This window comes from Anser cygnoides, chromosome 30 (assembly GCF_040182565.1).
Source record: "Anser cygnoides isolate HZ-2024a breed goose chromosome 30, Taihu_goose_T2T_genome, whole genome shotgun sequence".
Taxonomy (NCBI): domain Eukaryota; kingdom Metazoa; phylum Chordata; class Aves; order Anseriformes; family Anatidae; genus Anser; species Anser cygnoides.
In genome coordinates this window covers 4,140,697-4,210,762 of record NC_089902.1, presented here as the reverse complement: position 1 = coordinate 4,210,762, position 70,066 = coordinate 4,140,697, and the positions used below count along the sequence as shown (strand labels likewise).

At 51.1% G+C, this 70,066-nt stretch overlaps 5 protein-coding genes across 5 annotated transcripts; 2 read left to right on the top strand and 3 right to left on the bottom strand.

The window, feature by feature from the left end:
- Positions 1–8,255: 8,255 nt before the first annotated feature.
- On the bottom strand, positions 8,256–9,218 carry LOC136787749 (olfactory receptor 14A16-like). The gene has a single exon (XM_066985067.1). It carries the CDS (start codon positions 9,216–9,218, stop codon positions 8,256–8,258), a length of 963 nt encoding a protein of 320 aa, XP_066841168.1.
- Positions 9,219–18,381: 9,163 nt separating this feature from the next.
- Positions 18,382–19,311, top strand: LOC136787748 (olfactory receptor 14J1-like). The gene is made up of 2 exons (XM_066985066.1): positions 18,382–18,780; positions 19,039–19,311. Exons 1-2 carry the CDS (start codon positions 18,382–18,384, stop codon positions 19,309–19,311), a joined length of 672 nt encoding a protein of 223 aa, XP_066841167.1.
- Positions 19,312–32,774: 13,463 nt separating this feature from the next.
- LOC136787747 (olfactory receptor 14C36-like) lies at positions 32,775–33,713 on the bottom strand. The gene has a single exon (XM_066985065.1). The coding sequence runs from the start codon at positions 33,711–33,713 to the stop codon at positions 32,775–32,777; it is 939 nt and encodes a 312-aa protein (XP_066841166.1).
- Positions 33,714–57,292: 23,579 nt separating this feature from the next.
- Positions 57,293–58,225, bottom strand: LOC136787746 (olfactory receptor 14J1-like). Its single transcript, XM_066985064.1, has one exon. It carries the CDS (start codon positions 58,223–58,225, stop codon positions 57,293–57,295), a length of 933 nt encoding a protein of 310 aa, XP_066841165.1.
- Positions 58,226–65,798: 7,573 nt separating this feature from the next.
- On the top strand, positions 65,799–67,369 carry LOC136787774 (olfactory receptor 14C36-like). Its single transcript, XM_066985093.1, has one exon. It carries the CDS (start codon positions 66,176–66,178, stop codon positions 67,106–67,108), a length of 933 nt encoding a protein of 310 aa, XP_066841194.1. The 5' UTR covers positions 65,799–66,175; the 3' UTR covers positions 67,109–67,369.
- Positions 67,370–70,066: the final 2,697 nt, after the last annotated feature.

Here is a 70,066-nt window from a genome sequence, read left to right as displayed (position 1 = left end):
TACCCTGATTTTCGTTTCCCCTCAACTACTCTTGAGGAACCGTCCACACATATTTGCTCACCACCAGGTAATTCCACTTATTCTAAATCAGGTCTTAATTTCGTTTGCTCTTCTATATTTCAGAAGCAGTTATGACCTAAGGACCCATCTGGTTCTCCATAAAGAAATTGAGCAGGGTTCTGCAGTGAGGTTGTTTCCAGTGTTAATTTCGGAGACGAGATTAATATTCCTTCATATTTCAATAACCTGGCATCAGTGATCCATTTTTCTGCCTTTTGTTGCAGTACTCCACGTATATTATGTGGAGATATTACTTTAATTTCCCCTCCAAAGGTGATTTTTTGTGCTTCCACTACCAGTAAGGCGGCAGCCACCACTACTTGCAAACAATTTGGCCACCCTCAGCTAACTGGGTCTAATAATTTAGACAAATAGGCCACAGGTTTTTTACTCCCTGCCCATTCTTGGGCCAGCACTCCGTATGCCGTGCCATCTGCGCTGTTCACAAACAAAAAAACGGCCTCTTTAAATCTGGCAAACTTAACACTGGAGGGCGTGCTAGTTCTTCGTTTAGCTTATTTAGTCACTCCTCGTCTTCCTTGGTCCATTTCAGCAACCCGTCCTTAGTAAGTTTTTCATAGAGAAATTTTACCTTTCCACTATAATCCTCCATCCATTGTCTACAACAGCCTATTAGTCCCAACAGTTGCCGCACCTGCCTTTTAGTTTGTGGGGGTGTTAATGCTAATATTCCACTGATTCTGTCAGGGTCTAGCTTCTTAGTGCCGTTACTTAACTGGTGCCCCAGGTACTTTACTTCTTGTTCTACGAATTGCCATTTTGATTTTGTAACCTTTAATCCCTGTGAGCAAAGAAAATTTAACAGCCTTATGCTCGCTTGTCTAACAGCAGTTTCATCCTTTCTTGCTAGTAATAAATCATCCACGTATTGCACTAAGGTTACCCCTGGTATTCTGTCATAACCCTGCAGAACCCTTTCTAATGCTTGTCCAAACAAATTGGGGGATTCGGTAAACCCCTGGGGAAGTACTCTCCACCGTAATTGTTGTCTCCGGTGGGTATCCGGATCCTCCCATTCGAAAGCAAAATAATCTCTGCTCTTTTCTTCCAGGGGACATGCCCAGAATGCATCTTTCAAATCTATCACACTATACCATCGATCCTCCGGGTGCAAATGACCTAGCAGGGTATGGGGGTTAGCTACCACGGGAAATCTGGTTACTGTTCTTTTATTAATTTCTCTTAAATCGTGAACCAACCGGTATTTACCATCCTTTTTCTTTATTGGCAAAATTGGGGCATTAAAGGGGGACATACAGGGTTCTAATAACCCTTGTTGTAGCAATTGTTCGATCTCAGGCTTTAACCCTCGCCTGCCTTCCTCAGACAGGGGCTATTGTTTAATTCGTATTGGCACACTTGGGTTGGTTATAGTCACTTTAAAAGGTGCAATATCCAGTTTTCCCACACTGTCAGGAGTATACCAAACTTCTGGATTTATATCTTGCTCATCCTCTACTCTAAGAGGACATAATTGGACTTTCAATTCCTTTTCTACTACTTCTAGACTTATACCTAATTCTACTATTAAATCCCTACCCAATAAATTATAATCTGCCTCAGGTACCAAAAGCAAAGACCCTATCCCCAATTTTGAATTAGATTCAATCAGCACTTCTTTTATAATGGGGACCCCAAACGGTTCCCCTTTAGCCCCAATCACCTGTACCTTCTCAGTCGATATATTACACCCCGGAGGCAGAACTTGGACCGTAGATCTTTCAGCCCCTGTATCTATGAGAAACTCCACCTCCTTCCGCTGGGGACCTACTTTTAATTTTATCAAGGGCTCAGTGGTATTCCGGGTCCCCAGCAAATAGAGCCCCTGACACCCCTAATCTTCCTTAAACATTTTCTTGTCAGCCAACCTCTGTCGACATTCCCTTTTCATGTGACCCTTTTTATTACAGTAAAAGCAAGTCACATCTCTGCGAGTAATTGACCTGTCCCCCCCCCCTTGCTTCCGATAAGCCACTCCAGACCCTTGTTTATGCTCAAAAATCCTCTGTCCTTCTCTGACCGCTGCCACCATCATTCACACTTGTTTTTTCTCCTTCTCATTCTCTCTCCTGACAAACACTTTCTGTGCTTCCCTTAACAACTCGTCCAGACCCCGAGCCTGCCAATCTTCTATCTTCTCTAATTTCTTCCTGATATCCGGCCAAGATTTTGCTACGAATTGAGTTTCCAATAGGGCCTCCCCCACAGGAGTCCCCAGATCCACCCCTGTCCTGGTTCCAGTTAGGACAGAGTTAATTTTCCCTCATAGTAGCTGGTAGGGTGCTATGTTTTGGATTAGGATGAGAAGAGCGCAGATAACATGCTGATGTTTTAATTGTTGCAGAGCAGTGTTTACACCAGGCCAAGGACTTTTCGGCTTCTCGCTCTGTCCTGCCAGCGAGCAGGCTGGGGGTGCAGCAGGAGCTGGGAGGGGACAGACCCAGGACAGTTGACCCAAACTGGCCAAAGGGGTATTCCATACCATCTGGCGTCATGCTAAAGAATATATAGGGGTGGCTGGCCGGGGTGGGGGGCCGGCTGCTCAGGGATAGGCTGGGCATCGGTCAGCGGGTGGTGAGCAATTGCATTGTGCATCACTTGTTTTCTTACACATTATTGTTATTAATACTATTATCATTATCACTATTATTATTATTATTGTTATTATTATATTCCTGTCTTAATAAACTGTCTTTATCTCAACTCACCGGCTTCACTTTCCCGTTTCTCTCCCCCATCCCAGAGAGGGAGAGGGGAGGGTGAGCGAACGGCTGTGTGGTGTTTAGCTGCCAGCCGGGTTAAACCACAACAACCCCCGAATATAGCTGCAGGCTTTTACAAAGCCTCTCTAGCCACTCCGTCGGGGTTTCATCTTTTTTTTGCTGTTCGCTAAAAGCCCTATTAATGTTGTGACCTCTCGGAACTGATTCCCTAATCCCTTGTATAATAATGATTCTTAGATCCTGCATATGACCACGGTGTACGGGGTCCTGATTATTCCAATTAGGTCTCTGCAGTGGCCATTTAATATCTGCAGCTGGACCTTGCTGATGCTGTTGATCCCAGATTCGCATCCCCGCTCTCTAATCATTCCTCTCTCTTCCGAGGTAAATAAAATCCCTAATATAGACTGTATCTCCTCCCAAGTGTACACATTGGGTCCCAGAAACTGATCAACACGCTCTGCTACTCCGAGGGGGTCCTCCAACAAACTTCCCATGTCTTTCTTAAAATCGCGGACATCCCCTGAATTAAGGGGGACCGCCACATATCCCATTTCGGGTTGCGGGCCTCCCATAGATATTTCTCTCAACGGATACAGCCCCCCCACGCTCTCAGATTTCTGAGATTTCTGTTTCCGTTTTCTAATTCGACTCCTAGTTACCGGCCCCTGATTGACATCACTGTCTGACTCCCCTGAAGACTGCGGGTTCGAAGGCCCGGGGGGGGCTGGGAGGGCTGTGGGCAGGACATAGGGAGGTGGTGATACCGGGACTTCCAATTCCCGATTCTTTTTCTTACGTTTCTCCTCCCCTTTCTCTTTTAACGAATACAAATTAACTCGATCCCCCGAGCCCAGCCAGAAACTCGCATATTCGCTTTCTTCTAAACAAAAAGGTTCTTTGGCATTCACGTAAACATTTAAAGCTTGACACATCCCGTCGTCAGACGACCCATACAAGGGCCAATAGAGACTGTCGCCTTGAATCTGCTGACCTGCCCAAACTTCAATACAATAATGAATCATTTTTACTTTGTCCTTTCCCCGCCTAGAAGGGGAATCACTCCAATTCTTAATCAGTAACCCCAGTGGACTATCCGGGGGTATAGGTGTCAACCTAACCCCTCCCATGGGACCAGAAAGCTTACTCTTTTTCTGTCCCATCTTCCGGAGCGCCTTCACACACACACACAGCCACTTCCCCCTGGTCGTGGCCCAGTCCCTCGCGGGATGTGGGAACCGCACTACTGAGGGGTCCGCACTCGCTTCGTCCGCAATTGGACATCTCACACAGACGCGCTCCGGGAACACCAATCCCAACCGAACGGAACACGAGTCTGTACTTACCCACCCCGTGGGTCATCGTTCGGCCTTCGTGCACAAAGATTACCTAGGGGTTTGCCGGCTTTATTTGCTTGCTGCCCGAAATTTAGGGTTCGTCGGTAGAGGGCCCGAACGGGAAGAGTCCCGGCGAAGGCTGCCGAAATCGGCGGGGCACCCCCCTCGACAGGCTTCCCAATCGACGTACCTCTATCCGAGTCACGGCACCAAATTTGTTATAAATTACTCTTTTAGCCAGAAGGAATTAGTTTATTGAGTAAGCGATCAGCAAGCAAAACAGCGCTGGGCGGCCTGGGAGTCCATGCTCCTCCAAACGGTGCGCCCCGCCCCCCCCCCCTTTCACAGTCCCCTTTTATCATCGAGTTCTTCCGGGGTTACGTAGCCCCCCCTTCCTGCTAGTGCGGCCGCGTCGACTGTTGCTAGGGGGTCGTCTCTGGTCCATCTGGTGGTCACACGGATGAAGGCCGTAGTCTTCCTCCGCTTGGTACGTGATGTTTTCCCTCCGTAGCCGGTCATACTGTTTTGTCTTAAGATAGGACAGGTGGGTCATCCAGATTTGCAGTTATAGTATTTACACAAAGTTCTCTCAACTATCCGCCCCAGACAGCAACAGGCAGGGAGCCTCAAGGTCCTTACAGCCACCTGGCGGCTCCCTTTTTTCTTTCTTAATATAGCCATGGGAAATAATGAACAAACATGCCTCATACACCACAAGTGCCAACCTTCCAAGGTGCACTTTGTGGCACTTTTTCCCCTCCTGCTCTTTCCTACTACCAAAGAAAGCTCCATCAGGGTGGAAACCACTCCTGAAGTAGGCATCCCAACCCATCAGGCTCCTTGTGGCCTGTCAGCCAAGCACACAGAAGTCATCTCAGCAGCATCTTCCAAGGCCTGGGCCTGCTGCTGGCCTTGCAGCTTCTTGGCTAGACACAGCCAAGCCTTGGGCCTCCTGCTGTCCAGTCCTGGCCTCAAGCAGAAGGGACAGGACAAGCCCCTGTGCGGGCCTTCTTTCTGTCTGGGTCCTCCTGGGGATGGAGGCAGAGGGGATCCCACAGGCAGCATGCCAAGCAGGGGCCTTCTGCTGGCCTAGCAGGGCCACTGGCAGATGTCAGCCCCAAAGTGCACATCCCAGGGAGAAGCCAAGGCTGACCTGCCACCTCCAGACACAAGGGACCTCACAGTCCCTTTGCGTGACACGTTCCTGCTGCTGCCCTATCAGCTGCAGAGACAGAAGTGACCTCCCAGTCACTGCCCCAGTCACATTCCTCCTGCTGGGGCAGGAGATCCTAAGGCAGAGCTGACCTAGGGGAGACATAGCTGACCTAGAGTGCCCCCTCAGTACTTGTTTTTCACGTTCTGGGTTGGAGATTAAGCAAAGTTTTAGTGGGAGTGTTTGGTGTTCTGCTTGTGGTGTCAGGTCTGTGGTTAAGGTATGGACAAGCTCTGTGGTTTAGGGTTTTATTTAGGTCTCCCAAGAAGTCTAGGGTTAAATAGACCATTCTAATGCTAGTGTTAAGGGAAGGCACTAGGTTAGCAAGAGAGAAAATGGATTCCTGTCAGAGTGTTGTAGTAGCATTTAGGTTTAGGGATTAAATTCCTGGTTCAAGTAAGGTAAGGGCCATATGTGACTGTTTTAAGTCAGTGTTACCACAGCATCAGCATTACATGAACCCTCTTACCACTGTGAAATCATTAATTTCTGTTGGCCAAGCTCTTCTTCCCACCCCAAAATCTCACATCTCTCTTGTCCAGGCTGCTCCTGACCTTCCCATATCTTATTGGGATCAGCTTTCTGATGACATTCTTGATCCCAGAGTATCTGTCTCACCTCTGTTAGCTACTCTAGTCTTGAGACAGAAGTGGCATTGTAGTCAGGACGGAAAAGGACACAAGGTCTTTAGGAGCATCCTGCACAATGTGCCCATCAGCTCTGCACCTCCACAAAACTGCACTTCATATCTATAAGTTTTGTTTCCATAATGGTTTGTATGGTCCAGGGTTTCTTTTTCCAGGCCCTCACACACGGTTTTGTTTCAGATGTGCAGGGATGGGATAAGGAATGCCAAGGCACAGATAGAACTGAGATTGGGAGGGGAAGCAACGAATAACAGGAAGAGATTCTACAGATACATCAGAAAAGAAAGGCCAAGGTGTACCCCCTCTGATGGATGAGAAGGGTGAACTGGTAATGACATCCATGGAGAAGGCTGAGAGACTCAACAACGTCTTCTCCTCAGTCTTCCCTGGCAGTCAGGCTTCCCAAGTCTTTCATTTCCCTGAACCCAGAGATGGAGGCTGGGGGTTAAAGTCCCACCGGCTGTAAGTGAAGAGCGGGCTTGGGAACACCTGATGAAACTAAACAAGTACAAGTCTATGGGGCATGATGATTTGCATCCCAGGGTCCTGAGGGAACTGGCTGATGTAGTTGCCAAGCCTCTCTCCATCATATTTGAAGAGTCCTGGCAGTCGGGTGAAGTCCCTGGTCCATCAGGGTGGAAAGCACTCCTGAAGCAGGCATCCCAAGCCATCAGGCTCCTTGCGGCCTGTCAGCCAAGCAGACAGAAGTCACCTCACCAGCATCTTCCAAGGCCTGGGCCTGCTGCTGGCCTTGAGATGCACCATGTCATTTTAATGGGCAACAATATCATAAATAAAGATATGAAAAGCCTGTAATAAAGATACAAAAAAAATAGTTTTTCCTGTAACTAATGACATTATGAGTCATATGCAGAAGGAGACTGGAAAATTCTTGCCTTTGGAACTCATCCAGTCATCAGTTTCCACACAGCATGCCTGAGCTCTTTGTTCCGCATGTTGTAGGTGAGGGGGTTCAGCGCTGGAGGCAACATCGAATAAAGAAATGATATGATAAGGTCCAGGGATGGGGAAGAAATAGAGGGAGGTTTTAGGTGAGCAACTGTGGCAGTGCTGACAGACAGGGAGACCACAGCCAGGTGAGGGAGGCACGTGGAAAAGGCTTTGTGCCGGCCCTGCTCAGAGGACATCCTCAGCACTGCCCTGAAGATCTGTACATAGGACAGCACAATGAAAAGAAAACAAACTAATGATAAATAAACACTAAACAGGAGTGTCCTATCATGGAGACCAGCAGATGTGAGCCTAAAGGCACACATCCCAGCCAGGAGTCAAGGGATGACCTGTCAGCTGCTTCAGAAAGAAGTCACCTCACCGGCCACTTAACAGCCATTAGCTTCCTCCTGGACTTGGAGCTTTTGAGGCACCACTGAGCTCATAATACCACACCTACAAAACACCCCCTCTTTGGCCCAGAATCTGCCCAGGTAGAAGTGATCTGGTTGTGATCCTTCCAGCCCATGGCACAGCTCCTGGGCTCCCAGCCTCTCTGACACACAGGAGCCAGTGCTGTGCCAGTTCTGGGAGGTGCTAGGGCAGGAGGGACCTTGCAGTCAAATCACTCGCCAGACTCCTTGGCTGGGGCTGCTGCGTGCCCTGGGGCTGCAGAGCTCTCCTCTGCCTGCTCACAGCAGACTGAGCCCTTCAGCTGTGGTCAGTCCACCTTGGAGGAGATCCCCCCTTAGGAGGGAAGTGCTGCAGCGCAGGCCGGCTGTGCCACTGCCGTGCCCACTGCCTGTCCCTGCCTGCAGTCCCAGCACAGCCCCACAGCAGCACTGGCACCAAGCTACAGGAGCAGCCGGGCCTGAGCCCACCAGCAGGGCTCAGCACGAGAGGGGGGCAGTGGCAAGAGAGCAGCTCGGCATGCCCCAAGCGCTGGTGCTCCCTGCCCGTGCTGCTGGGATGGGACTCTTTTCCTCTGCAGCCCTGCACATGGCACTGCCCCTGCAGAGCCAGAGCAGCTCTCAGAGGAAGGACGTCACACAAGGAAGGCAGTGCAGGATCCTTTTTTTATTTAAATTTGCAGAGAGCCGGGCTCTTCATATACAGAATCTCTGAGCTATACTTGACAGGTACATACTGTAAAAGAAATGAGATGAATCATATCATTTTAATGGGCAACTTTAGCCGCATTAAACCAAAGAAAGACCTGTAATGAAAACACTCATAAATATACAAACACACACAAATATAATTATATATATAATATTAGTTGTTCTTCTAGTCATTGATATTACTAGTCATCTGCAGAGGTAGAATGGAAATTTATTGCTTCTGAAACACATCTAGTCATTAATTTCCACAGCGCTTGCTTAAGCTCCTTGTTCCTCATGCTATAGATGAGGGGGTTCATGGCAGCAGGAACCACAGAGTACAGAACTGCCACAACCAGGTCTAGGGATGGAGAGGAGATGGAGGGGGGCTTCAGGTAGGCAAACATGGCAGTGCTGACAAACAGGGAGACCACGGCCAGGTGAGGGAGGCACATGGAAAAGGCTTTGTGCTGGCCCTGCTCAGAGGGCATCCTCAGCACAGCCCTGAAGATCTGCACATAGGACACCACAATGAAAAAAAAACAGCCAAAGACTAAAGAAACACTAAACACAAGGGCCCCAACTTCCCTGAGGTAGGCATCTGAGCAAGAGAGCTTGAGGATCTGGGGGATTTCACAGAAGAACTGGTCCACAGCATTGCCTTGGCAGAGGGGCAGGGAAAATGTAGTGGCTGTGTGCAGGACAGCATTGAGAAAGCCACTGCCCCAGGCAGCTGCTGCCATCTGGGCACAAGCTCTGCTGCCCACGAGGCTCCCGTAGTGCAGGGGCTTGCAGATGGCAGCGTAGCGGTCGTAGGACATGACAGTAAGAGGATAATATTCTGCTGATATGAAGAAGAGAAAGAAAAAGACCTGTGCAACACACCCTTGATAGGAGATGGCCCTGGTGTCACAGAGGGCATTGGCCATGGCTTTGGGGAGAGTGGTGGAGATGCAGCCCAGGTCGAGGAGGGCGAGGTTGAGGAGGAAGAAGTCCATGGGGGTGTGGAGGCGGTGGTCGCAGGCTACGGCGGTGAGGATGAGGCCGTTGCCCAGGAGGGCAGCCAGGTAGATGCCCAGGAGGAGCCCGAAGTGCAGGAGCTGCAACTCCCGTCTGTCTGCGAATGCCAGCAGGAGGAACTCGCTCACAGAGCTGATGTTGGCCATTTCCTGATTCTAGACACAGTTGTCTGTTAGAGAGGAAAAGGCAGAAGAATTTAGAACAGACTTATCTCAGGAAAACCTATTGCAAGCCTTAGAGCACCCCTAGCAAGAGCCTCTCTCTTTGCAGCAGAACCTTTCTGCAGCTCTCTTGCTTGAGCTGCGGCTGGTGCTGGCTGAGAGTGGCACTGGGAGCAGGGGCTGCTGTGGGCTCCCGAGGAGTCCTTCCTGCTGTGCAGCAGGAGGGAAGCAGGAACCTGCGGGAAACTCAACTCCATTCGACTTGTCGGTTCCTGCAAGTCATCAGAACGCAGAGCTGAGCTGTAGGGATTTTCTTTGCTTTATTTTATCCCAGTAGCCCCTGTAAAGCTTAGGATAGGTATTGGATGGTTGAATGCCCTCACATTTCCTGGACACTCCAGCTGATATTTTATGGGAGTGTCCATTAGTGAAGACTGAGAAGAACACTTCCGTCCACCTGTCCTGTTCTCAGCTACCTTGTGTCACCTCCCTCTGAGCTGCACTGTCATCCCATTCAGGTGTTTCCCTGAGAAGAAACAGGAGAATGCTGCTGAGGAAGAAGGGCCACAGCAAGCCAGATGGAGCTTGGGAGCTTCTCTTCTTTCCATGGCTGCAGGAGCTGCGGGGCAGCTGCCAGAGAGCCCGGCAGGGCCAGGCAGTGCAGGGTGTTCTGGGCTGACCGGGGGCACCTGGCTTAGGGCACTCCGAGGGGCTTCTGCCAGACTTCCTCACCTCGCAGTGCCATCCAGCAGGACTCCCAAAGCCTACTGCATTGCCCACTGCCGTCCCAGAAACAAGACCCTGCAGGAGACCCTTCCAGGACGTGCAGCTGCATGGCCCTGCAGCCAGAGACGTACCTTGTCAAGGGCTGTGCAGATTTCTCCTGCAGGCAGCTCTCAGCATCCTCCCACTGCCAACTGCCTCCAAGCCCTCTCTCCTTCTCTCCTCTGCCCGTGCCAGCTGCGGTCAGAGCCCCCAGCCCTGCTGCACTGTGCAGAGGAGCTGCTCCTGGGCACAGCTGTCTCCCTGCACCACGGCCCTCTTGCCACGACCTCTCTTTGTCCCACGAGCCCGGCCCAGCTCAGCACCAGACGCCCAGCCCAAGGCATTGGAATCCCCCCTCGGGGGGCTTTGGGGAGGAGCCCACGAACCTCAGGCACTGAGAGACAATTGAAGACATCTCTCAACAAGTCCAAGTCAGAGGCAAGTTTCCTGCAGTGTCCCCCTGAGGGCCAGCACTGACACAGCCTCCCTTGGAGCTCGTTAGAGCAGAGCATTGGAGGCAGTGAGGACAAGGAGACAAAGGCAGTGTGAAGGTGACACTGATGTGTAGACAAACTGGATGTGTTTTACGAATGGAAAGGGCAAGCCTTGACCGCCAGCCCCTGGGAAGGGAGATCCTTTCCCTTCACACACTGCTCAGGGCTCTTCCTGGGGCAGGAGGAGATGCGGAGGTGCATGGCCAAATGCAGGAGAATGGTACGAGCCCTGCCTGGTTCATGTGTGGGGGCGAGGAGGCAATGAGGCCCTGGTGCTTTACCGATAAGCTGTCTCCTCCTAGGCCTCAGTGGCACAGACAACAGCCAGAGCCATGGACACAAAGACCTGGGTCCTGTTGGGACTCTCAGCCTTGTCACAGCCCTTGCTGCTCTCCACACCAGACTGTCCTAGGGACTCCCAGACCTGTACCCCTTTTCTGCTGGCTCTAGACCCTTGTCCGTGTGGTATCTCACCGGATCTGTGCTGAGTCTGATACCTCAGATCTTCTTGGTGGCCATGTTCCTCGTAAGGCAGCTCTGTAGGAAGCTGGCCTGGTTCCTGGGGAGCAGGCACCACTGCTCGTATGGCATCCCTCGTGGGGGATGTTCACGAGTCTATGGAGCTAGATGGGATCCCCCTCTTGATACTGAGGGAGCTGGCAGAAGTGCTCACCAGGCCGCTTTCCATCATTTATCAGCAGTCTTGGCTATCAGGGGTGTTCCCAGTCAACTGGTGACAAGGAAATATGATGCCCACCTACAAAATGGCTGGAAGGAGGATCTGGGGAACTACAGGCCTGTCAGTCTGACCAGTGACGGGGAAGTTCATGGAGCACATTATCTTGAGTACCATCATGCAACACTTAGAAGACAACCAGGTGATCAGGCGCAGTCAGGAGGGCTTTATCAAAGTCAGGTCCTACTTGACAATTCCAAACTCCTTCTATGACAAAGTGATGCACTCAGTGGATGACGTAATGGCCATGGATGTGGTTTAGCTAGACCTCAGTAAGGATTCTGAAACTGTTTCCTGCAGCGTTCTCCCAGAGAAACTGGCTGCTCGAGGCTTGGACGGGTATCTGCTTCCTTGGATTAAAAAGTGTCTGGGTGGCTGGGCCCAAAGAGTTGTGGGACATGGAGCTAAATGGAGTTGGAGGCCGTTCTCTAGTGGTGACCCCCAGGGCTCAGTTCTGGGGCCAGTTCCCTTGAATATTTTCATCAGTGATCTGGACAAGGGGATTAAGTGCACCCAAAGTAAGTTTGCAGACAACACCAAGTAAGAAGCGAGAGTTGGTCTCGTGGTTGGGCTCTGCAGAGGGTCCTAGATAGGCTGGACTCATGGGCCAAGGTCAAATCTATGAAGTTCAACAAGGCCAAGTGCTGGGTCCTGCACTTGGGGCACGACAACCCCCTTCCATGCTGGGGAATGGCGGGTGGAATGCTGCCCATCGGAAAGGGACTTGGGGGTATTGGTGGATAGTCGGCTGAATAGGAGCCAGCAGGGTGCTCAGGTGGCCAAGCAGGCCAACAGCATCTGGGCCAGAATGAATCCAGAGGAGGGCCACGAGGATGATCAAGGGGCTGGAGCACCTCTCCTCTGAAGACAGGCTGTGGGATTTGGTGTTGTTCAGCCTAGAGAAAAGAAGGCTCTGGGGAGACCTTATGGCGGCCTTCTAATACCTAAAGGGGGCTGAAGGAAAGCTGGGGAGGGACTCTTCATCAACTAGCGTAGTGATAGGACTAGGGGAAATGGTTTTCAATTGAAAGAGGGTAGGTTTAGATTAGATATTAGGCAGAAGTTCTTTTCTCAGAGGATGGTGAGGCACTGGAACAGGCTGCCCAGATATGTTGTGGATCCCCCCTCACTGGAAGGTTTGAAGGCCAGCTTGGATGGGGCTTTCAGCAAGCTGGTCTAGTGGAAGGTGTCTCTGCCCACGGCAGAGGGCTTGGAATTTTAGGATCTTTAAGGTCCTTTCCTACCCAAACTACTCTGTGATTCGCTGATTCTGTAAATCCAAAACACAGCACCACACCAGCTCCTAGGAAGAAAAATTAAGTCTATCCCAGCTAAAACTAGGACTATATTCAACCCTTACTCCATACCATTGTTCCTATGTCACACTCAGGTCTGACACTTTCTAAATAACTATCACCACTTTTCCTCTCTTTTGATATACGCACAGAGATATCTTGCCCTTAGGCTATTTGTGTCCTGGTTTTGGTTAGGATTGAGTTAATTTCCATCCTAGTATCATAGAATTGTAGAATGGCTTGTGTTGGAAGGGACCTTACAGATCATCTAAGTGAACTCCCCGCAGATTCCACCCACTAGATCAGGTTGGCCAAGGCCTCATCACCTCATCATGGCCTTGAACACCTCCAGGGATGGGGCATCCACAACTTCTTGGGCAACCAGTTCCAGTACCTCACTACCCTTACAGCGAAGATTTTCCTCCTGATGTGTAGTGTAGATCTCCCCTCTTTTAGTTTAAGACAATTCCCACATCCTCCTGTCATTACCTACCCGAGTAAAGAGTCCTTCTCCATTGTTTTTAAAAGACCCCTTTAAGGATTAAAAAGCTGCAAGGAGGTCTCCCTGGAGCCTTCTCTTCTCCAGGCTGAACAAACCTAACTCCTTCAGCCTGTCTTCACAGGCGAGGTGCTCCAGCCCTCTGATTTTCTTTGTAGCCCTTCTCTAAATTTTGCTGTGAGACGTTTACATCTTTCTTGTGCTTGTGGCCCCAAACCTGGACACAGTACTCCAGGTGAGGCCTCACAAGGGCAGAGCAGAGGGGGACAATCACCAGCCTCCACCTGCTGGCCACTTCTCTCTTGATGCAGCCCAGGATGCACTTGGCCTTCTGGGCTACAACCACGCACTGCTGGCTCATGTTGAGCGTTTCATCAGGCAGAACCCCCAAGTCCTTCTCTGCAGGGCTGCTCTCAATGAGTTCTTCTCCTAGCCTATCCCCATGTTTGGGATTTCCCCGGCCCACGTGCAGCACCTTGCTCTTGGACTTGTTGAACCTCCTTAGGTTCACATGGGCCCAAATTTCAAGCTTGTCCAGGACCCTTTGGATGGCATCCCTTCCTCTGTTGCATCCACTACACCTCTCAGCTTGGTGTCATCTGCACACTTGCTGAGGGTGCGCTCTACCCCACTGTCCCTGTCATTGACAATGATATTAAACAGTACCGGTCTCAGGATAGACCCCTGAGGGACACCACTCATCACCAGCCTCCACTTGGACATAGAGCCGTTGACCATCGCTCTCTGGGTGTGACCTTCAAGCCCACTCCTTATCCACTCAATGGTCCACCCATCAAAGGTGTATCTCTCTAATTTGGAGACCAGGATGTCATGTGAGACCATGTCAAAGGTCTTACAGAGGTCCAAGTAGACGACATCGGTCCGTCTTTGCTTGTTATCTGATGTGGTCACTCCATTGTAGAAAGCCACCAGATTGGTCCGGCACAGCCTACCCTTTGGTGAAGCCATGCTGGCTGTCTCAGATAAACCTCTTTGTCTTGCATGTGCCTTAACATTGATTCCAGGAGGACCTTTTCCATGGTCTTGCCAGGCACAGAGGTGAGGCTCACCATTCTGTAGTTCCCTGGGTCCTCCTTTCTATCCTTAATCAAAAGGGGAGTGATTCCATTTTTCCAGTCACCAGGGACTTTACCCGACTGCCAGGACTCTTCAAATATGATGGAGAGAGGCTTGGCAACTACATCAGCCAGTTCCCTCAGGACCCTGGGATGCAAGTCATCATGCCCCATAGACTTATACTTGTTTAGTTTCATCAGGTGGTCTCGAACCTGCTCTTCACTTCCAGCGGGTGGGATTTTGACCCCCAGCCTCCATCTCTGGGTTCACGGAAATGAAAGACTTGGGAAGCCTGACTGCCAGGGAAGAGTGAGGAGAAGACGTTGCTTAGTCCCTCAGCCTTCTCCATGGCTGTCATTACCAGTTCACCCTTCTCATCCATCAGAGGGGGTACACTCTCCTTGGCCTTTCTTTTCTGAGCAATGTATCTGCAGAATCTCTTCCTGTTATTCCGTTCATCCCATGACAAGCACAGTTCCATCTGTGCCTTGGGTTTCATTATTCCATCTCTGCACATCCAAAACTGAAGCATGCATGAGGGCCTGGGAAAAGGAACCCTGGATCCACAGAAGCCATTTGGGAAACAAAAGTTTTAGGTTGGAAGTGTGATTCTGTGGAGGTGCAGAGCTGATGGGCCCATTGTTCAGGATGATCCTAAAGACCTTTGTGTCCTTTTTGCTCCTGGCAACAACACCACTCCTTCTCAGGAATAAAGTAGACAAAAGAGGTGAGACCAGGAATGTCATCCGAAAGCTGATCCCAGTAAGATATGGGGAGGTCAGGAGCAGTCTGGACAAGAGAGATGTGAGATTTTGGGGTGGGAAGAAGAGCTTGGCCAGCAGAAATTAATGATTTCATAGAGGTATGAGGGTTCATGTAGTGTTGATGCTGCGGTAACACTGACTTAAAACAGTCATGTAAGCCCCTTACCTTACTTGAAATAGGAATTTTAATTCCTAAACATAAATGCTACTACAACACTCTGACAGGAATCCATTTTCTCTCTTGCAAACACTAATGTCTTCCCTTAACACTAACATTAAAATGCTCTATTTAACCCTAGACATCTTGGCAGACCGAAAACACCCGTAAACCACAGAGCTTGTCCATACCTTAACCACAGACCTGAAACCACAAGCAGAACACCAAACACACCCACTAAAACTTTGCTTAATCTCTAACCCAGAAAGTGAAAAACAGGTACCGAGGGGGCTAGAGAGTGGTCAGCTCTGCCTCAGGATCTCCTGCCCCAGCAGGAGGAATGGGACTGGGGCAGTGACTGGGAGGTCACTTCTGTCTCTGCAGCTGATAGGGCAGCAGCAGGAACGTGTCACGCAAAGGGACTGTGAGGTCCCTTGTGTCTGGAGGTGGCAGGTCACCCTTGGCTTCTCCCTGGGATGGGCACTTTGGGGCTGCCATCTGCCAGTGGCCCTGCTAGGCCAGCAGAAGGCCCCTGCTTGGCATGCTGCCTGTGGGATCCCCTCTGCCTCCATCCCCAGGAGGACCCAGACACAAAGAAGGCCCGCACAGAGCTTGTCCTGTCCCTTCTGCTTGAGGCCAGGACTGGACAGCAGGAGGCCCAAGGCTTGGCTGTGTCTAGCCAAGAAGCTGCAAGGCCAGCAGCAGGCCCAAGCCTTGGAAGATGCTGCAGATGTGACTTCTCTCTGCTTGGCTGACAGGCCGCAAGGAGCCTGATGGGTTGGGATGCCTGCTTCAGGAGTAGTTTCCACCCTGATGGAGCTTTGTTTTGTTGTGGAGATGAGCAGGAGAGAAAAAACTGCCACAAAGTGCACCTTGGAAGGTTGGCACTGGCCGTGAGGAAGAAGAAATGTCCAGGGGAACAACTGGTCTTGCTGCTAGAGCCTGAGGCAAAGAAGGCATTAAGTGCCTCAGCCTTCACCTCATCTCTTGTCACCAGGTTTCCTCCCACAGACAATAAAATATGATGAAGCTCCTGAATCCTCCATTATTAGAGTGTTTCTATAAAGATTTTTTATTGTCTTTGACAGTAATAGATGGATTGACATCCACCTGGGCTTTAACCCATCTGTATACTTCCCTGCACAGCTCCATATCTTTTAGGACACAGGTGCAGACAAAAGAAGAGCACAGCACAGAAGAGGTGCACAGCACAGAGGAGGTGGAACCTGACAGCCTTCCATCCCCTGCCCTTCTGTGACTCTGTGCTGCAATTCCATTCAGCTGGTTACTCCTGTATTATCCAAACTTCCCTGCAGCTCCTGATGCTGCTGTCTTGTCAGAGACAGCACAAACACAGAAAGGTGGAACTGTCTGCCTGCAGACATGAACACCTGTCAGAATGGAGCATCAGAGTGGGGGAACCCTGAGAAACTGCATGATTTTGCCTACAGAAACCTCTTGACCTTTACAAGGAGAAGAGCCCAGTCCTGCAGCAGAGGAAGAGGAACCCCACACATCAGGGCAGACTGGGACCCTGCTGAGTGAGCAGTGCCCAGGAGGAGAAGGGCCTGGGCACCACGAGTGGTCTCATACGAGCTACTCAGCTAAGACACCATATGACAGCACATGGACAAGGGTCTACAGCCAGCAGCGAAAGAGGTGCATGTCTGGGAGACGCTACGATACTCTGGTAATCAGAGGAGCAAGGAAATAGGCAAGGCTGAAGGTCCCAACAAACCGAGATCTTTGTGTCCAAGGCTATGGCTTTTGTCTCTGTCACTGAGGCCTATGAAGAGACAGCGTATTGCTAAAGAACCAGGACCTCCTCATCCCCACTGATTAACCAGGCAGGGCTCATACCATTCCCTGCACTTGGCCATGCACATCCCCATCTCCTCCTGCCCCACGAAGAGCCCTCAGCAGTGTGTGAAGGGAAAGGATCTCCCTTCCCAGGGGCTGGCGGTCAAGGCCTGGCCCTTGTGCTTGATGACACACATCCAGTTTGTCTACACATCAGGGTCACCTTCACACTGCCTTTGTCTCCTTGTCCTCACTGCCTCCAATGCTCTGCTCTAACGAGCTCCAAGGGAGGCTGTGTCAGTGCTGGCCCTCAGGGGGACACTGCAGGAAACTTGCCTCTGACTTGGACTTGTTGAGAGATGTCTTCAATTGTCTCTCAGTGCCTGAGGTTCGTGGGCTCCTCCCCAAAGCCCCCCGAGGGGGGATTCCAATGCCTTGGGCTGGGCGTCTGGTGCTGAGCTGGGCCGGGTTCCTGGGACAGAGAGAGATTGTGGCAAGAGGGCCGTGGTGCAGAGAGACAGCTCTGCCCAGGAGCAGCTCCTGTGCACAGCGCAGCAGGGCTGGGGGCTCTGACCGCAGGTGGCACGGGGACAGGAGAGAAGGAGAGAGGGCTTGGAGGCTGTTGGCAGTGGGAGGATGCTGAGAGCTGCCTGCAGGAGAAATCTGCACAGCCCTTGACAAGTTACGTCTCTGGCTGCAGGGCCATGCAGCTGCACGTCCTGGAAGGGTCTCCTGCAGGGTCTTGTTTCTGGGACGGCAGTGGGCAATGCAGTAGGCTTTGGGAGTCCTGCTGGATGGCACTGCGAGGTGAGGAATTCTGGCAGAAACCCCTCGGAGTGCCCTAAGCCAGGTGCCCCTGGTCAGCCCAGAACACCCTGCCCTGGCTGGCCAGGCCGGGCTCTCTGCCAGCTGCCCCGGAGCTCGTGAAGCCATGCAAAGAAGAGAAGCTCCCAAGCTCCCTCTGGCTTGCTGTGGCCCTTCTTCCTCAGCAGAATTCTCCTCTTTCTTCTCAGGGAAACACCTCAATCTTATGATAGCGCAGCTCAGAGAGGGGTGACACAAGGCAGCTGAGAACAGGACTGGTGGACAGAAGGGCTCTTCTCAGTCTTCACTAATGGACACTCCCATAAAATATCAGCTGGAGTGTCCAGGAAATGTGAGGGCATTCAACCATCCAATACCTATCCTAAGCTTTACAGGGGCTACTGGGATAAAATAAAGCAAACAAAATCCCTACAGCTCAGCTCTGCGTTCAGATGACTTGTTTGCAGGAACCGACAAGTCGAATGGAGTTGAGTTTCCCCCATGTTCCTGCCTCCCTCCTGCTGCACAGCAGGAAGGACTCCTCTGGAGCCCACAGCAGCCCCTGCTCCCAGTACCACCCTCAGCCAGCACCAGCCACAGCTCAAGCAGGGGAGATGCAGAAAGGTTCTCCTGCAAAGAGGGAGGCTTGGGCTGGGGGTGCTCTAAGACTTGCAATAGGTTTTCCTGAGATAATTATGTTCTAACCTTTTTCTGCCTTTTCCTCTTCAACAGAAAGAGCAGTGTCCAAAGTCAGGAAATGGCCAACATCAGCTCTGTGAGCGAGTTCCTCCTGCTGGCATTCGCGGACAGACGGGAGCTGCAGCTCCTGCACTTCAGGCTCTTCCTGGGCATCTACCTGGCTGCCCTCCTGGGCAACGGCCTCATCCTCACTGCCATAGCCTGCGACCACCGCCTCCACACCCCCATGGACTTCTTCCTCCTCAACCTCACCCTCTTCGACCTGGGATCCATCTCCACCACTCTGCCCAAAGCCATGGCCAATGCCCTCTGTGACACCAGGGCCATCTCCTATCAAGTGTGTGGTGCACAGGTCTTTTTCTTTCTCTTCTTTATATCAGCAGAATATTATACTCTTACTGTCATGTTCTATGACCGCTACGCTGCCATCTGCAAGCCCCTGCACTACGGGAGCCTCGTGGGCAGCAGAGCTTGTGCCCAGATGGCAGCAGCTGCCTGGGGCAGTGGCTTTCTCAATGCTGTCCTGCACACGGCCACTACCTTTTCCCTGCCCCTCTGCCAAGGCAATGCTGTGGACCAGTTCTTCTGTGAAATACCCCAGATCCTCAAGCTCTCCTGCTCAGGTTCAGACTACCTAAAGGAAGTTAGACTTCTGGTGGTTAGTGCATGTTTAGCATTTGGCTGTTTTGTTTTCATAGTGCTATCCTATGTGCAGATCTTCAGGGCTGTGCTGAGGATCCCCTCTGAGCAGGGCCGGCACAAAGCCTTTTCCACGTGCCTCCCTCACCTGGCCTTGGTCTCTCTGTTTGTCAGCACTGCCGTGTTTGCCCACCTGAAGCCCCCCTCCATCTCCTCCCCATCCTTGGACATGGTGGTGTCATTTCTGTACTCGGTGGTGCCTCCAGCAGTGAACCCCCTCATCTACAGCATGAGGAACCAGGACCTCAAGGAGGCAGTGAGGAAACTCTTTGGACACATGCTTTTGTGAACCATTAATGTTCACTTGATTTCCAGGTTTATTTCAGAAACAGGAAAATATTTTTTATTATTTGTCTTTATGAATATATTCTCCAAGTTTTGGTTTTCGTTTAAATAATGTTATTCCTAACATTCTGCCCGTTATATTTTCTAACTTACTTTAACCGAATAGTCTCATGTACTTACAAAACTGGGCTTCATGTGTAGATAAATACAATAAAAAAAACAGGAGAAATTCATTGTTATCAGCTGCCGTCTCTTCCCATCTCCTGTGCAGCTGGGGGAGCAGCCCCAGCACATAGGAGGGGCTCAGGGCCCAGAGCCCAGCTGCCACAGGGAGGAGCAGCCCCGCTGGCCCTCGCGGCTGCCCCTCACTGCCCGCTGGGCTCTGCCTCTCTGCTGCCTTCGGGTCGGGGCTGCTGCTTCCCTGGAGCCATGGCCATGGCCAGCAGCAGGACATGGTCTTTCAAGTGCTGCTCTCTTCTGGCTTCCACATTGTGTTTCTTGTATTTGGATAAGTCCTGAGAGCCCATGTATGTTGGTGACAGTCCTGTTATCCCTACATTGGCATCTCTTCAATATCTCTGCACGCCTCTTGCAAACCTGGTTTCAGGAATACACCCAAGGAGCTGCTTCCTGACCAGACCTCTTGCTTTTCTGGGCCTCACAATGGATCAGAACCCCAGAGTGATCGGTGAAGGACCAAGGGCTGCACTGGGAGCTGCCTTCTTTGCTGTCCATGGCTCAGCAAACAGTAACTGGCCTTGTCAGGCCTGGTACTGTCCCAGTGGTGCTGGGTCTGATGGCAAATGGCATCCTGGAGAGGAATCTGGAGCTGCACTGTGCCTGGGCCAGGCCTCTTGTGCTGGCCTGGGGAGCGGGGCTGGCCCTGCGGGGCACAGGCACTCTGTGCTGGGGATGTCCCAGGCAGGAGGGCAGGGCTCCTGCAGCTTCACGGCCCTCCATCTCCTGAGCCGTGGCTGGCCCCAGCGCGGGGGCTGCTGGGGAGGCCCAGAGCCGCCTTTGTGCCAGCAGCTGCGGTGCCTTGCGAGGGGCTGGGGCTGTGCTGGCCGTGCCCAGAGCCCTGCAGCAGGCTGCAGTGGGCACTGGCCTGGGGCCAGCCCAGCCTGGGCTGCTGGGCTGGGGAGAGGTCCGGGAGGTGGGGAGAGGTGGGCAGGATTTGGGCTGGGCTGGGCTGGGCAGTGCCCGGCATAGGGCACCAGCAGTGTCAGGGAGCGGTGGCAGCATGCAGGGGAGGGCTCCCAGCAGGGCTTGGTGCTGCAGAGCCAGGGCTGGGGAAGGGAGCCCAGAGCTGCAGGGGCAGGGGACACGAGGCCGCTCGGGGCCCTTGCTGGCCTGGGCAGAGCAGGAAGGCGGCCCAGGGCATTTGTCCCCTCACCGCAGCCTGCCACGACCTGCAAGGCGCTCACGGAGCATCCAGGGCCAGGCTCTGCGCCGTGGTGCGCAGGTAGAGGGCAAAGCCTCTCTGAAAAAGAGGCTGAAAGTGAGAAAGGTCCCTCCGCTGTCCCGTGGTGTGACAGGGCCAGGGTGGGACAGCTTACCTTTATTTGATATAGTTCTTGTGTAATTTGCATTGGTGATGGCACAAAAAGACAGTTCCTTCAGCAGTGATGTACATCTTTCTTCATGTTAGGACACAATTCAACATCCTTCACTCTGCTTTATCTCGCTGATGAACTGGATTAGGTCTCCTTGAGTAGTCTGAGGCACAATGCAGTGCTTTTTGCCTTCTGACACTCCAGCACAATATCTATGACATTCCCTTACTCTGCGCGTTGAGCTGACGGGTCATTTCACATTTTTCTCTTTCAAAACCTGAGTTGGACGGGGACTATTTCGAAAGTGGGACAAGCTGATGGGTTCTGTCTCAGCCATTTGAAGCGTACTATACTTGAGTTTTGCAGCCTGAGTTTGCTAAAGATGACCCAGGAAGGTAAACGGATGTTCAAGTGTCTCGTAGGAATAAGGGAGAGTATCTTGGGTTTCCAATGGCCATTTCAGATTTAGGTCAGTCCCAGGAACCCACTGAACTAGGGTGTTGTCTTTGAAGGGGTTTCCTGTGCTGGGCTTGTTAGTAATAGAAGATGAAATAATACAATATTGCTTAATATGTTACATTTGCGATGTACTGTTCCGGGGCTGCGCTTGGAAGATACAAAATATATGTGCAAGGGTAGCATGAGAGAATGCACCGATTCATGATGAGGAGTAAGGAGGATTAAAAGAATGCTCAATTTGCAAGACTTCTAGGTAACTGGGGCTTCTTGAACCCTGGGAACTGGATCAAACCAACCTTGCGGTTTGGACTGAGACCGAGGGCTCAGAGAGCATGCGTGAGAAAGAAAGGTTAAAAAGTTCAGCTCTGATGAAGACATCTTACTTCATCCCTACGACCACCCGGATGACCACCACTGAGTAGTACGCAAGCGCAGAAGGACTGATAAGATAATTAGCATACGAAGCGAGGCTAGGCGGAGCTAGGAAATGAATATGCATAGATGAGTTGTGAAACCTTATGCATATGTAATATCTTAGGATATAAAAGAGAACTAAGAGAACAAATCAGACGAAGTTAGATTTGGGCAGGCATGCCCCTAACTTCCGGCACCTAATAAAGCACCTTCATATAATCACTTTGTGGATTATGTGTCTTCATGAACGCTAACAGGCTGGGCTGCAGTTACAGGGACAAAGACCACTGCTGGCAGGGGAGGTGCCCTGGGAACTCCACCTGGCTACATACGAATCCTCCAAAGGGCTCTGGTCTCTTTCATGTCCTGCTTGCTTACTGTCTGACAGCAAAGCTCTGCCTGAATACCCAGTAATTACTTTAGTACTTAAGTAGCAGAGCAACTCCCCTTACTCTTTGATCATTCAGACCGCTCTCACCAACCCAGTTGCTGCTTTGAGTTTCAGTGAGTTCCAGCTCGCCCATCTCTCAGCAGTCTGTCTAATGGTTTCCTTAGCAAGAAACTCATCATTTCTCATTGAATTAGTATGATATGGATTAATATTAACACTATGATTTTAAATTTCCTATTAATCAGTGTAAAATATATCATGTACAGTCATCCTTTTGGGAAGGTAAACATCACTGGAGGCAACAAAATGAGGAACATGAACATTGGTGGTTTTTTTTTTGAAAATTGCAGCATGGTTTCCTATTCTTTGCTTTTCAATAGGAAAAACCCTGCTCTTCCTACACTAGGCAGGGATCCAAAGGAGAAACCCTAGACCAATACCTATAGGAGAATGATGCTCCAAGCTGAAATGCAACAAAATTCAGCCTTTAAAATGAGGAAAGAGTTCTATTAGATGCTCTTTGAAATCTTCCTCCTTAACTACACCATGAAAGCTCTCCAATTACCTGCACAAGTCCTGAACACTTGAAGAACACTGAGGGAGAGATACGGCTCCTTAGGACTTTCTCTCTTTTAATGAGTTCCATGGTGTATTTTGGTGCTCAGTCTATGAAGCTCAGGTACTGAGAGGAGAATGATGCAACTGCTTGAGAAAGTAAAGTCAAAAGGAAAAGTTGAAGTGACTTGGAGTATTAATGGGCCCCACTGAGGGCTGTTCCTAACAAAGCCTCCCCAGGGACTTGTTAGGGCAGATCATTGGAGGCCATGATTACAGACAGGCAAAGCACTGTGCTGAGAAAAATCTTGGCTGGTTTTGGTGAAGCAGAAGGGCCAAGGCCTGACCCCAGCCCCTGCGAGGGGAGATCCTGCACCCCCCCGTCTGGCTCAGGGCTCTTCTTGGGGTCTGTATGATGTGGTGGGCAGTGTGATGCCACAAGAAGAACTTCATTAGGACACCTCCCCACCCCTGCACAGGGTATCAAGGAAGCAGTGAGGCCCCATTGCAATGACTCTATCTCGTCTCCTCAGAAGCTCTAGGCAAAGGGACAAAAAGGTCAGGGCTGTTGGGGCATTCCATTCCTGCCAGCACCCTCTGCCTTCTCCTCTGCAGGCTTTCCTATGCTGTCCCATACTTTGTCCTATTTCCTTGAAGTCTGCAGACACCCATCTCTGTCCACCACTTTGCTCTCATCCAGGACTTTTCATCAATTCACCAATATCTCATCAACCCTCACCAGCTGTTCCTTGAAACACAAAGCTAGAGTCTGATCACAGATGCTCACCAGCATCTCCCAAGCCCTGGGCCTGCTGCTGGCTTTGAAGCTTCTTGGCTAGACACAGCCAAGCCTTGTGCCTCCTGCTGTGCAGTCCTGGACTCAAGCAGAAGGGACAGGACAAGCCCTGTGCGGGCCTTCTTTCTGTCTGGATCCTCCTGGGGATGGAGGCAGAGGGGATCCCACAGGCAGCATGCCAAGCAGGGGCCTTCTGCTGGCCTAGCAGGGCCACTGGCAGATGTCAGCCCCAAAGTGCACATCCCAGGGAGAAGCCAAGGGTGACCTGCCACCTCCAGACACAAGGGACCTCACAGTCCCTTTGCGTGACACGTTCCTGCTGCTGCCCTATCAGCTGCAGAGACAGAAGTGACCTCCCAGTCACTGCCCCAGTCCCATTCCTCCTGCTGGGGCAGGAGATCCTGAGGCAGAGCTGAGCTCAGCAGAGCATTCCCACCCATCTCATCCTTGTGGCCCACAAACCGACCAGACCCATGGCTCCTCACACTCATCTCTGAATGCCATGCGACTGCACAGCAACCTCACAGTTCCTGCCCTGCCGCAAGGGGCCAAGCACCTAACGTTAAGGGTCAGGTGAGAGGCTGAAAGTGAGGAGGTTAATGCACAGGAACGAGGGCTTTGTCTGGTTACTTTTTACATTTGGGTTTAGGGACCAGGGCTCACCTTTCTGGGTTAGAGTTTAAGCAAATATTTTGTGGGCAGGTTTGATGTTCTGCTTGGGGTGTCATGTCTGTGATTAGGGGATGGGCAGGCTTTGTGGTTTAGGGTTTTGTTTAGGTTTTTGGTTGTTGTTTAACCCTTGAAGTCTAGGGTTAAATAGAGCAATTACAAGCTAGTGCTAAGAGCAGGGATCAAGGTAAGCAAGAGAGTAAGGGTAAGGGAAAGAGGCTATGGGCTGAGTTTTGGCTTCAGTGCATACTTTGAGCTCAGGCAGAAGAGTAGTGGATTCCTGTCGGGGTGTGGGGTAGCATTTCGATTTATGAATTAAGGTTACTGATTGAAACTGGGGAAGGGCCTAACATGACTGTTTTAAGTCACCGTTACAGCAGCATCAGCATAACCTGAACCCTCTTACCTCTAGAAATTCCTTAATTTCTGCTGGCCAAGCCCCTATTGCCTCCCCCAAATCTCACATCTCTCCTGTCCATGCTTCTCCTGACCTCCCCATATCAGTCTTTTCATTGGGATCAGCTTTCTGATGGCTTTCATGATCTCAGAGTTAAGGTTTAGGAGAGGGTTTAAGGTGAGGAGGTTAATGCACAGGAACAGGGGCTTTGGGTTAGAGATTAAGCAACTGTTTAGTGGGAGGGTTTGGTGTTCTGCTTGGGGTGTCAGGTCTGTGGTTAGGCTATGGTAAACTTTGTGCTTTAGGGTTTGCTTTAGCACTGGTAAGAATTTCTCTAGGATTAAAAAGAGCATTTTAATGCTAGTGTAAACGGAAGGGATCAGGGTGAACAAGAGAGCAAGTGTAAAGGTAAGGGGCTGAGTTTTGGCTTCACGGGATTCTTGGAGGTCAGGCATTAGAGTAGTGAATTCCTGTCAGGGTGTGGAGCAGCATTTAGGTTTAGGGATTGTCCTGGTTCCAGTTAGGACAGAGTTAATTTTCCCTCATAGTAGCTGGTAGGGTGCTATGTTTTGGATTAGGATGAGAAGAGCGCTGATAACACGCTGATGTTTTAATTGTTGCAGAGCAGTGCTTACACCAGGCCAAGGACTTTTCGGCTTCTCGCTCTGTCCCGCCAGCGAGCAGGCTGGGGGTGCAGCAGGAGCTGGGAGGGGACAGACCCAGGACAGCTGACCCAAACTGGCCAAAGGGGTATTCCATATCATCTGACGTCATGCTAAACAATATATAGGGGTGGCTGGGCGGGGTGGGGGGCCGGCTGCTCGGGGATAGGCTGGGCATCGGTCAGCGGGTGGTGAGCAATTGCATTGTGCATCACTTGTTTTCTTACACATTATTATTATTAATACTATTATCATTATCACTATTATTATTATTATTGTTATTATTATTTTCCTGTCTTAATAAACTGTCTTTATCTCAACTCACAGGCTTCACTTTCCCGTTTCTCTCCCCCATCCCAGAGAGGGAGGGGGGAGGGTGAGCGAACGGCTGTGTGGTGTTTAGCTGCCAGCCGGGTTAAACCACAACAGTCCTTTTGGCGCCCAACGTGGGGCTCGAAGGGTTGAGATATAGACAGATTTGACCAGAGTGTGTTAAACTAAAATTGGTATAAGTATTGGACCTGCTTAATAGTTGCTAGTCACGATGGTGATCGCCTTAATCTGCAGTCTGCTGTGCCTGTTTTCCAAACTGAGTTTTATAGTGCGTTACTTTCTGTATGTGCTCCCTGTTGCACTGTTTATCCTTTCCGGGCCCTGGTTTAAGATTGTTATGGTACTGTGCGGTGTAACAATGGCTTATGAAATGATGAGATTTCTGGTCATGACTCTAACCTGGTATTTGTACTCAGCACTGACGTCGACTCTATACTTTGGAAACCATATCTCGGCAACTATTAGCAATTACACCTATTGCCTGTTTTCGTTAGGGAGCCAATCTGTGAAGGGGACAGGGGAAGACATGTTTCCCTCCCTGTTCACTCTCCCTTTCTCCTTCACCACCCTCTTATCCCCCGAGCTAGTTACGGTGGTTCTCCGAGATGTTGAATATCCTTGGGATACTCAGACCAGCCTGCTCTTGTTGTTATGTCTCCTGAATGCGCTTCAGGTTTTGTTGAGGGTTAAACAACTACTTAGGAATCTCATCCGGAGATCTGTCTTGAGGCGGGATAGTTGCGAGTGGCAGGGAGTGTGGGAGGATATGGGCAGGTTTCTAGAGCAGCGGTCACCTCCAGTGTTTTGGACATTCACCCCTGAACAACTGCAAAATCCTAAAAAGCTGGCAGAATGCTTGAAAAAAAGGTGTCATGACTCTGGCAGTTCCAAAGTGACGCAAATCACTGTAGCGTGCTGGGGTCTGGCTTGTGCCTATCGAGCTGCAATTGATGCTACTATCAACCTAGCTCCGGCTCCTGCAGCTGCTCCCACTCCTGTGTCTGGGTCAGAGAAACGAGCTGTAGCAGTGCAAGTTGACCCCGCAGAGGGTATTCCAACCCCTGTGGCAGACCCTGCGTCTGGGTCAGAGAAACGAGCTGTAGCAGTGCAAGTTGCCCCTGTAGACAAGGTGAAAAAATGGTATAGAGGCTCAGGTCGTTTAGAACGCAGACAGTCTTCTGCTAAGTTTGGGCATAGAGAAGACGAGGCTGGGCCATCAAAGGTGCAGGAGACTGAAGATGAGGATGAGGATGTCGAAAAATCAACAGTAACTACCCGGACTCTATACCAGCATGAGCTACGAGATGTGCGAAAAGATTTTGGTCGCTGTATAGGTGAGCAGCTTGTCACCTGGCTGCTCCGGTGCTGGGACACCAGAGCCAATTGTGTGGAATTAGAGGGCAGGGAAGCCAGGCGGCTGGGATCCCTTGCTAGAGACGCAGGCATTGACAAAGCAATTGGAACACGATCTCACAGCCTCTGGAGGCGTCTCCTGTCAGCTGTGAAGGAAAGGTATCCCTTCAAGGAAGAACTTGTATGTCTACCAGGCAAATGGACAACCATGGAGAAGGAATTCAGTACCTGAGGGAATTGGCCGTACGGGAAGTAATTTATAAGGACCTAGACAATGCACAAACATCCACAGATCCAGATGAAGTCCAGTGTACACAACCCATGTGGCAGAAGTTTGTACGGAGTACACCATCATCATATGCCAGCTCATTGGCAATACTAACCTGGAAAGAGAATGAGGAACCCACAGTGGATGAAGTGGCTAAACAACTCCGGCAGTACAAAGGAAATCTCTCCTCTTCCCTACAGGCCTGTGTCTCGGCTGTGGAGAAACTCTCTGAAGAGGTCCACCAACTTAAAGAGAATTTATCTTCCCCTCCACCTGAACGAACCAGTGTCCACCAGCTAAAAGAGGATACTTTGGAGAAACTATTTGAAGATGTCCACCAACTTAAAGAGAGTTTATTTTCCTCCCCACCTGTACAAACCAGTGTCTCAGCTATTAGGGGTAAACGTTCATCCGTGCAAGGAAGACAATATGGTGGGCACACACACCGCACCACCCTGTGGTTTTACCTACGTGACCATGGAGAGGCCATGAGAAAATGGGATGGAAAATCTACTGCGACCCTAGAGGCACGGGTACATGAATTGCAAAAGAAAACAATTGGGAAAAAGGGGTTCTCTGAAAAGTTTGCTGCTCCAACTTCCAGCAGGCAGTCCTTTAAACACAGAAACAAAGATTCTGACCAGGACTAGAGGGGCCCTGCCTCCAGCCAGGGGGAGGAAAGGGACAATCGAGTTTATTGGACTGTGTGGATTCGATGGCCTGGCACGTCAGACGCACAGAAGTACAAGGCTTTGGTAGACACCGGTGCACAATGTACTCTAATGCCATCAAGCTATAAAGGGCCAGAGCCCATCTGTATTTATGGTGTGACGGGGAGATCCCAGCAGTTAACTGTATTGGAGGCTGAAGTGAGTCTAACCGGGAATGAGTGGCAAAAGCACTGTATTGTGACTGGCCCAGATGCTCCGTGCATCCTTGGCATAGACTATCTTAGAAGAGGATATTTCAAGGACCCAAAAGGGTTCCGCTGGGCTTTTGGCATAGCTGCCTTGGAGACAGAGGACATTAAACAGTTGTCTACCTTTCCTGGTCTCTCAGAGGACCCTTCTGTTGTGGGGTTGCGGACGGTTGAAGAACAGCAAGTGCCGATCACTACCACAACTTTGCACCGGCGGCAATATCGCACCAACCGAGACTCCCTGAGTCCCATCCATAAGCTAATTCGTCAACTGGAGAGCCAAGGAGTGATCAGCAAGACTCATTCACCTTTTAATAGTCCCATATGGCCAGTGCGAAAGTCTAATGGTGAGTGGAGACTAACAGTGGACTATCGTGGCCTGAACGAAGTCACGCCACCACTGAGTGCTGCAGTGCCGGACATGCTAGAACTCCAGTATGAACTGGAATCAAAGGCAGCCAAGTGGTATGCCACAAATGATATCGCTAATGCATTTTTCTCCATCCCTCTAGCAGCACAGTGCAGGCCACAGTTTGCTTTCACTTGGAGGGGAGTCCAATATACTTGGAATCGGCTGCCCCAGGGGTGGAAACACAGCCCTACCATTTGCCATGGACTGATCCAGTCTGCGCTGGAGCAGGGGGAAGCTCCTGAACACCTGCAGTACATCGATGACATCATTGTGTGGGGTGACACTGCAGAGGAAGTTTTCGAGAAAGGGAAGAAAGTAGTCCAAATCCTTCTGAAGGCCGGTTTTGCCATAAAACAGAATAAAGTTAAAGGACCTGCACGAGAGATCCAGGTTTTAAGAATAAAATGGCAAGATGGACGTCGTCAAATCCCAATGGATGTGATCAACAAAATAACAGCTATGTCTCCACCAACTAGCAAAAAGGAAACACAAACTTTCCTAGGTGTCATGGGGTTTTGGAGAATGCATAGTCCAAATTACAGTCTGATATTAAACCCGCTCTACCAAGTAACCCGTAAGAAGAATGTTTTTGAATGGGGCCCTGAGCAACGACAAGCCTTTGAACAAATTAAGCAGGAAATAGTTCATGCAGTGGCCCTCGGGCCAGTCCGAACAGGACCAGATGTAAAGAATGTGCTCTACACCGCAGCCGGGGAGAATGGTCCCACCTGGAGCCTCTGGCAGAAAGAACCTGGGGAAACTCGAGGTCGACCCCTGGGGTTTTGGAGTCGGGGATACAGAGGATCTGAGGCCCGCTATACTCCAACTGAAAAGGAGATATTGGCAGCATATGAAGGAGTTCGATCTGCTTCGGAAGTGGTCGGTACTGAAGCGCAGCTCCTCCTGGCACCCCGACTGCCGGTACTAGGCTGGATGTTCAAAGGAAGGGGCCCCTCTACACATCATGCAACTGATGCTACATGGAGCAAGTGGGTTGCACTGGTTACTCAGTGGGCTCCAATAGGAAACCCCAGTCGCCCAGGAATCTTGGAGGTGATTATGGACTGGCCAGAAGGCAAATACTTTGGGATATCATCAGAGGAGGAGGTGGTCCGTGCTGAAGAAGCCCCACTGTACAACAAGCTACCGGAAAATGAGAAGAAATATGCCCTGTTCACTGATGGGTCCTGTCGTATTGTGGGAAAGCATCGGAGATGGAAAGCTGCTGTATTGAGTCCTACACGACGAGTTGCAGAAGCTGCTGAGGGAGAAGGTGAATCGGGTCAGTTTGCAGAAGTGAAAGCCATTCAGCTGGCTTTAGATATTGCTGAACGAGAAAAGTGGCCTGTTCTCTATCTCTGTACTGATTCATGGATGGTAGCAAATGCCCTGTGGGGGTGGTTACAGCAATGGAAGCAGAACAACTGGCAGCGCAGGGGCAAGCCCATCTGGGCTGCGGCATTGTGGCAAGATATTGCTGCCCGGGTAGAGAACCTGGTTGTAAAGGTATGCCACGTGGATGCTCATGTGCCCAAGAATCGGGCTACTGAAGAACATCAAAACAACCAGGAGGTGGATCAGGCTGCTAAGATTGCAGTGGCTCAGGTGGACCTGGACTGGCAACATAAAGGTGAATTATTTATAGCCCGTTGGGCCCATGACACTTCAGGCCATCAAGGTAGAGATGCAATATACAGATGGGCTCGTGATCGGGGGGGTGGACCTGACCATGGACACTATAGCACAGGTTATTCATGATTGTGAAACATGTGCTGCAATCAAGCAAGCCAAATGGTCCAAGCCTCTTTGGTATGGAGGACGATGGCTGAAATATAAAAATGGAGAGGCCTGGCAGATTGATTACATCACACTCCCTCAAACCCGCAACGGCAAGCGCCACGTACTTACAATGGTGGAAGCAACCACCGGATGGCTGGAAACATATCCGGTGCCCCATGCCACCACCCGGAACACTCTCCTGGGCCTTGAAAAGCAAGTCCTATGGCGACATGGCACCCCAGAGAGAATTGAGTCAGACAACGGGACTCATTTCCGAAACAACCTTATAGACACTTGGGCCAAAGAACATGGTATTGAGCGGGTGTATCACATCCCCTATCATGCACCAGCCTCTGGAAAAATTGAACGATACAATGGACTGTTAAAGACTACACTGAAAGCAATGGGTGCTAGGACATTCAAAAACTGGGATAAACATTTGGCAAAGGCCACCTGGTTAGTCAATACCAGGGGATCTGCCAACCGAGCTGGACCTGCCCAATCAAACCTGTTACACACTGTAGAAGGGGATAAAGTTCCTGTAGTGCACGTAAGAAACATGCTGGGTAAAACAGTCTGGGCTACTCCTGCCTCAGGAAAAGGCAAACGCATTCGTGGGATTGCTTTTGCTCAGGGACCTGGATGCACTGGGTGGATAATGCAAAAGAATGGGGAGGCCCGGTGTGTACCTCAAGGGGATTTGATACTGGGTGAGAATAGCCCATGAGTTGAATTGTAGTATGTTAATTATCATATAATACTGTATGTCATCACTACCATAATCGCTATATATCATAGATGAAAATGGTGATTAATTACAAGGTATTGGAAAGAGTGTAACCTGAGCATGACATAAATGGTATGGATTAAGGGGTGGATATCTGTCCTGGTTCCAGTTAGGACAGAGTTAATTTTCCCTCATAGTAGCTGGTAGGGTGCTCTGTTTTGGATTAGGATGAGAAGAGCGCTGATAACATGCTGATGTTTCAATTGTTGCAGAGCAGTGCTTACACCAAGCCAAGGACTTTTCAGCTTCTCACTCTGTCCTGCCAGCAAGCAGGCTAGGGGTGCAGCAGGAGCTGGGAGGGGACAGACCCAGGAGAGCTGACCCAACCTGGCCAGAGGGATATTCCATACCATCTGGCGTCATGCTAAACAATATATAGGGGTGGCTGGGCGGGGTGGGGGGCCGGCTGCTCGGGGATAGGCTGGGCATCGGTCAGCGGGTGGTGAGCAATTGCATTGTCCATCACTTATTTCATACACATTATTATTATTAATACTATTATCATTATCACTGTTATTATTGTTGTTATTATTATTTTCCTGTCTTAATAAACTGTCTTTATCTCAACTCACAGGCTTCACTTTCCCGTTTCTCTCCCCCATCCCAGAGAGGGAGGGGGGAGGGTGAGCGAACGGCTGTGTGGTGTTTAGCTGCCAGCCAGGTTAAACCACAACAACAAGCTTGAAATTTGGGCCCATATTAACCATGGAGGGTCAACAAGTGCAAGTGCAAGGTGCTGCACCTGGGCCGGGGAAATCCCAGACATGGGGATAGGCTGGGAGAAGAACTCATTGAGAGCAGCCCTGCAGAGAAGGACTTGGGAGTTCTGCTGGATGAAAAGCTCGAAATGAGACAGCAGTGTGTGCTGGCAGCCCAGAAGGTGAACTGCATCCTGGGCTGCATCAAGAGAGGAGTGGGCAGCAGGTGGAGGCAGGTGATTGTCCCCCTCTGCTCTGCCCTTGTGAGGCCCCACTTGGAGTCCTGCATCCAGGTCTGGGGCCCCCAGCACAAGAAGGGTGTACGCTGGTAGAGTGGGTCCAGAGGAAGGCCACAAAGATGATCAAGGGGCTGGAGCACCTCTCCTATGAAGAAAGGCTGAGAGAGCTGGGGCTGTTCAGCCTACCAGAAGAGAAGGCTCTGGGGTGATGTTGTTGCAGACTTTCAATACTTAAAGGGTGTTATAACGGGGATGGAGAAGGACTTTTTACTCAGGTAGATAATGATAGGACAAGGGGAAGTGGTTTTAAATTAAAAGGGGAAATTCCTATTAGAGGTTAGCAGGAAATTTTTCACTCAGAGGGTAGTGAGGCACTGGAACAGGTTTTCCACAGAGGTATTGGATGCCCCGTCTCTGCAGGTCTTCAGGAGCAAGTTAGATGAAGTCCTGAGCAACCATGATCTCCTGGGAGGTGTCACTGCCAATGGTAGGGGGGTTGGAACCAGATGATCTTTGAGGTCCTTTCCAGCCCAGGCCATTCTGTGATTCCATGACTCTATGACTGGTTAAAAATAATTTTAAAACTTGTTATGTAGAAGGATAAGAATAACATTATTTCCATCAATACAAAATGTTGTTAAAATATTAATAAAAATATACTTAAGGAAATCATTCTATGTGTTTCACAAAAAAATATCTAGTCCTGTTAGGATTATTTCTAATATTACATTTTGATAATAAGTTTAATAATAAAATGATATGGTAATAATCACAATAATGAAGTCATTCTTGATGATGAAGAAGCATGTATAGAAATAGTTTCCTCACTGCATCTTTGAGCTCCTGGTTCCTCATGCTGTAGATGAGGGGGTTCAGTGCTGGAGGCACCACCGAGTACAGAACTGCCACCACCAGGTCCAGGGATGGGGAGGAGATGGAGGGGGGCTTCAGGTAGGCAAACAGGACAGTGCTGACAAACAGGGAGACCACGGCCAGGTGAGGGAGGCACGTGGAAAAGGCTTTGTGCGGGCCCTGCTCAGAGGGCATCCTCAGCACAGCCCTGAAGATCTGCACATAGGACACCACAATGAAGACAAAGCAACCAATACCTAAAGAGAAGCTGATTGCAGTAAGCCCAACCTCCCTGAGGTAGGCATCTGAGCAGGAGAGCTTGAGGATCTGAGGGATCTCACAGAAGAACTGGGCCACCGCATTGCCTTGGCAGAGGGGCAGGGAAAAGGTAGTGGCCGTGTGCAGGACAGCATTGAGAAAGCCACTGCCCCAGGCAGCTGCTGCCATCTGGGCACAAGCTCTGCTGCCCACGAGGCTCCCGTAGTGCAGGGGCTTGCAGATGGCAACGTAGCGGTCATAGGACATGACGGTGAGAAGGGAATATTCTGCTCCAATGAAGAAGACTAAAAAGAAGACCTGTGCAGCACACCCTTGATAGGAGATGGCCCTGGTGTCCCAGAGGGAATTGGCCATGGCTTTGGGCAGAGTGGTGGAGATGGATCCCAGGTCAAGGAGGGCAAGGTTGAGGAGGAAGAAGTACATGGGGGTGTGGAGGCGGTGGTGGCAGGCTACGGCGGTGAGGATGAGGCCGTTGCCCAGGAGGGCAGCCAGGTAGATGCCCAGGAAGAGCCCGAAGTGCAGGAGCTGCAGCTCCCGCGTGTCTGCGAATGCCAGCAGGAGGAACTCAGTGATGGAGCTGCTGTTGGACATCTGCTCTTTCTGGTCATGAGGTCCTGTACAAGGAGGACAAAGGCCATGGTAATGTACCAGAGGCATATCAGAGGAAAACTCTTTCCATTTTCTCATTTAAAAGCACCAAAAATTACCCATTTTCAGGCAGATATTTGAAGGTCTCTTTCAATGATTCTGCCTGAGAGTGTCTCTGGGAGCAGGGGTCTCATCTGTGGGCAATGCAAGAATCAGTCCTGCACTACAGCCAGAGGTAGTAGCATGGTAGTAACATGGTAGTAACATGGTAGGAGCATGGGGTAGTCTCAGATTCACTTTACTGCTGATATCAAAGAGATTTCCCCAGTTTTGCTCCCAGTTCACCCAACTGCGGAGCAGAGGTGTGGAGATTTAGTTATTTAATTATTTGTTTTCTATTTTTGATTTAGCTGCCCCACCACACCTGAGGAGTATTTCTAAGGCATAAATCCTGGGCATTCTTATGCACTCCAAGCAAAAACTTGTGGATCCTCAGAGGCAAAGAGACTGTCCCTTTAGTGCAGAGCATCCCACAGAGACGACAGCCAGTCTGTCCATCAGTGCTGGTCTCAGCTGTGCTGGCATCTCTTTGAGCTACAGGACAATTGCACTAAGGAGGTTCTCCTGAGAAGAGCTTGAACACTGCTGATAGCAGAGGAATCCAGGCTCCAAGTGCCCATCTCCAGACCCCTCACCCTGTTCCTGTACTCCCCCTCCCCCAAGCACCCCGAGGGCTCACTCCATGGGCAGGTGAAACCCCCATCCCCAGGCAGCCTGGGAACAAGAGCAGCAGCAGCACGGCCAGGTGGAGAAGCCAGGAGGAATGGCAGCGTGCTGCTGCCAGGGGAGGCAAGGCCAGGGAGGGACAGACGGACACTCAGCACACCCTCCTGTGCTGCAGCTCTGCCTGCAGAGGAGGCAACTCCTGCTCATTGCAAACGATCTGTGCTCACCTCAAGCCTGCAGACACCTTCCAAAGGCAGGGGGTATCACGGCTTTTGTAGCTCCGAAAGATCAGCTAGGATAAAGCCTGAGAGGACCACAATGATGATGTTTATGCAGTCTGTGGGCTAAGGTGTGGGAAGAGACTTTATGAAGTTCATTGATGGCATATTGGTCCCTCACTACAATGGTCTAGGAGTCTCAATCTCCTGTACAATCCTGACAATCCATTACGATGAAACCTGCCTCCCCTCCACCGCAGGATTCTTCAGGCACAGGGTGCTGAAAAAGACTTGCCTTTCTGGTAGCGCCTGGCTTGGTCTTTCTCTTGAAAATTGCAATCATAAATGCCATTCACTAAAACATCTTCTACTCCTCACTGGAGAAACAGAGAGACCCATCCTGACAGATGTTATCAGGCATTGGAAGTGCCAGCTGTAGAAGACCCCTCTGGCAACCCCACCTGCATGGCCCTGCAGCCAGAGACTCACAGTGCCAAGAGCCTGCAGATCTGTCCTGCCACACGCTGCCCTCTGTTGCTGTGCTCCTCACTGCCTCCAAGCCCTCTCTCCTTCTCTCCTGTCCCCGTGCCACCTGCGGTCAGAGCCCCCAGCCCTGCTGCGCTGTGCACAGGAGCTGCTCCTGGGCACAGCTGTCTCCCTGCACCAGGGCCCTCTTGCCACGAGCTCTCTCTGTCCCAGGAGCCCGGCCCAGCTCAGCACCAGACGCCCAGCCCAAGGCATTGGAATCCCCCTCGGGGGGCTTTGCTGAGGAGCCCACGAACCTCAGGCACTGAGAGACAATTGAAGACATCTCTCAACAAGTCCAAGTCAGAGGCAAGTTTCCTGCAGTGTCCCCCTGAGGGCCAGCACTGACACAGCCTCCCTTGGAGCTCGTTAGAGCAGAGCATTGGAAGCAGTGAGGACAACTAGAGAAAGACAATGTCAAGGTGACCCTGATGTGTAAAAAATCTGGATGTGTTTCACCAAGCACAAGGGTCAGGCATTTACCCTTGACCCCCAGCCCCTGGGAAGGGAGATCCTTTCCCTTCACACACTGCTCAGGGCTCTTCGTGGGGCAGGAGGAGATGGGGATGTGCATGGCCAAGTGCAGGAGAATGGTACGAGCCCTGCCTGGTTCGTGGGTGGGGGCGAGGAGGCAATGAGGCCCTGGTGCTTTACCGATAAGCTGTCTCCTCCTAGGCCTCAGTGGCAGAGAAAACAGCCAGAGACATGGACATGAAACCCTGGGTCCTGTTGGGACTCTCAGCCTTGGTAGAACCCTTGCTCTTCTCCACACCAGGCTGTCCTAGGGACTTCCAACCTGCACAACTTTGCCTGTTGTCTGTAGACCCTTATCTGTGTGGTGTCACACTGGATGTGAGCTGAGTCTGATAACTCAGATCTTCTTGGTGGCCATGTTCCTCGTAAGGCAGCTCTGTAGGAAGCTGGCCTGGTTCCTGGGGAGCAGCACCACTGCTCGTATGGCATCCCTCGTGGTGCCCAGGCCCTCCTCCTCCTGGGCACTGCTCACTCAGCAGGGTCCCAGTCTGCCCTGATGTGTGGGGTTCCCCCTCCTCCGGTGCAGGACTGGGCTCTTCTCCTTGTAAGTGTGAAGAGGTTTCTGTAGGCAAAATCCTGCAGTTTCTCAAGGTTCCCCTGGACAGATGCTGCATTCTATCAGCTGTTAATGTCCGCAGGCAGATGGCTCACCCTGATTATGCCGACTCTCACAAGGTAACAGCAGCAGGAATTTGCAGGACAGTTTGGACAATACGGCAGTAACCAGTTTAATGGAATTACAGCACAGAATCACAGAAGGGTATGGGATAAAAGGCTGCCCGATTCCACTTTTTCTCTTCTTCCTTCTCATGCATGCTGTTATTTTGTCTGGAACTGCGTCCTATATACAAACACTGCACCATACCAGCTAATAGGAAGAAAATTGAGTCTATCCCAGCCAAAATGAGGACAATATCCACCTCATATTCCACACCATCTGCATCGTGCTCAGCTCCATTACTTTCTAATTAATCACCACCACCTTTTCTCTTTTGATATACACACAGAGATATCATGCCCTTAGTCTGGGGGTGTCCTGCTGTTGGCTAGGATCAAGTTAATTTTCCTCCTAGTAGCTGGTACGATGCTGTGTTTTGCATTTAGCATGAGAAGAATGATGATCACACACTGATGGCTTAGTTGTTGCCCAGCAGTGGAGGGCTGGGGGTGCCTGAGGAGCTGGGGGGGACAGAAGCGGGACAGCTGACCCCAAGTGGCCAAAGGGATGTTCCATACCGCAGCCGTCATGCTGAACAATCAATATGGGGTGGCTGGCCAGGGTAGGGGGTACCACTGCTGCGGGATAGGCAATCACCGTCATGATCATCATCATCATTGTTCGTATTATTTGTCTTCCCTTTCTGTCCTATGATTTTTTTTTTAATTTAACCCATGATTTTTTTTTTTAATTTATTTTTTTTCCCCCTCCTCATTCTCTCCTGCATCTGCTGGGGGTGTAGCAGGGTGTGTGTGTGAGGGAATGGCTGTGTGGTGCTGAGCTGCCTGCCGGGTTAAACCACGCTCTTTTTGGTGCACGACATGGAGCACAAAGTTTCAGCCAATGACAGATCTGACCACAGCATGTTAAAAGAAAGCTGTTATAAGCATGAGTTGATTTTAATAGTTGCTGATCACAAAGTCGATTTTTTTATTTTTATTACTTTTTAAATCTCAGGTCTGTTGTGCTCAATTTCAGAACTGTGTTGTATAGCACATGACTTCCTGTATGTCTCCCCTGTCATGCTGTTTATCTTTTCTGATGGCTGCTTCAAGTTTATTCTTTTCTTGTATCGTGTAACACTGGCTTGTGATATGATAAAATTCCTGGTCATGAAACTAATCTAGTACTTGTACTCAGCATTGCCATTACCTCCGTACCTTGGGAGCCATCTCTCAGAAACTATTAAGAATTACACTCTTGACCTTTTCTCCTCAGGAAACCAAGCCATGGGGGAGACAAGGGGAGGACACTTTTCCCCACTGGTTCACTCTCCCTTTCTCCTTCACCTCCCCCTTCTCCTCCAGGCTACTTACACTAGCTCTTCAAAGCTTTGAATATCCTCGGGATGGTCAAACCAGCATGTTCGTATTGTTACATCTCCTGGATGTGTTTCAGTTTTGTTTAATGTCAAACAACCACTTAAGCATGCCATCCAGAGATGTGTCCAGAGGCAGGAGAGTGAGGCGTGGCAGGGAGTGTGGGAGGATCTGGGCAGGCACCTAGAGCAGGGGGCACCTCCAGTGCTTTGGAACTTCACCTCTGAGCAAACATAGAATCCTAAAATCTGGTTAAATGCTTGGAAAAGTGGTGTTATCACCCTGGCATTTCCAAAGAGACACATACCTCTGCAGTGTGCTGGGTCTCGGCCTGTGCTTACAGAGCCACAATCAATGATCAATGCCACTCCAACCTCTGTGACAAGCCCTGCAGCCACTCCCACCCCTCTGACAGACCCTGCAGCCACTACAGCATCTGCAAAATGCCCTGCAGCAACTCCAGCTCCTTTCATGGGCCCTGTGTCTGCGCCAGAGAAGCAACCTGTGTCTGTATCAGTTGCTCTTATACGCAAGAAAAACAATGGATATGAAAGTCATTTTTTTTTAAGAAAGGAAAGAAACTCCTACCCAGACAAGAAAGGAGGAGAAAGAAGATGAGGCAGGCTTCAGAAAAGCTGGACCATCATGTGAGTAGGAGGACCAAGAGGAACAGGTCCTAAGAGCATCAGTAATCACGCGATCCCTATCCCTGTGCTGCTCTGGTGCTGGGAGAAATGGGGCCCCTCCCTGGACTCAGAGGGCAGGAAAGGAGAGATGGTGGGTACACACGATGTGTCACCCTGTGGTTTCACCTGTGTGACCATGGAGAGGACATGAGAAAGTGGGATGGAAAATCTGCCTCAACCCTAGAGGCACGGGTATGTGAGTGGCAAGGAACAACAATCCCTAAAAGGGGTTCTTAGAGAACTGCTGCTCCACTTTCCAGCGGGCAGTCCTGCAGACACAGTAAGGAATACTATGAGCAGGACGAGAGGGGCCCAGCCTCGAGCCAGGGGAAGGAAGGGGACAATCGGGTGTATTGGACTCTGAGGAGTATTGGCCTGGCACATCAAACCCAAGAGTTAACTGTACTAGAGGCTGAAGTGAGCCTAACTGGGAAGGAGTGGCAAAAGCGACCCATTGGGACTGGCCTGGAGGCTCTGTGCAACCTTGACATAGACTAAATCACAAGAGGGTCCTTCAAAGATCCAAACGTTTACTGGATGGACTTTGGGCATGACTCCCTTGGAGACGGAGGCCATCAAACAGTTGTCTACCTTGCCCACTCTCTCACAGGACCCTTCTGCTGTGCAGGTGCTGATGGCCAATGGGCAGCAGGTGCCAATCGCTACCACAACAGCGCACCTGAGGCAGTATTGCACTCACAGAGACTCCCTGATTCCCATGCATGAGCTGGTTCATTGACTGCAGAGCCAAGGAGTGATCACCAACACTTGCTCACCCTTTAGTAGTCCCATACGGACAGTGCAAAATTCTAATGGTGAGTGGAAGAGAACGGTGGATTTCTGTGGCCTGGATGAAGTCACACCACCGCTGAGTGCTGCTGTGCTGGCCATGCTAGAACTTCATTCAGTACGAACTGCAGTCAAAGGCAGCCAAGCGCTCTGCCACAGTTAATATTGCTAATGCATTTTTCTGCATCCCTTTGGCAGCAGTGTGAAGGTCACACTTTGCTTTCAGTTGGAGGGGCGTCCTGTCCACCTGGAATGGATTGTGCCAGGGGTAGAAACACAGCCCTACCATTTGCCATGGGCTGATCCAGACTGCCCTGGAAGAGAGGGAAGCTTCTGAACACCTCCAGTACATTGATGTCATCATCACATGGGGCAACACAGCTCAAGAAGTATTTGAGAAAGGGAAGAAAATAGTCCTAATCCTTCTGAAAGCTTGTATTGCCCTAAACCAAAGTAAGGTCAAGGGACCTGCAGAGGAGAACATAATGCAGGCTGGTGAGGTTCAGGGGGACCCCTGCTTGGGGAAAGGTTGGGCATCGGTCAGTGGGTGATGAGCAATTGCATTGTGCATCACTTGCTTTATACATGTAATTTAAACTATTTTTATCTTAACCCATTATCTTTTGAGGGTGGGTGTCAACTAACATCTGTGTGGTGCTGAGGTGCCTGACGGGTTAAAGCACAACGTGTTTGACAACCACAGCCCAACAGCACAAATCACAATTGTAAAAATCAGTCTCTGACATCTACAAAGTGGAGCAGTTGGCGATGATGTCAGTCTGCTTCAGACACCACAGCCCAGCAGAGACCCTGCTGCCTTCGGGAGCTGTCAGCCCTGAGGCCTTGGGGACACCTCGAGGGAGCCCAATGGCACAGAGCAAGCGATGCCATGGTCGGGTGCTGTGCTGCTGAGCTGGGCCGGGCTCCTGGGACAGAGAAAGCTCGTGGCAAGAGGGCCCTGGTGCAGAGACAGCTCTGCCCAGGAGCAGCTCCTGTGCACAGCGCAGCAGGGCTGGGGACTCTGACCACAGGTGGCACGGGGAGAGGAGAGAAGGAGAGAGGGCTTGGAGGCAGTGAGGAGCCAACAACAGTCCATCTTGTGGCAGGACAGATCTGCAGGCTCTTGGCACTGTGAGTCTCTGGCAGCAGGGCCATGCAGGTGGGGTTGCCAGAGGGGTCTTCTACAGCTGGCACATCCGATGCCTGACAGCATCTGTCAGCATGGGTCTCTCTCTTTCTCCAGGGATGAGTAGAAGATGCTGTAGAGAATGGCATTTATGGTTGGATTTTTCAAGAGAAAGACCAAGGCAGGGGATACCAGAAAGGCAAGCCTTTTTCTGCACTCGGTGCCTGAAGAATCCTGCAGTGGAGGGGAGGCAGGTTTCATGGTAATGGATTGTCAGGATTGTACAGGAGACTGAGACTCCTAGAGCATTGCAGTGAGGGACCAATATGTCAAAAATGAACTTCATACAATCCCTTCCCACACCTCAGCCCACAGACTGCACCAACATCATCATTGTGGTCCTCTCACGTTTTATCCTAGCTGATATTTAGGAGCTGCAAACCCTCCAATGCCCAGTGCCCTGCCTTTGGGAGGTATCTGCAGGCTTGAGGTGAGCACAGATCATTTGCAATGAGCAGGAGCTGCCTCCTCTGCAGGCAGAGCTGCAGCACAGGAGGGTGTGCTGAGTGTCCGTCTGTCCCTCCCTGGCCTTGCCTCCCCTGGCAGCAGCACGCTGCCATTCCTTCTGGCTTCTCCACCTGGCCGTGCTGCTGCTGCTCTTGTTCCCAGGCTGCCTGGGGATGGGGGTTTCACCTGCCCATGGAGTGAGCCCTCGGGGTGCTTGGGGGAAGGGGAGTACGGGGACAGGGTGAGGGGTCTGGAGATGGGCACTTGGAGCCTGGATTCCTCTGCTCTCGACAGTGTTCCAGCTCTTCTCAGGAGAACCTCCTTAGTGCAATTGTCCTGCAGTCAAAGAGATGCCAGCACAGAGCAGCTGAATTGAATGCAGGAAAGGGATCTGCCAGCTGTCTCTTTGCAATTGGGCAAGTGCTTAGAGGGGCTTAACTAAGAAATGGAAATGGTTTTTCTCAGATAACTCTGGTATATTATTACTGTATTTCTGTTCCTTTGGCAGGACCCCATGCCCAGAAGCAGGAAACGCCCAACAGCAGCTGTGTGAGCGAGTTCCTCCTGCTGGCATTCGCAGACACGCGGGAGCTGCAGCTCCTGCACTTCGGGCTCTTCCTGGGCATCTACCTGGCTGCCCTCCTGGGCTACGGCCTCATCCTAGGCAGTCTAGGAGGTTTCTGGAGAGCGTGGGAGATAGCTTCCTGACGCAGCTGGTCAGTGAACCTACCAGGGGTGGTGCCCCGCTAGACCTTCTCTTCACAAACAGAGAAGGACTGGTGGGAGATGTGGTGGTCGGAAGCTGTCTGGGACAGAGTGACCACGAAATGGTAGAGTTCTCTATTCTTGGCGAAGCCAGGAAGGGGACCAGTAAAACTGCTGTCTTGGACTTCCGGAGGGCTGACTTTGAGCTGCTCAGGACGCTGGTTGGCCGAGTCCCTTGGGAGGCGGTTCTGAAGGGCAGAGGAGTCCAGGAAGGCTGGGCGCTCCTCAAGAAGGAAATCGTGATGGCACAGGAGCGGTCCGTCCCCACGTGCCCAAAGATGAGCCGGCGTGGAAGAAGACCGGCCTGGCTCAACAGAGAGTTGCGGCTGGAGCTTAGCAGAAAAAAGAGGGTTTATAATCTTTGGAAAAAAGGGCGGGCCACTGAGGAGGACTACAAGGATGTAGCGAGGCTGTGCAGGGAGAAAATTAGAAAGGCCAAAGCTCATCTGGAGCTCAACCTGGCTACTGCCGTTAAAGACAACAAAAAATCCTTTTACAAATACATCAACGCGAAACGGAGGACTAGGGAGAATCTCCATCCTTTACTGGATGCGAGGGGAAACCTAGTTACTAAGGATGAGGAAAAGGCTGAGGTGCTTAATGCCGCCTTTGCCTCAGTCTTTAGCGGCAATACCGGTTGTTCTCCGGACACCCAGTGCCCTGAGCTGGTGGAAGGGGATGGGGAGCTGGATGTGGCCTTCGCTATCCATGAGGAAATGGTTGGCGACCTGCTACGGAGCTTGGATGTGCGCAAGTCGATGGGGCCGGATGGGATCCACCCGAGGGTACTGAGAGAACTGGCGGAGGAGCTGGCCGAGCCGCTTTCCATCATTTATCGGCAGTCCTGGCTATCGGGGGAGGTCCCGGTTAACTGGCGGCTAGCCAATGTGACGCCTATCTATAAGAAGGGCCGCAGGGCAGACCCGGGGAACTATAGGCCTGTCAGTTTGACCTCAGTGCCGGGGAAGCTCATGGAGCAGATTATCTTGAGGGTCATCACGCGGCACTTGCAGGGCAAGCAGGCGATCAGGCCCAGTCAGCATGGCTTTATGAAAGGCAGGTCCTGCTTGACGAACCTGATCTCCTTCTATGACCAAGTGACGCGCTTGGTGGATGAGGGAAAGGCTGTGGACGTGGTCTACCTTGACCTCAGTAAGGCTTTTGACACCGTTCCCCACAACATTCTCCTCAAGAAACTGGCTGCTCGGGGCTTGGACTGGCGTACGCTTCGCTGGGTTAGAAACTGGCTGGATGGCCGGGCCCAGAGAGTTGTGGTGAATGGAGTCAAATCTGGTTGGAGGCCGGTCACTAGTGGAGTCCCCCAGGGCTCGGTACTGGGGCCGGTCCTCTTTAATATCTTTATTGATGATCTGGATGAGGGCGTCCAGTGCACCCTCAGTAAGTTTGCAGATGACACCAAGCTAAGTGCGTGTGTCGATCTGCTCGAGGGCAGGAAGGCTCTGCAGGAGGATCTGCATAGGCTGGAGCGATGGGCTGAGGTCAACTGCATGAAGTTCAACAAGGCCAAGTGCCGGGTCCTGCACCTGGGCTGCAACAACCCCAAGCAGAGCTACAGGCTGGGAGATGAGTGGCTGGAAAGCTGCCTGGCCGAGAAGGACCTGGGAGTATTGGTGGATAGTCGGCTGAATATGAGCCAGCAGTGTGCCCAGGTGGCCAAGAAGGCCAACGGCATCCTGGCCTGTATAAGAAGCAGTGTGGCCAGCAGGTCGAGGGAAGTGATTGTGCCCCTGTACTCGGCTCTGGTGAGGCCGCACCTCGAGTACTGTGTTCAGTTTTGGGCCCCTCGCTACAGGAAGGACATGGACGTGCTCGAGCGAGTCCAGAGAAGGGCGACCAAGCTTGTGAGGGGTCTGGAGAACAAGTCTTACGAGGAGCGGCTGAGGGAGCTGGGCTTGTTCAGCCTGGAGAAGAGGAGGCTCAGGGGCGACCTCATCGCTCTCTACAGTTACCTGAAAGGAGGCTGTAGAGAGGTGGGGGTTGGTCTATTCTCCCACGTGCCTGGTGACAGGACGAGGGGGAATGGGCGAAAGTTGCGACAGGGGAGTTTTAGGTTGGATGTTAGGAAGTACTTCTTTACCGAAAGGGTTATTAAGCATTGGAACGGGCTGCCCAGGGAGGTGGTGGAGTCACCATCCCTGGAGGTCTTTAAAAGACGTTTAGATGTAGAGCTTAGGGACATGGTTTAGTGGAGTACTTAGTGTTAGGTCGGAGGTTGGACTCGATGATCTTGAGGTCTCTTCCAACCTAGAAAAATCTGTGTGAATCTGTGAATCCTCACCACCGTAGCCTGCGACCACCGCCTCCACACCCCCATGTACTTCTTCCTCCTCAACCTCGCCCTCCTCGACCTGGGCTGCATCTCCACTACTCTGCCCAAAGCCATGGCCAATGCCCTCTGGGACACCAGGGCCATCTCCTATCAAGGGTGTGTTGCACAGGTCTTCCTCTTATTCTTCTTTGTTGGAGCAGAGTACTTCCTTCTCACCATCATGTCCTATGACCGCTACGTTGCCATCTGCAAGCCCCTGCACTACGGGAGCCTCGTGGGCAGCAGAGCTTGTGCCCAGATGGCAGCAGCTGCCTGGGGCAGTGGCTTTCTCAATGCTGTCCTGCACACGGCCACTACATTTTCCCTGCCCCTCTGCCAAGGCAATGCTGTGGACCAGTTCTTCTGTGAAATCCCCCAGATCCTCAAGCTCTCCTGCTCAGATGCCTACCTCAGGGAAGTTGGGGTTCTTCTATTTGGTGCTTCTTTTGGTGTTGGCTGCTTTGTTTTCATTGTGGTGTCCTATGTGCTGATCTTCAGGGCAGTGCTGAGGATGCCCTCTGAGGAGGGCCGGCACAAAGCCTTTTCCACGTGCCTCCCTTACCTGGCCGTGGTCTCCCTGTTTGTCAGCACTGCCATATTTGCCTACCTGAAGCCCCCCTCCATCTCCTCTCCATCCCTGGATCTTGTTGTGGCAGTTTCCTACGCAGTGGTGCCTCCAGCAGTGAACCCCCTCATCTACAGCATGAGGACCAAGGAGCTGAAGGATGCAGTGAGGAAATTCTTTGGGTACATGCTTCAAACAAGTGTTTGCATAAATGCTTCTTCAACGTTAATCTTGTGCCTGTGATCCAATCAGAGCAATAACCTTTCTGAAATAAGTTCTTAGGAGGATTTTTTTTTTAATTATTTTTCTTTATTATCATTTCGTAAAATATGTGACTTTGATTTAATGTTTTTCTTAGTTTCCTATATGTCAATCATTTTGGTTTTGTTTTTGTTTAGACCTAATCATCTCACATACCTATAGAACTGGGCAGCCTGTGTACATAAAGAAAATAAAGAAGCCATGAGAAATTCATTTGTCTCAGTATCCCTCTCATCCCATCTCCTGTGGAGCTGGGGGAAACTTGTGCCCTGTCTTGGACAGATAACCCCAATATTTTTTTCCAAGCACCATGTTATGTACCATGGAATATCTCTTTGGTTCACGCTGGGTCAGATCTCACATCAAGTTCCCCTCCCATCCTCTTGCCCACCCACAGCTGACTCGCTAGTGGTGCAGAGTGAGAAACAGACAAGGCCTTTACGGTGTGCAAGGACTGCTCAGTGTCCTGGTTTTGTCTAGGACAGAGTTAAATTTCCTCCTAGTAGCTGGTAGGGTGCTGTGCTTGGGATTTAGGATGAGAATAATGTTGATATCACACTGATGTTTAATTGTTGCAGAGCAGTGCTTACACCAAGCCAAGGACTTTTCGGCTTCTCGCTCTGTCCTGCCAGCGAGCAGGCTGGGGGTGCAGCAGGAGCTGGGAGGGGACAGACCCAGGAGAGCTGACCCAAACTGGCCAAAGGGGTATTCCATACCATCTGACGTCATGCTAAACAATATATAGGGGTGGCTGGCCGGGGTGGGGGGGCCGGCTGCTCGGGGATAGGCTGGGCATCGGTCAGCGGGTGGTCAGCAATTGCATTGTGCATCACTTGTTTTGTACACATTATTATTAGTAGTACTATTATTATTACTATTATTACTATTGTTATTATTATTTCCCTGTCTTAATAAACTGTCTTTATCTCAACTCACAGGCTTCACTTTCCCGTTTCTCTCCCCCATCCCAGAGAGGGAGGGGGGAGGGTGAGCGAACGGCTGTGTGGTGTTTAGCTGCCGGCCGGGTTAAACCACAACAGTCCTTTTGGCGCCCAACGTGGGGCTCGAAGGGTTGAGATAATGACAGATTTGACCAGAGTGTGTTAAACTAAAACTGGTGTAAATATTATACCTGCTTAATAGTTGCTAGTGACAATGTTGATTGCCTTAATCTCCAGTCTGCTGTGCCTGTTTTCCAAATTGAGTTTTATAGCGCGTTACTTTCTGTATGTGCTCCCTGTCATGCTGTTTATCCTTTCCGGGCCCTGGTTTAAGATTGTTATGGTACTGTGCGGTGTAACAATGGCTTATGAAATGATGAAATATCTGGTCACGACTCTAACCTGATATTTGTACTCAGCACTGACGTCGACTCTATACTTTGGAAACCATATCTCGGCAACTATTAGCAATTCCACCTATTGTCTGTTTTCGTTAGGGAGCCAATCTGTGAAGGGGACAGGGGAAGACATGTTTCCCTACCTGTTCACTCTCCCTTTCTCCTTCACCACCACCCTCTTATCCCCCGAGTTAGTTACGGTGGTTCTCCAAGATGTTGAATATCCTTAGGATACTCAGACCAGCCTGCTCTTGTTGTTATGTCTCCTGAATGCGCTTCAGGTTTTGTTGAGGTTTAAACAACTCAGGTCGTTTAGAACGCAGACAGTCTTCTGCTAAGTCTGGGCATAGTGAAGATGAGGCTGGGCCATCAAAGGTGCAGGAGGATGAAGATGAGGATGGGGATGTCGAAAAATCAACAGTAACTACCCGGACTCTATACCAGCGTGAGCTACGAGATGTGCGAAAAGATTTTGGTCGCTGTATAGGTGAGCAGCTTGTCACCTGGCTGCTCCGGTGATGGGACACCGGAGCCAATTATGTGGAATTAGAGGGCAGGGAAGCCAGGCGGCTGGGATCCCTTGCTAGGGACGCAGGCATTGACAAAGCAATTGGAGATGGAGCACGATCTCGCAGCCTCTGGAGGCGTCTCCTGTCAGCTGTGCAGGAAAGGTATCCCTTCAAGGAAGAACTTGTATGTCTACCAGGCAAATGGACCACCATGGAGAAGGGAATTCAGTACCTGAGGGAATTAGCCGTACGGAAAGTAATTTATAAGGACCTAGACGACGCACAAACATCCACAGATCCAGATGAAGTCCAGTGTACACAACCCGTGTGGCGGAAGTTTGTACGGAGTGCACCATCATCATATGCCAGCTCATTGGCAATACTAACCTGGAAAGAGGAGGAGGAACCCACAGTGGATGAAGTGGCTAAACAACTCAGGCAGTACAAAGGAAATCTCTCCTCTTCCCTACAGGCCTGTGACTCGGCTGTGGAGAAACTCTCTGAAGAGTTCCACCAACTTCTCTTAAAGAGAATTTATCTTCCCCTCCACCTGAACGAACCAGTGTCCACCAGCTAAAAGAGAATACTTTGGAGAAACTTTCTGAAGAGGTCCACCAACTTAAAGAGAGTTTATTTTCCTCCCCACCTGTACAAACCAGTGTCTCAGCTATTAGGGGTAAACGTTCATCTATGCAAGGAAGACAATATGGTGGGCACACACACACCGCCACCCTGTGATATTACCTACGTGACCACGGAGAGGACATGAGAAAATGGGATGGAAAATCTACTGCGACCCTAGAGGCACGGGTACGTGAATTGCAAAAGAAAACAATTGGGAAAAAGGGGTTCTCTGAAAAGTTTGCTGCTCCAACTTCCAGCAGGCAGTCCTTTAAACACAGAAACAAAATTCTGACCAGGACTAGAGGGGTCCTGCCTCCAGCCAGGGGGAGGAAAGGGACAATCGAGTTTATTGGACTGTGTGGATTCGATGGCCTGGCACGTCAGATGCACAGAAGTATAAGGCTTTAGTAGACACCGGTGCACAATGTACTCTAATGCCATCAAGCTATAAAGGGCCAGAGCCCATCTGTATTTATGGTGTGACGGGGGGATCCCAGCAGTTAACTGTATTGGAGGCTGAAGTGAGTCTAACCGGGAATGAGTGGCAAAAGCACCGTATTGTGACTGGCCCAGATGCTCCGTGCATCCTTGGCATAGATTATCTTAGAAGAGGATATTTCAAGGACCCAAAAGGGTTCCGCTGGGCTTTTGGCATAGCTGCCTTGGAGACAGAAGACATTAAACAGTTGTCTACCTTGTCCGGTCTCTCAGAGGACCCTTCTGTTGTGGGGTTGCTGAGGGTTGAAGAACAGCAAGTGCCGATCTCTACCACAACTGTGCACCGGCGGCAATATCGCACCAACCGAGACTCCCTGAGTCCCATCCATAAGCTAATTCGTCAACTGGAGAGCCAAGGAGTGATCAGCAAGACTCATTCACCTTTTAATAGTCCCATATGGCCAGTGCGAAAGTCTAATGGTGAGTGGAGACTAACAGTGGACTATCGTGGCCTGAACGAAGTCACGCTACCACTGAGTGCTGCAGTGCCGGACATGCTAGAACTCCAGTATGAACTGGAATCAAAGGCAGCCAAGTGGTATGCCACAATTGATATCGCTAATGCATTTTTCTCCATCCCTCTAGCAGCACAGTGCAGGCCACAGTTTGCTTTCACTTGGAGGGGAGTCCAATATACTTGGAATCGGCTGCCCCAGGGGTGGAAACACAGCCCTACCATTTGCCATGGTCTGATCCAGCCTGCGCTGGAACAGGGGGAAGCTCCTGAACACCTGCAGTACATCGATGACATCATTGTGTGGGGTGACACTGCAGAAGAGGTTTTTGAGAAAGGGAAGAAAATAGTCCAAATCCTTCTGAAGGCCGGTTTTGCCATAAAACAGAATAAAGTTAAAGGACCTGCACGAGAGATCCAGTTTTTAGGAATAAAATGGCAAGATGGACGTCGTCAAATCCCAATGGATGTGATCAACAAAATAACAGCTATGTCTCCACCAACTAGCAAAAAAGAAACACAAACTTTCCTAGGTGTCATGGGGTTTTGGAGAATGCATAGTCCAAATTACAGTCTGATATTAAACCCGCTCTACCAAGTAACCCGTAAGATGAATGCTTTTGAATGGGGCCCTGAGCAACGACAAGCCTTTGAACAAATTAAGCAGGAAATAGTTCATGCAGTAGCCCTCGGGCCAGTCCAAACAGGACCAGATGTAAAGAATGTGCTCTACACCGCAGCCGGGGAGAATGGTCCCACCTGGAGCCTCTGGCAGAAAGAACCTGGGGAAACTCGAGGTCGACCCCTGGGGTTTTGGAGTCGGGGATACAGAGGATCTGAAGCCCGCTATACTCCAACTGAAAAGGAGATATTGGCAGCATATGAAGGAGTTCGATCTGCTTCGGAAGTGGTCGGTACTGAAGCGCAGCTCCTCCTGGCACCCCGACTGCCAGTACTAGGCTGGATGTTCAAAGGAAGGGGCCCCTCTACACATCATGCAACTGATGCTACATGGAGCAAGTGGGTTGCACTGGTTACTCAGCGAGCTCAAATAGGAAACCCCAGTCGCCCAGGAATCTTGGAGGTGATTATGGACTGGCCAGAAGGCAAATACTTTGGGATATCATCAGAGGAGGAGGTGGTTCGTGCTGAAGAAGCCCCACTGTACAACAAGCTACCAGAAAATGAGAAGAAATATGCCTTGTTCACTGATGGGTCCTGTCGTATTGTGGGAAAGCATCGGAGATGGAAAGCTGCTGTATGGAGTCCTACACGACGAGTTGCAGAAGCTGCTGAGGGAGAAGGTGAATCGAGTCAGTTTGCAGAAGTGAAAGCCATTCAGCTGGCTTTAGATATTGCTGAACGAGAAAAGTGGCCAGTTCTCTATCTCTATACTGATTCATGGATGGTAGCAAATGCCCTGTGGGGGTGGTTACAGCAATGGAAGCAGAACAACTGGGAGCGCAGGGGCAAGCCCATCTGGGCTGCTGCATTGTGGCAAGATATTGCTGCCCGGGTAGAGAACCTGGTTGTAAAGGTACGCCATGTAGATGCTCATGTGCCCAAGAATCGGGCTACTGAAGAACATCAAAACAACCAGCAGGTGGCTCAGGCTGCTAAGATTGAAGTGGCTCAGGTGGACCTGGACTGGCAACAGAAAGGGGAATTATTTATAGCCCGATGGGCCCATGACACCTCAGGCCATCAAGGTAGAGATGCAACCTACAGATGGGCTCGTGATCGAGGGGTGGACCTGACCATGGACACTATAGCACAGGTTATTCATGATTGTGAAACATGTGCTGCAATCAAGCAAGCCAAACGGTCAAAACCTCTTTGGTATGGAGGACGATGGCTGAAATATAAATATGGAGAGGCCTGGCAGATTGATTACATCACACTCCCTCAAACCCGCAACGGCAAGCGCCACGTACTTACAATGGTGGAAGCAACCACCGGATGGCTGGAAACATATCCTGTGCCCCATGCCACCACCCGGAACACTCTCCTGGGCCTTGAAAAGCAAGTCCTATGACGACATGGCACCCCAGAGAGAATTGAGTCAGACAACGGGACTCATTTCCGAAACAACCTTATAGACACTTGGGCCAAAGAACATGGTATTGAGCGGGTGTATCACATCCCCTATCATGCACCAGCCTCTGGAAAAATAGAACGATACAATGGACTGTTGAAGACTACACTGAAAGCAATGGGTGCTGGGACATTCAAAAATTGGGATACACATTTGGCAAAGGCTACCTGGTTAGTCAATACGAGGGGATCTGCCAACCGAGCTGGACCTGCCCAATCAAACCTGTTACGCACTGTAGAAGGGGATAAAGTTCCTGTAGTGCACGTAAGAAACATGCTGCGTAAAACAGTCTGGGCTACTCCTGCCTCGGGAAAAGGCAAACCCATTTGTGGAATTGCTTTTGCTCAGGGACCTGGATGCACTTGGTGGGTAATGCAAAAGAATCGGAGGTCCGGTGTGTACCTCAAAGGGATTTGATACTGGGTGAGAATAGCCCATGAGTTGAATTGTAGTATGTTAATTATTATATAATACTGTATGTCATCACTACCATGATTGCTATGTATCATAGATGAAAATGGTGATTAATTAGAATGTATTGGAAAGAGTGTAACCTGAGCATGACATAAATGGTATGGAATAAGGGGTGGATATCTGTCCTGGTTCCAGTTAGGACAGAGTTAATTTTCCTCCTAGTAGCTGGTAGGGTGCTATGTTTTGGATTAGGATGAGAAGAGCGCTGATAACATGCTGATGTTTTAATTGTTGCAGAGCAGTGCTTACACCAGGCCAAGGACTTTTCAGCTTCTCGCTCTGTCCTGCCAGCAGGCAGGCTGGGGGTGCAGCAGGAGCTGGGAGGGGACAGACCCAGGACAGCTGACCCAAACTGGCCAAAGGGGTATTCCATACCATCTGGCATCATGCTAAACAATATATAGGGGTGGCTGGGCGGGGTGGGGGGCCGGCTGCTCGGGGATAGGCTGGGCATCGGTCAGCGGGTGGTGAGCAATTGCATTGTGCATCAGTTATTTTCTTACACATTATTATTATTAATACTATTATCATTATCACTATTAGTATTATTATTGTTATTATTATATTCCTGTCTTAATAAACTGTCTTTATCTCAACTCACCGGCTTCACTTTCCCGTTTCTCTCCCCCATCCCAGAGAGGGAGGGGGGAGGGTGAGAGAACGGCTGTGTGGTGTTTAGCTGCCAGCCGGGTTAAACCACAACAACCAAATAGTCTCATGTACTTATAAAACTGGGCTTCACATGTAGATAAATACAGTAAAGAAGCCAGGAGAAATTCATTGTTATCAGCTGCCGTCTCTTCCCATCTCCTGTGCAGCTGGGGGAGCAGCCCCAGCACACAGGAAGGGCTCAGGGCCCAGAGCCCAGCTGCCACAGGGAGGAGCAGCCCCGCTGGCCCTCGCGGCTGCCCCTCACTGCCCGCTGGGCTCTGCCTCTCTGCTGCCTTCGGGTCGGGGCTGCTGCTTCCCTGGAGCCATGGCCATGGCCAGCAGCAGGACATGGCCTTTCAAATGCTGCTCTCTTCTGGCTTCCACATTGTGCTTCTTGTATTTGGATAAGCCCTGAGATCTCATGTATGTTGGTGACAGTCCTGTTATCCCTACATTGGCATGTCTTCAATGTCTCTGCACGCCTCTTGCAAACCTGTTTCAGGAATACACCCAAGGAGCTGCTTCCTGACCAGACCTCTTGCTTTTCTGGGCCTCACAATGGATCAGAACCCCAGCGTGATCGGTGAAGGACCAAGGGCTGGACTGCGAGCTGCCTTCTTGCTTGCCTATGGCCCAGCAAACAGTAACTGGCCTTGACTGGCCTGGTACTGTCCCAGTGGTGCTGGGTCTGATGGCAAATGGCATCCTGGAGAGGAACCTGGAGCTGCTCTGTGCCTGGGCCAGGCCTCTTGTGCTGGCCTGGGGAGCGGAGCTGGCCCTGCGGGGCACAGGCACTCTGTGCTGGGGATGTCCCAGGCAGGAGAGCAGGGCTCCTGCAGCTTCACGGCCCTCCATCTCCTGAGCCGTGGCTGGCCCCAGCGCGGGGGCTGCTGGGGAGGCCCAGAGCCGCCTTTGTGCCAGCAGCTGCGGTGCCTTGCGAGGGGCTGGGGCTGTGCTGGCCGTGCCCAGAGCCCTGCAGCAGCCTGCGGTGGGCACTGGCCTGGGGCCAGCCCAGCCTGGGCTGCTGGGCTGGGGAGAGGTCCGGGAGGTGGGGAGAGGTGGGCAGGGGCTGGGCTGGGCTGGGCAGTGCCCGGCAGAGGGCACCAGCAGCGTCAGGGAGCGGTGGCAGCATGCAGGGGAGGGCTCCCAGCAGGGCTTGGTGCTGCAGAGCCAGGGCTGGGGAAGGGAGCCCAGAGCTGCAGGGGCAGGGGACACGAGGCCGCTCGGGGCCCTTGCTGGCCTGGGCAGAGCAGGAAGGGGGCCCAGGGCATTCGTCCCCTCACCGCAGCCTGCCATGACCTGCACGGCGCTCACGGAGCGTCCAGGGCCAGGCTCTGCCCCGTGGTGCGCAGGGAGAGGGCAAAGCCTCTCTGAAAAAGAGGCTGAAACTGAAAAAGGTCCCTCCGCTGCCCCGTGGTGTGACAGGGCCAGGGTGGGACAGCTTACCTTTATTTGATGTAGTTCTTGTGTAATTTGCATTGGTGATGGCACAAAAAGACAGCTCCTTCACCAGTGATGTACATCCTTCTTCATGTTGGGACACAACTCAACGTCCTTCACTCTGCTTTATCTCACAGATGAACTGGATTAGGTCTCCTTGATTACTCTGAGGCACAATGCAATGCTTTTTGCCTTCTGACACTCCAGCACAATATGTGTGACTTCCCCTTACTCTGCGCATTGACCTGACGGGTCATTTCACATTTTTCACTTTAAAAACCCTAGTTGGAAGGGGATGATTCCCCAAAGTGGGGCAAGTTGATGGGTTCTGCCTCAGCCCTTTGAAGTGTCCTGCTCTTGAGTCTTTCAGCCTCAGTTTTCCACAGATGACCTAGGATGGTAAATGGATGTTTAGGTGCCTACTAGGAAGGAGGGAGAGTGCCTTGGAATCCCAATGGCCATTTGAAATTTAGGTCTAATCCCAAGAAACCGCTGAAGAAGGAATTTGCCTTGAAGGGGTTTCCTGTGCTGGGCTGGGCTGCACTTTCAAGGAGAAAGAGCACTGCTGGCAGTGGAGGTGCCCGGGAAACGTCACCTGTCCCCACCTTATCCACCAACGGGCTCTGGTCTCCTGCAGGTCCTTTCAGACAGCTTCCATTCCAGGGAATTACTCTAAATGCACCAGAGCCGCTGGAGACCGAATGATTTCATTGAAAGCATAACCAGGAAATGGGATTTCAAGGAAATATTTCAAATGTGAGTAAACTAATCTGAAGACCTTGGCAATGGTTGCTTATGGTCAGACAGCAAAGCTCTGCCTGAATACTTATTATTTTTTTTAGTACTTTTATTGTATTTTTCAGTTCTTTAGTACTAATCAAGCACCTACTCATCAGCTCAAATGATTCAATCCCTTCCGTAAAAAGTCATGAAATGTCATGAAAAGACGTGAAATGTAATTTCTATCATGAAGAAATGTGAATTTCCATCATCTATATTCATCGGAGGAGAAGAAATACTGATAATCTCCTTTACTTGCATTGTCATCGCTTTCTTTATCATGGTGTGTTCCCTCATCTTCCAGGCTCAAAACACATCCTGGTTACACAGACCCTGCTGAATGTCCCCTTTCCAGCTGCCTGTCTGGACCTATGCACTTCCCATGGTTCTCCTGCTTTGCCCTCCCCTTACTCTTGGATCATTCAGACCGCTCTCACCAACCCAGTTGCTGCTTTGAGTTTCAGTGAGTTCCAGCTCGCCCATCTCTCAGCAGTCTGTCTAATGGTTTCCTTAGCAAGAAACTCATCGTTTCTCATTGAATTAGTATGATATGGGTTAATATTAACACTATTATTTTAAATTTCCTATTAATCAGTGTAAAATATATCATGTATAGTCATCCTTTTGGGAAGGTAAACGTCACTGGAGGCAACAAAATGAGGAACTTGAACTTTGTTTTTTTTTGAAAATTGCAGCATGATTTCCTGTTGTTTGTTTTTAGATAGGAAAAACCCTGCTTTTCCTACCTATGCAGGGCTTCAAAGGAGTAACCCTAGACCAATATCTCTAGGAAAATGATGCTCCAAACTGAAATGCAACAAAATTCAGCCTTTAAAATGTGGAAAGATTTCTTTTAGATGCTCTTTGAAATCTTCCTCCTTAACTGCACCATGAAAGCTCTCCAATTAGCTGCACAAGTCCTGAAGACATGACGAAAACTGTGGGAGAGATATGGCTGCTTAGAACTTTGTCTGTTTTAATGAGTTCCATGGTGTATTTTGGTGCTGAGTCAATGTATCTTGGGTACTGAGAGGAGGATGATGCAACTGCTTGAGAAAGTAAAGTCAGAAGGAAAAGTTGAAGTGATTTGGAGTATTAATGGGCCCCACTGAGGGCTGTTCCTAACAAAGCCTCCCCAGGGACTTGTTAGGGCAGATCATTGGAGGCCATGATTCCAGACAGGCAAAGCGCTGTGCTGAGAAAAGTCTTGGTTGGTTTTGGTGAAGCAGAAGGGCCAAGGCCTGACCCCAGCCACTGGGAGGGGAGATCCTGCACCCCCCCGTCTGGCTCAGGGCTCTTCTTGGGGTCTGTATGATGTGGTGGGCAGTGTGATGCCACGAGATGAACTTCATTAGGACAGCTCCCCACCCCTGCACAGGGTATCAAGGAAGCAGTGAGGCCCCGTTGCAATGACTCTATCTCGTCTCCTCAGAAGCTCTAGGCAAAGGGACAAAAACGCCAGGGCTGTTGGGGCCTTCCCTTCCTGCCAGCACCCTCTGCCTTCTCCTCTGAAGCCTTTCCTATGCTGTTCCACACCTTGCCCTATTTCCTTGAAGTCTGCAGACACCCATCTCTGTCCACCACCTTGCTCTCATCTCGGCATTTCCATTATTCCACCAGTGTCTCATCAACACTCACCAGCTGTTCCTTGAAACATAAAACCATCGTGTGATCACAGACACCCTTTCAGTGACCTATGGCACCAAAACCTTACCATTTGAGGAATATTTCTTCCTCCTCGTAGCCATTTAAAGCCTTCAAACGGACACTTTGTGGCACTTTTTTCTCTCCTGCTCTTTCGTACTACCAAAGAAAGCTCCATCAGGGTGGAAACCACTCCTTAAACAGGCATCCCAACCCATCAGGCTCCTTGCGGCCTGTCAGCCAAGCAGACAGAAGTCACCTCACCAGCATCTCCCAAGGCCTGGGCCTGCTGCTGGCCTTGCAGCTTCTTGGCTAGACACAGCCAAGCCTTGGGCCTGCTGCTGTCCAGTCCTGGCCTCAAGCAGAAGGGACAGGACAGCCCCTGTGCGGGCCTTCTTTCTGTCTGGGTGCTCCTGGGGATGGAGGCAGAGGGGATCCCACAGGCAGCATGCCAAGCAGGGGCCTTCTGCTGGCCTAGCAGGGCCACTGGCAGATGTCAGCCCCAAAGTGCACATCCCAGGGAGAAGCCAAGGGTGACCTGCCACCTCCAGACACAAGGGACCTCACAGTCCCTTTGCGTGACACGTTCCTGCTGCTGCCCTATCAGCTGCAGAGACAGAAGTGACCTCCCAGTCACTGCCCCAGTCACATTCCTCCTGCTGGGGCAGGAGATCCTGAGGCAGAGCTCACCTAGGGGAGTCGTAGCTGACCTACAGAGCCCCCTCGTTACCTGTATTTCACTTTCCGGGTTAGAGATTAAACAAAGTTTTAGTGGGAGTGTTTGGTGTTCTGCTTGTGGTGTCAGGTCTGTGGTTAAGGTATGGACAAGCTCTGTGTTTTAGGGGTGTTTTAGGTCTGCCAAGAAGCCTAGGTTTAAAGAGATCATTTTAATTTTAGTGTTAAGGGAAGACATTAGGGTTAGCAAGCAAGAAAATGGATTCTTTTGAGAGTGTTGTAGTAACATTTGGGTTTAGGGATTACAATTCCTGGTTCAAGTAAGGTAAGGGCCATACATGACTGTTTTAAGTCAGTGTTACCGCAGCATCTACATTACATGAACCCTCTTACCTGTACGAAATCATAAGTTTCTGCTGGCCAAGCTCTGCTTCCTACTCCAAAATCTCACATCTCTCTTGTCCAGGCTGCTTCTGACCTCCCCATATCTTATTGGGATCAGCTTTCTGATGACATTCATGATCCCAGAGTATCTGTCTCACTTCTGTTGGCGACTCTTGAGAAGGAAGTGGCGTTGCTGTCAGGAGGGAAAAGGGCACAAAGGTCTTTAGTAGCATCCTCCACAATATGCCCATCAGCTCTGCACCTCCACCAAATTACGCTTGTTGTGGTTTAACCCGGCCGACAGCTAAACACCACACAGCCGATCGCTCACCCTCCCCCCTCCCTCTCTAGGGTGGGGGAGAGAAACGGGAAAGTGAAGCCTGTGAGTTGAGATAAAGACAGTTTATTAAGACAGGAAAATAATAACAACAACAACAACAACAACAACAATAATAATAATAATAATAATAATATTACTAATAATAATGTGTACAAAACAAGTGATGCACAATGCAATTGCTCACCACTCGCTGACCGATGCCCAGCCTATCCCCGAGCAGCCGGCCCCCCACCCCGGCCAGCCACCCCTATATATTGTTTAGCATGACACCAGATGGTATGGAATACCCCTGTGGGCAGTTGGGGTCAGCTGTCCTGGGTCTGTCCCCTCCCAGCTCCTGCTGCACCCCCAGCCTGCCTGCTGGCAGGACAGAGCGAGAAGCTGAAAAGTCCTTGGCCTGGTGTAAACACTGCTCTGCAACAATTAAAACATCAGCATGTTATCAGCGCTCTTCTCATCCTAATCCAAAACATAGCACCCTACCAGCTACTAGGAGGAAAATTAACTCTGTCTTACCTGAAAACAGGACAAATGCTACACCTAACGGTCACAACCTGCCTGAGATTAACTTGAGTTAAACTAGAAAAGAGAGACAGACAGTTCCTTACTAAGTAAATACTACAACTAGAATCAGTTTCTTCAGTGTGGCTTTCAGCTCCTGGTTCCTCATGCTGTAGATGAGGGGGTTCAGTACTGGAGGCACCACCGAGTACAGAACTGCCACCACCAGGTCCAAGGGTGGGGAAGAGATGGAGGGGGGCTTCAGGTAGGCAAATAAGGCAGGGCTGATAAACAGCAAGACCACGGCCAGGTGAGGGAGGCACGTGGAAAAGGCTTTGTGCCGGCCCTGCTCAGAGGGCATCCTCAGCACGGCTCTGAGGATCTGCACATAGGACACCACAATGAAAACAAAACAGCCAAATGCTAAACATGCACTAACCACCAGAATTCTAACTTCCTTTAGGTAGTCTGAACCTGAGCAGGAGAGCTTGAGGATCTGGGGGATTTCACAGAAGAACTGGTCCACAGCATTGCCTTGGCAGAGGGGCAGGGAAAATGTAGTGGCCGTGTGCAGGACAGCATTGAGAAAGCCACTGCCCCAGGCAGCTGCTGCCATCTGGGCACAAGCTCTGCTGCCCACGAGGCTCCCGTAGTGCAGGGGCTTGCAGATGGCAACGTAGCGGTCATAGGACATGACAGTAAGAGTAAAATATTCTGCTGATATAAAGAAGAGAAAGAAAAAGACCTGTGCAGCACACCCCTGATAGGAGATGGCCCTGGTGTCCCAGAGGGCATTGGCCATGGCTTTGGGGAGAGTGGTGGAAATGCAGCCCAGGTCGAGGAGGGCGAGGTTGAGGAGGAAAAAGTACATGGGGGTGTGGAGGCGGTGGTCGCAGGCTACGGTGGTGAGGATGAGGCCGTTGCCCAGGAGGGCAGCCACGTAGATGCCCAGGAAGAGCCCGAAGTGCAGGAGCTGCAGCTCCCGCGTGTTTGCGAATGCCAGCAGGAGGAACCCGCTCACAGAGCTGCTGTTGGCCATTTCCTGACTTTGGACACAGCTGTCTGTTGGAGAAGAGAAGGCAGAAAAAAGTTAGAGCAGACTTCTCTGAGGAAAACCTATTGTAACTGTTTGAGCACTCTCATCCCTTCATCCCTACAATCCCTCTCATCCCTACAAAGCTTCTCTCTTTGTAGGAGAACCTTTCTGCAGCTCTATCACTTGAATCCCGGCTGATGCTCTCTGAGAGTGGCACTGGGAGTAGGGGTTGCTGTGTGCTCCAGAGGAGTCTTTCCTTCTGTGCAGCAGGAGGGAAGCAGGAACAAGGGGGAAACTCAAGTTGTCCACTTATGAGATCCATAAACTTTGCAGTGTTGTTGCAAAGAACTCATCCAACCACAGTGTAGAGCAAGGCAAATATTCTTATGCTTAGGACAGTGATCACACTTTTGTGTTTCCAAATAAGTGGCAACAGCTTAAAGCAGAAAAGCTTCAGTCCAAGTGCAGATGGACAGGATCCTCACCTTGTCCTGCATAAGCAGGATCTCAGCTTTTCCCTCCTATCCAGGGCTGCAGAGGCCTCACTCCAGCTGCCCACAGACAGCCATCCAGCAGCACGGACATGGCCTTAGCACAGAGGTGTCTCCTCCTTGGGGCACCTGGATAACACAAGGATGCCACGAGAGAGCTGCATCCTGCTGGAGAGCAGCCTGCAGACCAGAAGCACACCCCACAGACAGACATGAATATCCGCAAGCTGCGGTATCCCAATATCCCTTTTGCATCACCTGCAGTGCCTGAAAGAGGCTGGGCCACCCCGCTCTTGGCTGACTGGGGGCACCTGGCTTCGGGCACTCCGAGGGGCTTCTGCCAGACTTCCTCACCTCACAGTGTAACCCAGCAGGACTCCCAAAGCCTACTGCATTGCCCACTGCCCTCCCAGAAACAAGACCCAGCAGGAGACCCTGCCAGGACGTGCAGCTGCATGGCCCTGCAGCCAGAGACGTACCTTGTCAAGGGCTGTGCAGATTTCTCCTGCAGGCAGCTCTCCGCATCCTCCCACTGCCAAGTGCCTCCAAGCCCTCTCTCCTTCTCTCCTGTCCCCGTGCCACCTGCGGTCAGAGCCCCCAGCCCTGCTGTGCTGTGCACAGGAGCTGCTCCTGGCCACAGCTGTCTCTCTGCACCAGGGCCCTCTTGCCACGAGCTCTCTCTGTCCCACGAGCCCGGCCCAGCTCAGCACCACACGCCCAGCCCAAGGCATTGGAATCCCCCCTCGGGGGGCTCTGGTGAGGAGCCCACGAGCCTCAGGCACTGAGAGACAAGTGAAGACATCTCTCAACAAGTCCAAGTCAGAGGCAAGTTTCCTGCAGTGTCCCCCTGAGGGCCAGCACTGACACAGCCTCCCTTGGAGCTCGTTAGAGCAGAGCATTGGAGGCAATGAGGACAAGGAGACAAAGGCAGTGTGAAGGTGACCCTGATGTCACTTTTCCAAACTGGATGTGTTTCAGCAAGCACAAGGACCAGGCCTTGACCCCTGGCACCAAGGAAGGGAGATCTGTTCCTGTCAGACACTGCTCAGGGCTCTTCCTGGGGCAGCAGGAGATGGGGATGTGCATGGCCAAGTGCAGGAGAATGGTACGAGCCCTGCCTGGTTCATGGGTGGGGGCGAGGAGGCAATGAGGCCCTGGTGCTTTACCGAGAAGCTGTCTCCTCCTAGGCCTCAGTGGCAGAGACAACAGCCAGAGCCATGGACCCAAAGCCCTGGGTCCTGTTGTGACTTGCTGCCATGTTACAGCCCTTGCTGCTCTCCACACCAGGCTGTCCTAGGGACTCCCAGACCTTCACCTCTTTTCTTGCTGGCTCTAGACCCTTGTCTGTGTGGTGTCACACTGGATCTGAGCTGAGTCTGATAACTCAGATCTTCTTGGTGGCCATGCTCGTCATAAGGCAGCTCTGTAGGAAGCTGGCCTGGTTCCTGGTGAGCAGCACCACTGCTCGTATGGCATCCCTCGTGGTGCCCAGGCCCTCCTCCTCCTGGGCACTGCTCACTCAGCAGGGTCCCAGTCTGCCCTGATGTGTGGGGTTCCTCTTCCTCTGGTGCAGGACTGGCCTCTTCTCCCTGTAACTGTCAAGAGGTTTCTGTAGGCCAAATCCTGCAGTTTCTCAAGGTTTGCCTGGACAGATGCTCCATTCTGTCAGGTGTTAATGTCTACAGGCAGATGGCTCACCCTGATTGTGCTGTCTGTCACGAGGTAACAGCAGTAGGAGTTTGCAGGACAGTTTGGACAATAAAAGAGTAATTAGTTTAATGGAATTACAGCACAGAATCACAGAAGGGTATGGGATGGAAAGATGCGAGATTTCACTTTTTCTCTTCTTCCTTCTTATGCATGCTGTTATTTCATCTAGAGCTGTGTCCTATAGACAAACACTGCACCATACCAGCTAATAGGATGAAAATTAAGTCTATCCCAGCCAAAACGAGGACAATATCCACCCCATATTCCACACCATCTGCATCGTGCTCAGCTCCAGTACTTTCTAATTATTCAACACCACCTTTTCTCTTTTGATATACACACAGAGATATCATGCCCTTAGTCTGTGGGTGTCCTGCTGTTGGCTAGAATCAAGTTAATTTTCCTCCTAGTAGCTGGTACGATGCTGTGTTTTGCATTTAGCATGAGAAGAATGATGATCACACAATGATGGCTTAGTTGTTGCCCAGCAGTGGAGGGCTGGGGGTGCCTGAGGAGCTGGGGGGGGACAGAAGCAGGACAGCTGACCCCAAGTGGCCAAAGGGATGTTCCATACCGCAGCCGTCATGCTGAACAATCAATATGGGGTGGCTGGCCAGGGTAGGGGGTACCACTGCTGCGGGACAGGCAATCACCATCACGATCATCATCACCATTGTTCGTATTATTTGTCTTCCCCTTCTGTCCTATTAAACTGTCTTTATCTCAACCCATGATTTTTTTTTTTTAATTTATTTTACTTTTTTCCCCTCCTCATTGTCTCCTGCATCCGCTGGGGGTGTAGCAGGGTGTGCGTGTGAGGGAATGGCTGTGTGGTGCTGAGCTGCCTGCTGCGTTAAACCACGCTCTTTTTGGTGCCCAACATGGAGCACAAAGTTTGAGCCAATGACAGATCTCACCACAGTATGTTAAAAGAAAGCCTTAATAGCCATTAGTTGATTTTAATAGTTGCTGATCACAAAGTTGATTTTCTTTCTTTTCTTTTTTTTTTTTTTTAATCTCCAGTCTGTTGTGCTCGCTTTCAGAACTTTGTTGTATAGCACATGACTTCCTGTATGTCTCCCCTGTCATGCTGTTTATCTTTTCTGATGGCTGCTTCAAGTTTATTCTTTTGTTCTATCGTGTAACACTGGCTTATGATATGATAAAATTCCTGGTCATTAAACTAATCTGGTACTTGTACTCAGCATTGCCATTACCTCCATACCTTGGGAGCCATCTCTCAGAAACTATTAAGAATTACACTCTTGACCTTTTCTCCTCAGGAAACCAAGCCATGGGGGAGACAAGGGGAGGACACTTTTCCCCACTGGTTCACTCTCCCTTTCTCCTTCACCTCCCCCTTCTCCTCCAGGCTAATTACACTAGCTCTTCAAAGCTTTGAATATCCTTGGGATGGTCAAACCAGCATGTTCCTATTGTTATGTCTCCTGAATGTGTTTCAGCTTTTGTTTAATGTCAAACAACCACTTAAACATGCCATCCAGAGATGTGTCCAGAGGCAGGAGAGTGAGGAGTGGCAGGGACTGTGGGAGGATCCGGGCAGGCACCTAGAGCAGGGGGCACCTCCAGTGCTTTGGAACTTCACCTCTGAGCAAGTGCAGTGTCCTAAAAACTGTGAAAACTGTGTGTCATCACCCTGGCAACTGCAAAGAGACACAAATCACTGCAGTGTGCTGGGCCTTGCAGGCACACGCCAGCCCCTGTGGCAGGCCCAGCAGCCACTCCAACATTTGTGGAGGGCCCAGCAGCCACTCCAAACCCTGCAACAGGCCCTGCAGGCGCTCCAGTTCCTGAGATGGGCGTAAATTTAAACCGACCCCTGTGACAGGCCCTAGAGCCACTCCAAAACCTGTGATAGGCCCTGCAGCCACTCCAACTGCTCTGAAAGGCCCTGCAGCCAGAACAACTCCTGTGATGGGCCCTGCAGCCACTCCAGCCCCTGCGGTGGGCCCCATGGCTGGGCCAGAGAACCAACCTCTGCCTGTATCGGTTACCTCTTTATGAAAGAAAAAACGATGGGTGTGGAAGTCAGTGTTTCTTTAGAAAGTGAAGAAACTCCTACCCAGACAAGAAATAAGGAAGAAGATAAGGCAGGTTTCACCAAAGAAGGGCCATCTTGGAAGCAGGATGACAAAAAAGAAGAGATCATCTAAACATCAGAAACCAAGTGATCCCTTTCCCAGGGTAAGCTATGAGATAAGAGTAAAGATTTTAGCCATCATCTTGGTGAGCACATTGTCACCTGGCTGCTCCAGTGCTGGGAGAACAGGGCCAATAGCCTGGAATTAGAGGGCAGGGAAGCCAAGCAGCTGGGATCCCCCCCTAAGGAAGGGGTGAATGACAAAGCCATTGGAAAAGGGCACAAGAAACTAAATCCTGTCAAGCGTCAAGGAAAAGAATCCCTTGAAGGAAGATCTTGTATGTCAACCAGGAAAGTGGACCACCATGCAGAGGGGTATCCAGTACCTGAGGGAATTAGCCATGCTGAATGCCATTTGTAGAAACCTAGAAAATGAACAGCTATCCAAGGTTCCAGATGAAGTCAAGAGCACACGACCCATGTGGCAGAAGTTTGTACAGAGCACACCATCACCATATGCCAACTCATTGGCAGTAATGACTTGGAAAGACCAAGTGGAACCCGCAGTGGATGAACTGGGTAGCCAACTCTGGCAGTGTGAAGGAAGTCTCTCGTCTTCCCTATGAGCCTGTGTCTCGTCTAGAGAGAAACTTTCTCAAGAGGTCCAAGAACTACAAGAGAATACATTTTCCTCTGCACCTGCACGAACCAATAGCTCAGCTATCAGAAGTAAGCATCCCTCTGCTTGAGAAAGGTGATCTACTGGGTGCAGACCAGTTTCCATCCCGTGGTTTTGACTGTGTGACCATGGAAAGGCCATGAGAAAATGGGATGGAAAAATAGACCTCGACCCTAGAGGCAAGGATACGTGAAGGGCAAGGAAAAACATTGGCAAAAAGGGGTTCTTCTGAGAAAATTGCTGTTCCAGTATTTCTGGAATTACAGGGGGATCCCAACAGTTAACTCTATTGGAGGCTGAAGTGAGTCTAATGGGAAAGAGTGGTAAATGCTCTGCATTGAGACTGGCCCAGGAGCTCCCTGCTTCCTTGGCATAGACTACTTCAGGGGAGGGTACTTCAAAGATCCAAAGGTCTACCTTTAAACTGCTGTCTACCTTGCCCAGTCTCTCACAGGACCCTTCTGCTGTGCAGGTGCTGATGGCCAATGGGCAGCAGGTGCCAATCGCTACCACAACAGCGCACCTGAGGCAGTATTGCACTCACAGAGACTCCCTGATTCCCATGCATGAGCTGGTTCAGTGACTGCAGAGCCAAGGGGTGATCAGCAACACTTGTTCACCCTTTAGTAGTCCCATACGGACAGTGCAAAATTCTAATGGTGAGTGGAAGAGAACGGTGGACTTCTGTGGCCTGACTGAAGTCACACCACCGCTGAGTGCTGCTGTGCTGGCCATGCTAGAACTTCATTCAGTACGAACTGCAGTCAAAGGCAGCCAAGCGCTCTGCCACAGTTAATATTGCTAATGCATTTTTCTGCATCCCTTTGGCAGCAGTGTGAAGGCCACACTTTGCTTTCAGTTGGAGGGGCATCCTGTCCACCTGGAATGGACTGCGCCAGGGGTAGAAACACAGCCCTACCATTTGCCATGGGCTGATCCAGACTGCCCTGGAACACAGGGAAGCTCCTGAACACCTCCAGTACATTGATGTCATCATCACATGGGGCAACACAGCTCAAGAATTATTTGAGAAAGGGAAGAAAATAGCCTTAATAGCACAAATCACACTTCTAAAACCAGTCCCTCCCCTGTTCAGAGAGGAGCAGTCGGTGATGACTTCGGTCTGCTTCAGACACCACAGCCCAGCAGAGACCCTGCTGCCTTCAGGAGCTGTCAGCCCTGAGGCCTTGGGGACACCTCGAGGGAGCCCAATGACACAGAGCAAGCGATGCCATGGTCGGGTGCTCTGCTGCTGAGCTGGGCTGGGCTCCTGGGCCCAAGGGGAGCTCGTGGCAAGCGGGCAGCGCTGCAGAGAGACAGCTGTGCCCAGGAGCAGCTCCTGTGCACAGCGCAACAGGGCTGGGGGCTCTGACCGCAGCTGGCACGGGGACAGGAGAGAAGGAGAGAGGGCTTGGAGGCAGTGAGGAGCACAGCAACAGAGGGCAGCGTGTGGCAGGACAGATCTGCAGGCTCTTGGCACCGTGAGTCTCTGGCAGCAGGGCCATGCAGGTGGGGTTGCCAGAGGGGTCTTCTACAGCTAACACATCCGATGGCTGATAGCATCTGTTGGGATGGGTCTCTGTTTCTCCAGAAATGAGTAGAAAATACTGTAGAGAATGGCATTTATGATTGCATTTTTCAAGAGAAAGACCAAGGCAGTTGATACCTGAGAGGCAAGACTTTGTCTGTAGCCTGTGCTTGAAGAATCCTGCAGTGGAGGGGAGGCAGGTTTCATGGTAATGAGTGGTCAGGATTGTATTGGAGATTAAGACCCGTAGAGCATTGCAGTGAGGGACCAATATGTCATCAATGAACTTCATAAAGTCCCTTCCCACACCTCAGCCCACAGACTGCATCAACACCGTCATTGTGGTCCTCTCAGGCTTTATCCTAGCTGATCTTTGGGAGCTACAAACCCTCCGATGCCCAGTGCCCTGTCTTTGGGAGGTCTCTGCTGGCTTGAGGGGAGCACAGATCGTTTGCAATGAGCAGGAGCTGCCTCCTCTGCAGGCAGAGCTGCAGCACAGGAGGGTGTGCTGAGTGTCCGTCTGTCCCTCCCTGGCCTTGCCTCCCCTGGCAGCAGCACGCTGCCATTCCTCCTGGCTTCTCCACCTGGCCGTGCTGCTGCTGCTCTTGTTCCCAGGCTGCCTGGGGATGGGGGTTTCACCTGCCCATGGAGTGAGCCCTCGGGGTGCTTGGGGGAAGGGGAGTACGGGGACAGGGTGAGGGGTCTGGAGATGGGCACTTGGAGCCTGGATTCCTCTGCTCTCAGAAGTGGCCTTGTTCTTTTCAGCCAAAGATGTGAGTAGAATTTTCCTGCAGTTCTCACAGGACGGCTGGGACCAGACCTGATGGACAGACTGGCTGTCCTCCTTGAAGGACAATCTGCACTAAAGTGATGATGATCCTGATTTCTCTGATGATGATCCACAAGGATTCACTTCTTCAGTTCCAGCAGAAATACCAGGATTTCTGGCTTAGAATATGTTCTGAGGAGTGGTGGGGCAGCTAGAACATATATTTATATGTTCATATTTATATTTATATTTTATATTTATATTTATATTTTATATGTTCATATTAATAAATAAATAAACAAATTAATTAATTAATTAATAAGCCACCAGAGCTCTGCTCTGCAGTTTGGTGAACTAGGAGCAAAACTGGGGAAAAAAACTCATTTGATATCAGAAGGGAAGTGAATCTGACATTCCCTCATGTTCCTCTTCACCTCTTGCTGTAGGAGAGGACTGACTCCTGCATTATCCATAGCAGAGCCCCCAGTTCTGACAGACACCCCCAGGCAGAATGAATCAGGATGCATGAAATGAATCTGCCAAATGTCTGCCAGAAAGTGGACAATTTATCTGATGATTTTAAAGGAGAACAGGAATTAGTTTTCTTCTGATAAATTTCTTGCTCTTTATTGCCCTCATGCTCTTTTTTTGCAGGACCACCTCCCAGAAAAGCAGATGCCCAACAGAAGCTCCATCACTGGGTTCCTCCTGCTAGCATTCACAGACACACGGGAGCTGCAGCTCCTGCACTTCGGGCTCTTCCTGGGCATCTACCTGGCTGCCCTCCTGGGCAACGGCCTCATCCTCACCGCCGTAGCCTGCGACCACCGCCTCCACACCCCCATGGACTTCTTCCTCCTCAACCTCGCCCTCCTCGACCTGGGCTGCATCTCCACCACTCTCCCCAAAGCCATGGCCAATGCCCTCTGGGACACCAGGGCCATCTCCTATCAAGGGTGTGCTGCACAGGTCTTTCTATTTGTCTTCTTGATTACAGCAGAATTTTATGTTCTCACCGTCATGTCCTACGACCGCTACGTTGCCATCTGCAAGCCCCTGCACTACGGGAGCCTCGTGGGCAGCAGAGCTTGTGCCCAGATGGCAGCAGCTGCTTGGGGCAGTGGCTTTCTCAATGCTGTCCTGCACACGGCCACTACATTTTCCCTGCCCCTCTGCCAAGGTAATGAGCTTGATCAGTTCTTCTGTGAAATCCCTCAAATCCTCAAGCTCTCCTGCTCAGACTCATTCCTCAGGGAGGTTGGGCTTAATGTAGCTAGTGTCTGTTTAGCATTTGGCTGTTTTGTTTTTATTGTGCTGTCCTATGTGCAGATTTTCAGGGCCGTGCTGAAGATCCCCTCTGAGCAGGGCCGGCACAAAGCCTTTTCCACGTGCCTCCCTCACCTGGCCGTGGTCTCCCTATTTATCAGTACTGGCATGTTTGCCTACCTGAAGCCCCCCACCATGTCCTCCACATCCCTGGACCTGGTTGTTGCAGTTCTGTACTCGGTGGTTCCTGCTGCCATGAACCCCCTCATCTACAGCATGAGAAACAAGGAGCTCAAGGATGCATTGAGGAAACTCTTTGGATACATGCTTCTTCATCATTAATAATGGGCGCAAAGTCCTAACAGGACTCTTTATTTATTTTTTTTTTCTTTTCTGAATAAGTGTTAGAACAGCCTTACTTTACTTACTTACTTACTTACTTTACTGTTTTCTGAACCTTGTGATTTTCATTCAGTAATGATCTATTTAGTATCCTGTGTGTTTATCATTGTATTTTAGTTTTGAACCAAGTATCTCATGTACTTGTGGAAGTGGGATTCCCGTTTAGATAAAGACAAAAAAGAGTCGAGCAGAAATTCATTGGTCTCAGCTTCCATCCCTTCCCATCTTTTCTGGAGCTGGGGGAGCAGCCCCAGCACGCAGGAGGGGCTCAGGGCCCAGAGCCCAGCTGCCACAGGGAGGAGCAGCCCCGCTGGCCCTCGCGGCTGCCCCTCACTGCCCGCTGGGCTCTGCCTCTCTGCTGCCTTCGGGTCGGGGCTGCTGCTTCCCTGGAGCCATGGCCATGGCCAGCAGCAGGACGTGGCCTTTTCACTGCTGCTCTCTTCTGGCTTCCACATTGTGCTTCTTGTATTTGGATAAGCCCTGAGATCTCATGTATGTTGGTGACAGTCCTGTTATCCCTACATTGGCATCTCTTCATTGTCTCTGCACGCCTCTTACAAACCTGGTTTCAGGAATACACCCAAGGAGCTGCTTCCTGAACAGACCTCTTGCTTTTCTGGGCCTCACAATGGATCAGAACCCCAGAGTGATCGGTGAAGGACCAAGGGCTGGACCGGGAGCTGCCTTCTTGCTTGCCTATGGCCCAGCAAACAACAACTGGCCCTTGAATTATTTGCTTGGGACTGTCCCACTTGTGCTGGGGCTGATGGGAAATGGCATCTTGGAGAGGAATCTGGATGTGCCAAGAGATGTCAGTTGAGATGTCCAGCGACAGTGTGGAAGCATGGGTTGGCAGTGAGTTCCTCATCTAATGACTGATGATACAAGTTAGAGCATTTCGTTACGAGGAAAAGCTGAACATGAGGAGCCGATGGTTTAAGGACGGCTCTGCCATGCCCGCAGGGGTTGTGAGGAGCCAGCAGGCAAAGTTACCCAAGAGTCAACTGTGGCTCAGGACAGCTTCTTTGAAAGCTCACGAGCTGGATCTAGTACAGCACTTGCCTGCCCGTTCAGCTCTTAGAGACCCTCCAGGGCCCTGCAAAGCACTGCCCTCTGCTACTGAGACACCAGGGCAGATGGAAAGGGGCTCAGCAGCAGAGAGCCCCACTGACTTGGGTCTGCTGCCCACCCTGAGCAGCACGGGCATCGGGGAATCCCCTGGGGGTCCCAGGGCAACACAGACCCCTGGCTCTGAAGACAAGCTCGGGGCTCTGTGGGGAGCACGGGGAGGGAAGCACCAATGGCTGGCCAGGCCAGCACAGACACACTGCCCTGGGCAAGGCTCTCTGGGAGCAGGGATGGCCCTGGGGAAGAGCAGGGCAGCATTTCTGGGCCTGCACAGATGGGTAAAGGAGAAAGGGAAAGCTCTTTGTGCAGACACCTGAACGGGGCAGGCTGCTCTGTGCGTGGGCCAGGCCTCTTGTGCTGGCCTGGGGAGCGGGGCTGGCCCTGCGGGGCACAGGCACTCTGTGCTGGGGATGTCCCAGGCAGGAGAGCAGGGCTCCTGCAGCTTCACGGCCCTCCATCTCCTGAGCCGTGGCTGGCCCCAGCGCGGGGGCTGCTGGGGAGGCCCAGAGCCGCCTTTGTGCCAGCAGCTGCGGTGCCTTGCAAGGGGCTGGGGCTGTGCTGGCCGTGCCCAGAGCCCTGCAGCAGGCTGCGGTGGGCACTGGCCTGGGGCCAGCCCAGCCTGGGCTGCTGGGCTGGGGAGAGGTCCGGGAGGTGGGGAGAGGTGGGCAGGGGCTGGGCTGGGCTGGGCAGTGCCCGGCAGAGGGCACCAGCAGCGTCAGGGAGCGGTGGCAGCATGCAGGGGAGGGCTCCCAGCAGGGCTTGGTGCTGCAGAGCCAGGGCTGGGGAAGGGAGCCCCGAGCTGCAGGGGCAGGGGACACGAGGCCGCTCGGGGCCCTTGCTGGCCTGGGCAGAGCAGGAAGGGGACCCAGGGCATTCGTCCCCTCACCGCAGCCTGCCACGACCTGCACGGCGCTCACGGAGCATCCAGGGCCAGGCTCTGCGCCATGGTGCGCAGGGAGAGGGCAATGCCTTTATGATAAAGAGGCTGAAACTGAAAAAGATCCCTCCGCTGCCCCGTGGTGTGACAGGGCCAGGGTGGGACAGCTGACCTTTATTTGATGTAGTTCTTGTGTAATTTGCATTGGTGATGGCACAAAAAGACAGCTCCTTCAGTAGTGATGTACATCCTTCTTCATGTTAGGACACAACTCAACATCCTTCACTCTGCTTTATCTCACAGATGAACTGGATTAGGTCTCCTTGATTACTCTGAGGTACAATGCAGTGCTTTTTGCCTTCTGACACTCCAGCACAATATGTGTGACTTTCCCTTCCTCTGCGCATTGACCTGACGGGTCATTTCACATTTTTCTATTTCAAAACCCTAGTTGGACAGGGACCATTTCCCCAAAGTGGGGCAAGCTGATGGGTTCTGGCTCAGCCATTTGAAGCACGGTATACTTGAGTTTTTCAGCCTGAGTTTGCTAGAGATGACCCAGGAAGGGAAACGGATGTTCAAGTGTCTCATAGGAATAAGGAAGAGTATCATGGGATTCCAATGGCCATTTCAAATCTAGGTCTATCCCAGGAACCCACTGAAGAAGGGGTTTGTCTTTGAAGGGGTTTCCTGTGCTGGGCTGGGCTGCAGTTACAGGACAAAGACCACTGCTGGCAATGGAGGTGCTCTGGGAACTCCACCTGGCTCCACCTGATTTTCCCAAAGGGCTCCGGTCTCCTGCAGGTCTTTTCTGACATCTGCTGGTCCAGCGAAGTGCCTCAAACACAAGGGGGCGTCAGGACGTTTTCCATGGTTATGCTTATGGTCAGACA

What these genes read in the sequence shown, in the direction of transcription:
- LOC136787749 (XM_066985067.1), bottom strand. Translation starts at nt 9,218, where the DNA reads ATGGCCAACATCAGCTCTGTGAGCGAGTTCCTCCTGCTGGCATTCGCA.
- LOC136787748 (XM_066985066.1), top strand. Translation starts at nt 18,382, where the DNA reads ATGGCCAACATCAGCTCTGTGAGCGAGTTCCTCCTGCTGGCATTCGCG. An exon ending in CCCTGCACTACGGGAGCCTC is followed by an intron (nt 18,781 to 19,038) that starts GTGGGCAGCAGA and finishes TCCTATGTGCAG; the next exon opens with ATCTTCAGGGCTGTGCTGAG.
- LOC136787747 (XM_066985065.1), bottom strand. Translation starts at nt 33,713, where the DNA reads ATGTCCAACAGCAGCTCCATCACTGAGTTCCTCCTGCTGGCATTCGCA.
- LOC136787746 (XM_066985064.1), bottom strand. Translation starts at nt 58,225, where the DNA reads ATGGCCAACAGCAGCTCTGTGAGCGGGTTCCTCCTGCTGGCATTCGCA.
- LOC136787774 (XM_066985093.1), top strand. Translation starts at nt 66,176, where the DNA reads ATGCCCAACAGAAGCTCCATCACTGGGTTCCTCCTGCTAGCATTCACA.